Source organism: Myripristis murdjan, chromosome 17 (assembly GCF_902150065.1).
Source record: "Myripristis murdjan chromosome 17, fMyrMur1.1, whole genome shotgun sequence".
NCBI lineage: Eukaryota > Metazoa > Chordata > Actinopteri > Holocentriformes > Holocentridae > Myripristis > Myripristis murdjan.
This window is the reverse complement of record NC_043996.1, coordinates 12,942,689-13,010,929: the sequence shown is the minus strand read 5'-3', so window position 1 is coordinate 13,010,929 and position 68,241 is coordinate 12,942,689. Positions and strand designations below refer to the sequence as shown.

Here is a 68,241-nt window from a genome sequence, read left to right as displayed (position 1 = left end):
TTGAAACCTGAGCAAATTGTCTTGATTTCTTGAAAAAAAAACATGGGGAAAAGGGCAATGAGTACAACAGAAAAGAGTTTTATAAAAAAAAAAAAAAAAAAGAGAGAGAGAGAGAGAGATTGGAGAGCCCACTACAACCGACCGTGCAGAAACATCTTCATTGTAGCTGGAGCCCACTCATGGCTACTATGCTCTGATTCCTTTAGCATCATAATAGCTCTTAATCTATTCTCAATCCCCTGGAAATTTCAGTGGATCATCTCAAAAACTGAGGTCACCAAATGCAATCAGCCCCTGTGCCACCCACAGATGAGTGCAGAACACTCCTCAGGCCACTCCATCATTGTGTAGCTCATCTCAAAGAGTCAAGGCGACCTTCTCGCCGTGGTGGCTTCCTTCCTAATGACAACTGAGTCAGTGGTTCTCCAGACTTCATTCCATTATGTGGCTTTGTTGCTAAATGGATACTGGTTTTCACACTCATCTACATATTGCATGTCACTTACCTCCAAAAAGGTTGCCCAGAGTGTGTCCATCAAACTGGACCATCATTTTGGCCCAAAGGACTATAGTCCTGATCTCTTCCTGTGCTTGGTGAGATGTCAGCTCTTAATCTTTTAAATAATGAGGACAACCACAAATGGAAAACTGGAAGAAGAGGAAGAAGTGATCAAATGCATCTTGGAGCACATCAGTTCTCAGCTGGCCGGTCGGCCTACGGATCGGTCCTGGTTAGACTGGACCAACAAAGACGGTCAAGAGCAAGATAAGAAGAGGAGGAGACAAATTGCTAAACAACCACACAAACCTACCTTTGTCGTTTTCCCAGTAAATCCAGTCCAAGCCATCATTTTCATATGAAATAGCTGTGAAGGAGAAACATTTCACTGTATCACATCACTCTGGACCTGCTCCAGTGTTTTTTTTTTTTTATATATTCATCAAGAATGTTTTTGGAGAAGCTGCAGCTTGCCTTGGTGTTGTCAGGCTTTGGTTTTTTACATGTGGACAAAATTTTGTTCGTCACACCTCCCCTGTGAGTTGGCTTGCTTGCAAAGTAGCACAGTATCGATATAACTCTACTTTCGTTTTTTCTTCCTGTGGCCTAATTTGCTTCGGCTGAGAAACCTCTCTTACTAACAGCGTCCACTGCTGATTCAATGTGCTGATTGCTGAATCGACCGCTGGATTGACAGCTGCCGATGCTGGTCAACAAGGTCCAACGGTGCAGGACAAGTGATAGCTACATATAAGCTATGAATGTCTGATCACTGCATCATTTCTGTGTCAAGCTTCTAACTAGTTCTCTGCTGATATTCATTTATTGTAATTCAAATAATGGACTTCAGCTTGTTGGGTCATCGGAGTGATTCCCTCTGTTTTCTGTTGCCATTGTTGCCCCCGTTCTGCCCTACTTCCCTCTTTCTCCAGTTTGTTTTTCCTGCATTTGTCTATTTATTTTTGCGTTGATCCAGACATGTCCCTGTTGGCTTTCCCCTCTGCCCACCACCCCACCCCCACCAGCCTGCACCTTCTGCCAGATCCAGTCTGTGCTCCTAATCGCTGCTATCCACCCGCCCCGCCGCCCCTGCCCCGTCCCTCTGCTGGGTGGCCCTGCCAACTGGTGACATTTAGCAGCTGCACAAGCCGCATGGCTGTCTTGTCTCATGGACTGTCAGTATGTCCATTTAGGAGCTTCGCTGTAGCTACCAGAGCAGAGTGGGGGCCAGGTGAGGCCAGACAAGGGGAGGTCATGTGAGGCGGGCTGACGTTACAGAGGAGGATCTTCAGCGGGCTGCTGACCTCAGTCTGATATGAAGGGAAAGTGAGAGGAAAATCAAAAATAGAGGAGAAGGCTGGCTATTACCTGGGGTTATATGAAGTCACCTTGATCTCAGGTTTTCAGAAAATGTTTACAAGTGTGCCAGTTTTGAATAAAAAAAAAAAAAAAACATAATCCATTCATTTTTTTCTCTTCACAGTTAATTTTATGGCAGGACAATGATATGACACTAAATGAATTGTATACTTGGTTTATCCCCACTAATTTGTATCTTTGCTTTGAAGTCCAGCACCCAGGTGCCTAAGGTGGATAGCTTTGATGTATTTTGCAAACAGGTCTTCTTAACTATTGCAAGTGGAACATGTACACTTAAGTACAAATGAACATTTGAAAAATGTATCAAACATCAATGTCATCTCAAACATCAAACATTTATTTTATAAGCTAATTATTATTATGATCTAATTAGTATGCACTAATTAGTACACACTTCAAGCCCACAATATCACTTTTATTTCTCTTTATTTCATTGATTTATTTATGATGAATGTGTGTGTGTGTGTGTGCATCAGCCGTGGAGAACTGATGCTCAGCGAGTCTTGAGGCTGGACTCTGCAGAGGCAGTGCAATGAAAACAATGTGATCAGTGAGGCAGTGGTGGGCTGATGGGCGGCCCTCTTCTGCTCCTCTGCTCCTCTAAAACAAACTGCACCAAACCTCTGCTTTTAGCCAGAAAGTTGTGTTTCACACGGGTGAACTCACAGCAGGAATAACACGTCACATAACTTCTACATCAAAAGTTTTCTAAATACAATCTGTGTCCATAAAATGAAGAAACTGACCAATGACCAGGTAGTTCATCCCACAAAGTGCTTTCTTGTTGTGTTGGGTTTTGACAGCAGAGAAAACATTTCTGAATAAAATAATTATATGCAGTGCATGTTATGAGAGCGGATTTGACTTGCAGACATTGTTATATGGCTTCTATATAGAAAATAATATTAAGTTTGTGGTTAATTTCAGCATTTTTCAAATTAAGGGACATAAAATTGCTATTATGTTGCTCTTTATGAGCTGAAACTTTCCACTAAGTTTCACCTCTGGCCAAACCTCAAAGTGATATCAAGGAAGGTATTGTCCCTTTGGTATCACATATTTTATTGTCAGAAAATGGTTTCCTCCCTTGTGCAGTAATATGTGAGCCATTACCATAAATCAAGACTGGGTGCAAGGTGAAGACTCACTGAAAACACTCTCTCCCAGTTCAAAACATAGTTTACATTGCAGATGGATCCAAGTATGACATTTGAAAGTCATGGTTTCCAGAGTCACTGACCTCCATTTACAACTAGTCCTAATGACTCCTACTTCCAGTGAAAGTTCATAATAGTGTAGCTTTTCTCTGTTTTGCTTTGAAACAGACATCTTTAAAATTCTGCAAACAATATCAATGAAAAGGCTTTTTTAACCTTTTCAACATCCTCGCTCCCACGGGTGAGTTTGTCCGTGCTGCGTGGCCGCGCTTTTCTAAAACCCACACAGTGTTTTATTTCAAATTCTACTTGAGATCCCAAGGTTTCCAAAGACACCATATATGTTATGATGAACACCAGGGGAATGGGTATAAAATGGTGTGCAAGCCATTAAGATATTTTCTGTTTGATGTGACAGAGCAGCAATAAAATAATGGTATCTTGGACTTGAATATAGTCTGATGTAGCTTCAGTGAGGTGTTGCAAGCAGGAGACAGAATATATTGTTAAGTACTGTTGTTGTACGGTGAGGTCAAAGAATGTTTTCTGTCTAATTTTGCAGCTACTTAAGAGCAAGCAGAAGGAAAAATCTGAATACTAAAGACAGAAGCTTCTGGATGCTGAAATTCTATGCAAAAAGTGTCCTGTTCTTTATGATTTCTACCCACAGTAAATGTCCTAAACTTTTCCAACTTTTACTTCAGTACTATCTTTAATGGAAGATCATTATTTGAGCCTGTTCTGTTTTGTCACTTTATGAAAGAAGCTGTGAATGCAAATTAAACTTCAGTTTCTCCAGCTCAGAAACTGAGAGTATGTACAGCCAGGTCACCAGGAAATAAATGTTGGCATTTGACGCTTTTGCAAACCAAGGATATGCTGAAATAGCACATTTTTAAATTTCATGACGAAGCACAAACTGAGTGAATAACTCCATAGGAGACAGGCTGGGTGATGGACGGCACGAATAAACCAGACTCCTGCAGACCGGGTAAGTCCCATGTCAAGTGGAAGCTGTGTTTATTTTAAGATAACATTCGCCAGCTAAAATTAGCAAACATTAGCAATGTCTCATAACCTGAACCATGATCTTTTCCTAACCTTAACCACGACAACCAGCATTTTCCTAACCTTAACCACAACAACCAGCATTTTTCTAACCTTAAGCATGACAACCAGCATTTTCCTAACCATGACAACCAGCATTTTCCTAACCTCAACCAAGCAATTTTGGTGGCTAACAAAGCTAATGACGCAAACAAAAGTGGTGAAAGTAGCAAATGAGCTAACATTAGCTGGCCTTTGCACATGTGCTAACATTAACCGCCATGTAATGTTGCCACAGGCTTCACCACATCAGCTGTAAGTCTAAATGTTGACATGTGGCATATTTTTGCTTCATAAAATTGACTGAATGAATTCATTGATTTGCTGAAATGTGAAATGGCGACATTTTACTCTGGCGACTGGTTTGTGGCAGGGCTGGAGTGACGCTTAAAGTAAGATAATGTTAAAAGACCAAATAAGCTACCCTTTGCTTCTTAACTAAAGGTTAATGCCCCTAATTGAGGTGAAGACAAAAACCCAGAAAGAGCAAAGTTTGGTATTTCAGTTTCTTGTGAAATACCACTTAACAAGACAATGACACCGTAACTGCTTATATTACACTGCAGCATTCACAGTACTCTGACCTTTCAACGTGCTCTGCATAGCTGGGAGAAAAATGCTGGAAAAACCTTCAAACAACATGCTGCTGCCTCGTATGATGCAAATAATGAATGTGCTCTTCATATATGTGCTTTTTTCCATACCATCTCCTCTGATTATTTAGCAGAAGACAGACATTTGTGCACAATTCTTGTCATTTTTTGCTCCACAACGTTGTCTTGGTGACGGTGTTTCTCTGATATCCAAGGCTGCTCCTTTTCCCCTGGCTCTGCCTTATATCTCGCTGTCCCTTTGCTTTTAAACCACTCGAGCCAAATCAAAACGGTCTTTGAGTCAGCAAATGAGTGCATTAGGCTGCCCCCCCCCCCCCCGCGAACCCCACCGCCCCACTCACACACCCACACCCACCCACAACGTTAATGCCCAAAGCAATGAAAGACTATTTTTTTTGCATTTTTCTTGAAGCAGTGCCATCCCTCAAACTATATGGTTCTGAATCGGCCCGAATACCTGGAAATACAAATACATGAACACAGACATTTTACCCATGTGAAAGTCTAATCAGCCGCCCAGCTTGCTCAATTCTTAAAGACGCTCGGTGGATTGGGAGTCTTCAGTTATCTGTTAGATTATTCAACAGCTCACTTGACTTTCATTTACACTCCCAGAGGAATTTATTCACTTGTCAATGAACGTAGGCGCGGATGAAAAAGTACACTTTTTTTGCCCCATTTTTTTTTTTTTTTTTTTAGCTCTCTCTGAACACTGTGCCTTCAGGAGCTAAGATGCAAGAGAATATCACAGCTTGCCAGATTTTCTGAGTAGTAGGAACAAATTGCACTTTTGCAAGTTTTAGTCCTTGAAATATCAAGGCTTGTACCGTGTGCAGCTGCATTTCTGACTGGAAAGTGTGAGCAGAAGAATTATTAAAAAAAAGAACTCAACACAAAAAGCATAGACTATGTGCATTGCCTTTACAATATATTTTTCAGTCTGATTTTTTTTTTCCTTACAGAGAGGGGGGTACATTTTTGTGAATTTGGACTACAGTGAAATGTTTCTTTTACAAAGACAGAATGGCAGCTCCTGAAACATACTGTCATAGTAGTAGAATCTACACTTTTTACTTTTTGAGATAAATACATCTACAGCGAATATCATATACAAGTGGACATAGTTGAGAGTGTGATCCGGTTGTCTCCTGTTGTTTTTGACATTGCTCTGGCTTGTGGCTGTTTGTCTCAGTTGTTTTGGCGTACACCCTTACCACACTGTTCCCATATGCTTCTCCTTTGGTCATTTAAGGCAAAGAGGGAATACGATGAGGTGCAAAGACAACTTGACATGACTTCAACGTTCAACACGAGGACAAACACTTATCTCTTTGCTTGGATACTGGCGATAACCATACAGTAGGTATGAGGCAGAGTACCTACTCAGTGGACTCAGGACAACAAGGCAGAGATGAGAAGTGCAGGGAAGGGTTTTTAGAAATGTAGATGAGTGCTTCACATTCAGAAAAAAAAATCAATATCACGTGTGTTCTTTAGTTGAATGTGAATCAGATATCTGCGTGTGTGTGTTTGTTTATATACCGACTGCAGAAAGGTTTTATGTTGAAGATCTCTGAAATTTTTTTTGTTATGCTACCATCATATCTTGTTTTGTTGCACTGCATTACTGTGTGAATGGAATCCACTGGAGAAGTGCCTGTTTGTCCAAAGCCCCACATAGGAGGTTTCAGGCAACGTTTTGTCTGAGATAAAAGGATCATTCTTGTTATTTCCAACCTGCGGCTTACTTTCCAAGTTTTTGCCACCGACAAGATCGACTATGTTGTTGTGACCTACCTCATCGTAAAGCTTTCATACCTCCAGGTCACTGAGAGTGCTGCTCAGTTAACGCACTTGTCGTCTAATCTCTTGCAGCTGAACCCAAAAAGCAATTGAAACCTGCTCCTTCAACACAACAACACTCAGTGCAGCTCCTAACTAATCCTAACTTGTTTTTTACAGGAATACAATCAATGACACTGAGGAAAAGTGAGACATTTCCGCTGTAGCTTGTTCATACTTGATTCTAAATGCATAAATTCAAATGATGTTGGGTATTTGCTATCTGAAAAGTAAAACATTTAAAGACTGTTTAAAAGCAGAAGCAACACACTCCTGCTCTTAAGGTATGCCTGGAACACAAAAGCAAAGTCAGCAAAGAAATGTATAAGCAACACTATGGAGGATGTTTGCTATTCATACTGTGGGCATGATTCATTTCATACATATTTCAAATATATATATATATATATATATATATGTGTGTGTGTGTGTGTGTGTATGTATGTATGTATGTATGTATGTATGTATATATTTACATCCAGTTTCAGGGCTGAGTTCCACTGATTTTTCCTCCAGAGATAATGAAGAAGCAGCAGGTGAGTGAACTGCCTCAGCTCCTTCACATTCACATAACAACTGAAGGTCAAATTCTTTTCAAATGATGGCGAAGTCATTTGCATTGGTTAAAGTTAAGGTTAAACATCAGGGTTAGGCATAAACTGGTTATAGTAAACATTAAGAAAAGATGGTAGAGACTGAATACAAGTCAATAAGGTCATAACTGTGCTATCCTAGGGAAAAATATCACTAACTGCATCATTTCTCAGTGCACACTGATCCATTTAAGGTGGCATGAAAATGTGTAGCTCTTCACCAGATCAGGTGTGCAACAAGTTGAGCTTACTAAAAAAAAAAAAAACTAACATGTTATAATTGTTCAATTGCAGCTATTTATAAGTCTAACTAACTACAGTGTGAGTTTTACTTTGTTTGAAGGCATATGAAAAATAACTTTAGCTGTCGATTATGCATTGAACAGCAGCATCTCTGGCAATGTGGAGGTATGAAAGCTCTGCAGTGAAGTAAGTGATGAAATTTTCAACACAATCAATCATTATGATGGGAAAAACAAGGAAAATAAAACACCCTATTGTTTTAGAACAGGAAAACTGAATGACAAATAAATATATAAATAAATATACAAAAATGGAAGGAAAACCCAACCCAGGTTCTGATAAAAACATACAATAAGAAACCATAATGAATTAAAAAGAGAAATGAATGGGTGCTTGCTGTTTTGTTTTCTACAGTCCACTAAAGGACAGGCTTGTCGACATTATATTTGATATTAGCTGTTGTGTTTGTGTTCTCCGTGTGCGTTACTCCTCACACATCTGGGAGGATGTTCGGATCTCAGAGACAGAACCACAACTCGGACATCTTGTGCACACACACGGGTCCATCTGTCTGCCAAGCAGCTTTTCGTACACTGCCTCCTACATTTCTATCCTGCTCGACTTGTAGAACGCCACTGTCACTGCTGGCACCAAATAATACATCTCTGATAAATATGTACACGTACAAACACACACAATCAAAAGTGGGTCATTACTTAGGTTACGTAGAAAACTGTCTTTTCTTCCTGGGTCGTCTGTGTCCGTCCACCTTGGACTGCTTCTCAGAGGGAAAGTGTGTGTGCGCTTGATCACTTCAACCCTCCGATTTGTCTCCCTCTCCCACCTGCCCTGCAGCTCAGGGTGCGCCAGTAGGTGGTGTCAGGGCAAATGTTTTTTTAATTTTTTAAAATTTTTTTTTTTTTTTTTTATACATTAGTCTCCAGCCCATTCATATCAATGGAACAGTGGTCCTTGTCCCTGTGGTCTCTCTTGTGGTGGGAGCTGTGAGCATGCTTCTTCTTTTCTGTTGGCCGAACCCCCTCCTCTAGCTGGATCAGGCGAGCTACATCCGGGGAGAGGTGGTCCTGCTTGCCGCCTGGTGGAGGGGGCTGGTAGCAGCCATTTTTCTGGTTCTGGTAGGTCATCATCTGCTGGATGCTGATCATGGGCTTGGTCTCACAGATTAGAGGCACCTGGTGGACACAAAGATGACGAAGCAGATGAGTCACTTTATTGAGTGATGCTCTGCGGTGCCTTTTTGACCTGATGGATTGGCGACACATTCAGATGTAGAGAATGGGACATAACAGGATGCCGTGTTGCATTCTGGGCAGTGGTCACCATTTTATATGTCACGCTCTGTTTGTTTAAATTCATTGTAAGTACAGCAGCCACTGAGCAAACAGCGACAAGAAATACAGAGGAAAACAGAATAAAAACACGAACGGCCCCGGTGAGGACCAACTGCATGATTCCTCACTAAGAGCAGCCAAACACGAACAAAGGAGCGCCTCCTCGACAAAATATAGGAAATTAATGGATTCAACCCATATGAACACAAAGAGAGGTCACATGATCTCAATGAGCTACTGCAAGTACATTTCCAACATTTCCACCGTATTTGTGGTGTGGGCGTTTATATGTTTGAGCATTTCATAAATTAAAAATCTCTCAAGGTTCTCTTTTGGCTTACAAATGCATACCCATCCATTTGTGAAAGAAAGGACTGGCAGATTTTCAGTGGTAACAACCAGAAAACTGGTGTGTGCATTAAGGCAGGTAATCACCTGACTGCTTTGAATGGCTTTCTGTTTGCCAAATACATACAGCTGTGAATGTTTGCCTCAACAGAGATTCAATTTGACTATAGATTCACTAGTTGGCGATTTGATTATATGTCTCTTCTTTGGAATGATTCGATTCTATGTGTGCAATAATAAAAGAGTACCTTATTTTCCTCTGAAATGTGAAAAATCAACAGCTCATGAGAATTACTGTATTATTTATTCTGAAAAATACAATTCATAGGCTAATATTCTCTAGATCACCACAGATGTTAGAAAGAAAAAAAAGAATCATGAACACTTTAACTAAAGTTAATGAATAATTTAACTAAATTTATCAAATTTAAATTAATGACCAAGGTAATTTCAATTTAAACATTTCATATTGATTCAGGTCGATATAAGAGTTATTCAATCTGTTTCTTTCTTTTAGCAAATGATGCAATTTAATCAGCAGAATTTATAATTAGTGCATCAGTGAATGAATTGCTGCAGGTAGCTTTTCACTGTAACTGACTGTTAGAGTGATTATGGACAGCTGTAAATCTGACAGGCAAATGAATAGTGGAGGTAAACTGTAAGCTGCTGCTGTCGATGCATGTTAACTATCATCAGAATAAGTTTGAGCTTGGACTCATAATGGTGGTAAACAATGGTAAACAACTGAGCGAAAGCATTTTTTTAAAAAAAGTATTTGTTAATGAAAAATAAATTATTATGAACGCATTAGCCAGCACACAGCAGTTTTCTAGTGATGATTTCAGCCAATTGTCCTAAAGAAAAACCTGAAACACTGAGTATCTGATTTTTTTTTTTTTAACATAATAAAGCTTTTGTTTCTTTTAAGCTTTTAGCACATTATAGATAGATTTTGTACCAGCAGGTTGAAGGCTTTGCTTTTTACACTGATGAAAAGTTTTGACATCTTAAGTCTACTGAATTGAAAGTGTCTTCCATACACAAAAGATTATTATAAACAATGACTCAGTTCCCATCCACAGAATATTTTACGGTAACCATGATACTTGATTTAAAAAAAGCCTTACACAACTTGTGTGAGTAAACTTTGAGTCAACAATGACTGGAATTTTTCAAGCTCGAAATAATTTCATTTGACCTTGCAAGCTCTCACCTGCTCCCCCTCCTTGACGAAGTCCTTTCTACAGATATGAGCCATAATTCCTGTGGCCAAGGCGTCTCCCATCACATTCACCATAGTCCTGAATCGATCCCTGGCGGATGAAATGGAAAGTCAATTAGGATGCTCTATGAAGCCTGACAAATGAAGTTATGAAGTTATGGCATACAACATTTCACTATAGCCCACAGAAATGGAGGTCATGTGAGGATGGCTGAAATGTTTTACTTTCTGCAGTATAGCCGAGCAAATCCAAGGACAAAGCAAATCCGAGCACACACACATTTCCAAAAATTGAGGATAATTGTACTTGTGCATCTGTATTGCTGTATATTTTAGGGATTACTAAACACACGCGAAGCAGCTACAGATTGAACAATGCTGTATGAAGGAATACATTTCGTAACCATCTCCTGGATTTGTGTCTTTCATTTTTTTGCATTATTTATCAAATCACGCTCTGTTGACAACTTTAATCAGCAAGCGGTACTTACAAAGCCCAATCAACAGCGATGATGAGAGTGATGTCATCGGTGGGCAGGCCCACAGAGGTCAGCACGATCACCATGGTTACAAGTCCAGCCTGTGGGATTCCAGCTGCACCGATACTAGCTGCAGTGGCCGTAATACTGAAAATACAGAAACGGGGGGAATTTATTCATTCTGGCAGAACACCATGTGCAGTCCTCATCAAAGGTGTGTGTGTGTGTGTGTGTAGTCTCCGAACCCTGCGGAAGTGTCTGTTTGTGCATGAAGCGTATAATTGTGTGATGATTGGAGGGGGACATAACACATAGGGGATATAAAGTGGAAGAACAGTGAAAAAGTGTCTGCCCCTTGATGCATGTGATGTTGCAACAAACACTCACACACACACACACACACACACACACGTACATGCACGCACATACACACACCAGCGAGCAGACAGTTCAGGACAGGCAGGGCTGAGTAGATGATTTGTCAGGGACCTTGGACCTCGGTGCACAAACTGACAAACTGTCCCTCGGGAGGGGGCAGGAGGGAGGGGGCTGGGATACAGATGGAGCAGCTCTGTGGTCAGCAGCCAAACGGCACGGGAACAGGACGCCGGCAGAGGCAAAAATTATTATAATTCTGGCGTGGCAAGGGAGATGAGTAATACAGGTCATATGGGTTTTACCGCCAAGGGATTATGAGGGAATGGGCACAGACTGCAGCCATGAGGATAGGTCTGCTTAATGTTATTACAGTAGAACATGTCATCAAATCAGCGGTGGAAGAGGCCATTTTCCTAGACCTGGGGGGTTTACCTTGTGTGCAAAAGGTATGGATTAGCGAACAGGGGGTGGGGGGCTGCCTGTCTTTTTGCCTGTCTGTCTGTGTGTCTGTCTGTCTGTGTCCCCTGGGTGTCCAGACTGATTTACCAAAAATCAGATCAGACTAAGAAGGTCATATGATGCGTAATCTGTGTGACATTTACATATATGTGTATCTGCTAAATCCCATAATGTTGTTTTTATTAATTCAGAATTAAACTAAATGTGTGACATTAGATTAATTTCCACTCTTGCTCTGAAAACACCACCACACTAGCACCGTTTTGAAATGAAAACTACCCATTGCCACATTTTGGAAGGTCTTCCTTATTTGCAGCATTAACTGAAAGATATCAGAATAGATGTGCTGCAAGTTTTCCACAAGCAGTAGCTGTTGCAAATCAGTTAAAGATTTGTGTGGTCAGCTCATTAGGTAGCAAAAATCTTGTTTTTCTTAAAACCAGTGAAAAAAATTTGCCAGTGGCATAAGATAACCCCATTTGTTGTTTTGGGTATTTTTCAGGAAACAAGTATAAATACGCTGAAACACGGCAGAATAAAGATCAGTCCATTAGAAGCAACAAAATGACATTTCATTGAAGAAAATTGAAAACAGGCTGTCTTGCAGTGGATATAAGAGGGATTATGTCATCCCAAAGGATAATTTTTCACTTGTTTTAACAGAAATAAAATTTTAAGACTCAATGTGAGACTAAATGACTGATTAAGATGGATTTTTTTTTTGCAGTTTGTGTATCCTACTCTATTAAAATACTCATTAAAACTTATCTAAAATGGCCGATAAAATTGCTGTTAAGAAAGGAAACCTTTCCCTTGGCTCACAGTTTAGCACATGTCTCTCTCATAGAGATTTGGCACAGGGATAAAAAATATGATCATGAAAAAGTTGACTGCAGGGAGCTTGCGTCCACTTTTTACTCCCAGTTCTGTCACTATTATCCATGAGGTATCCTGTTTCAGCCAGGCCAGCTTGTGTCATTGATCTCCCTCACTTCACTGACATTTGTTTTTTTGTTGTTGTTGTTGTTGTTTTTGGTTTGCTAATGGAAGTTTAAATACAAAGTTTGCCATTTTTTCTTGGTGCTACCAAGTGTGCAATACCAGTGTGTAAGAGTGGGTAATGTTACATCAGAGTTTTTCCCAACAGCACAAGGTCCCACAAGGTTCAGTCTTTGGACCAGTTCTGTTCACTATTTATATAAATAATATAGTTTTATCTATTCAAACCCATAAGGTCCACCTTTATGCAGATGTTATTTTATACTTCTGGGCTGACTCTAAAAAATCAGCTACTGAAACCTTGCAACTTGCTTTCATTACTTTGCAAGATGGATTTATCATCCTTAAACTTGTATTAAATGCCAATAAAACAAAATGTATGCTGTTCTCAGAGCCAAAGATATACAGTACTTTCACAATCCGCAATTTGAATTGTACAGTCAATGAAATAGTCACATTTTTATAAATATTTAGGTATTTTGATTGATGATAAATTCACCCTCATATCACATACTGACACACTGCTAAAAAAAAAAAAAAAAAAAAAAAAAAGAGGATGAAGTTTGGCTTTTTATACAAAAACAAGTGATATTTCCCTCTGTCTTGCAGACAGAAAATTGTGGGAGCAATTTTTCTCTCAGTAATAGATTATAGTTATATGATGTACAAACATGCAGCCACATGCACTCTTATGCCTAAATGCTGTCTACCATTCAGCTCTTAGATTTATGACTGGAGACATCTATGGCACTCATCACTGTATGCTTCATCTCTTTCCACTAGAGACCAGCTTTTATTTTTATTTATTTATAAAGGACTTGTCCAAAAATTGCTCTTATATTTAGTGGCACATGCTGGCTGGATAGTTGGAACATATAATACCTGCTCACAGGACTAATTAGTGCTTTCTAGAATTAACATGAATCTGGGACAGACCACCTTTAGATTCTTTACACCAAACATCTGGACCTTGAAGCTTCAGACTCTGGTTCCAGTGGGTCAGTTCACAAATCTGCTCAAAAGTCATTATATTATTTTGTCCTTATTTTTACTTTTTTTTTTTTTTTTTATCCTTATCATGTTACTAATATGGCATTATATGTATGTAATTAATATTGAACATTTTCAATTGTTGTTTTACTGATGCAATATACTCAGATCTAATAATAATAATACTTATGAGATTAATACAAATGAGATGCTTAATGGTCTAGATTTAACTGTTTCAAGGACCCTCACCTTATGGTGATGATCTGGCCAAAATCAAGCTCGTAATTGTTCACTTGAGCGATGAAGATGGCTGCCACAGCCTCATAGAGCGCAGTGCCATCCATGTTGATGGTGGCACCCACGGGGAGCACGAAGCGGATGATGCGTCTGTCGATGTGGTTGTTCTCAAGCAGGCACTTGAAGGTGATAGGCAGAGTGGCGGAGCTGCAACAACAAAGAGAAAAATATGGCAGCAGATGATCTCTCCTTGAAGCAAGCTGCTGCAGTTCACAGGTATGTTGGCCATTTCAATCACACCCCAGCAGTTGGTGCAAAAATGGTTTCAGTCCATGATTCCAGGGAGTTGTTATCTTTTAAGGGGGCATTTTGATGGGCAAGCGCTGGAAGAAACATTAAAGGCCAAGATTACCCCATCAATGCCTTCTCATAATATTTATCTCATGTTACAGCGCTGATTTAATGGACAGAGGACATTTTCACTGTGAAATGTACTGTCAAAGCTTTTGCTACCAAAACAAACATGGTTAAATGTGCTTGTTATACATTTCGAGGCTGTTTCGAGGCTATTGTTGCCTGTATTGCTCGTAAACACTGCAGTAAAATGGAAATATTTTAAGCTGGGATGGGTTTAAAATGCTCTATAAAATCTTGTTACCGAAATTAACATTTGCAAGAAAATATGTTGATACTCAGCATTTGAATAGTCCAATAAATTTCAGATATTTTTAAGCCATTTTAAAACTCCCACACATCTTCATTTCATTCAAGGTTAAGATCCTTGTGTTCAAGACCACACACACTATCTCTGTCCTTGGCTTGAATTCCTTTTCCATTTTTCTTTTCTTTTCTTTTCATTTCTAACAATAGCATGGCCATGGGAATATAGCAACGGATTTCCTTTGCGCCACTTAATTCCTAGTCTCACTTCTTTGGATGCTCATCATCCATGTGATCCTTGGACTTCTGTAAGTCATTCAGTTGATTATAAGGCAAATAACTCCTAATATACACAAAATATATATATATATTTTCAGAAGCAATTCATTTATGGCCTTGAGTGAGTTCAATACTACCAGCTGTGGTGTATATTCTAAATTCACCTTACACAGCTTAACCTGAAAATGTAGTTAACTATATTCTGCAGAGCAAAATATGTCTAAATTGACTTAACATGTGTTAAACCTCCACTACAGCCTCGGTCTTCAACAAATAAAACAAAACAGAATTACAGAGGCTTCACAGGAAAATTAATTCCCAATGCAGTATTGAACTGTGGAAGTGGCAATCTGTACCACTGGACCATTGTGTTTTTACCTGGAGGAAGTGGCCAGGGAGATGAGCAGGGCCTGCAGAATGCCCCTGATGTAAACGATGGGGCTTTTCTTGGTGATGAAGAAGTACATGGCTGGAAGGATGAAGAGGCCATGCAGCACCAGCCCCATTACTACGGTGATGGCGTAAAAGCCCAGCTTCTTCCCCATAGCTGACGGATCGTCCATCTCCAAGATCTTACCGGCCACCAGGAACACGATCCCAAAGGGGAAGTACCTGAAGGAAGGAGGGAGGGAGGGAGGGAAAGAAGGTTGCATGTTCAGTAAATAACAGCTGGTTTTCTAATAGTGCTAGAAATTCTCTTCACATTGTTGGACTTTATTATGTATCTACGGTCCCTGTTTATCACAAAAGTAATAAACCATGTGAGTTGCAAGGAAGCAAGCAAAAAAAAAAAAAAAAAACATACAAAAGCAGATTTAGCAACCAACAATGATGAAAAGAAGTAAAAAATCAGAAATGTCTGATGATGTAATTTAGAAGACATATTGTGAATGCAAGAGGCTAAAATGATTGCGTTACCCTCTGAAAAACATCAAAAAGACTGTAATGACTTGTTCATGGCAGAGGAATATTAATGTCAACAGGTCTGGTGGTGAGGTTCACTCCTGAGATGCAGCTCTTACCAGATGACAATGGCAACAATCTTCAGAACAGCCTCATTCAAACTCTGGCAGAAGTTGACCAAAGCGCTGCCGTTGGGTCCCATTCTACCCAACATTATGCCTGGATTGAAAACACACACACACACACACACACACACACACACACACACACACACACACACACACAAAACATAAAGTGCTACTGTCTGTAAAAGTGCATTTTAACACCTGGTGTGGCACTTGAATATGAAATAGACCCTACATCTAGAATGAGGTTTTCAATAGAGGAAAAAAGAGTGAAAAATGTAACCATATTGACGATTTATGTATCTCTCTCCTCCTGTTGGGGGCACAATGCATTTATGTAGTCTTTTGCGTGTGTTTGAGTGTGGGGTGGTGGGGGTGGAGGGTGGGGGACGGGTGCCCAAGCCATTCACTTACCCATGGTAGCGGAGAAAATGACTATTCCCAGGACGTTCATGCCCTCACTGGTGCCAGGCGATGTTCGCATGATGACATCAGGCGGCGGCGTCAGATCCAGGGAAAAGTTCTGGATGTCGGTGCCATTGTCGTCCTGAATGCCATAGATGAAGACCCTTCGTGTGGTTGTCTCATCCAGGAGCTGGGCAACTGTTGGCTTGGGCCGGGGCACTGGGATGCTCTGGGTACGATACTTAAAAACAAAACAAAACAACATAACAAGGCACTTAGATCGGCGCAGCAAGACACTGATACAACAGTCGGCCACACACATGAGGTGTTGACATTTCAATTATCAGATTCACACAGGAGGTGCTAACAGTGACTGCAGTATCTGGTGTGAGTTACTTAATATCCTCTCTAAGGTAGTGTAAAACATATTTATTTTTCATGCTTTTATGACTGACCCAACCCAGTCCTCAAGGACCACCTGTCCTGCAGGTTTTTGTTTCAGCTCAGCTCTTTCACACCTGATCCATTTAAGAGCTTCATGCTGATTGGTTGAAGCAGATCTACCTGAACAGGGCATGCAGGAAGATGCGTGGGCCTTAATTGGGTCAGGGGTGCAAGAGCAGAGCTGAAACCAAAACCTGCAGGACAGGTTTTGGCTTGGGGTTGAGGAACGTCGACTGACTCAATTAATCAATTTAGTACTTCAATCAACAGTTCATTTTGAATAAAAGAACATTTTCCTATTTTTTTTTATTATTGTTTTTCTGCTTTCCATGCTCAAACACCACCTTACAACTGTGAAATGGACAAATGGACATTTCAGCCGTGAAAAAACCTTAACATCTGCTCACCTGTTGAAAAGTAGCTTGAACCAGGTTGGCCGGGAACATGTTGCTGGGGAGGAAAAAGTTTGAGAAATGAATGAATTTAAAGTGTTTCAATAAATGGCAGATGGGAAGGAGGAACCAGAGAGAACATATTGTTATCACCAAGGGTAGGTGAAAAAAAATCAAGCTGTTTGGCTAAACAAAACCTGCTATTTCTTCGTCCTTGCATAGAAGTACATGTAGTGCAAGGTCAAAATATCACACAAAACAACAGCGGATGTGACTAGTGAGGACATTACTATTCATCATCTAGTGTGCAGGAGAGTTCGAGGCTTCAGACCTGCATGAATATGACAATTTAAAGAGTTGAGAAACAAAACTGTATACTCTGGTGTGTTGTGGATAAACCTTATTGCTTATTAAGTAAAAAGGAGGCATTTCACTTGGCTCTGTTTAAATCTGTCCAAATACATTGGGATTGGCTTTGATAAAAAAAAAAAAAAAAAAAAAAAAAAAAAATTCTGAATATCATTTGGAACACCCAAGACAGTGACCACATGGCCACAAAAGCACTGATAAAGCACTGGTTAATTTTTAACATTTATATATACTGAATTTACAAAATCCTCAGGTGAAATTTCAGAAACTGAGTTGCAGCACCTTTTGCATAATCCACATTTCACTGTCTTGTCAAAGCCTAACAATAGTTGCATCTCCTTGTCTATGCCTTCTTCTTTATTATAGATTTATATAAAAAAAAAAAAAAATAGGGGTCCGTAATGGTATGTGTCATTTCTGTTTTACTCCTGGCTGGTGAGAATTTGCATAAAATGTCCATTACTACAAGAGTGCAGAGTTGTCAGTTACTACGATGGAGAGGATACACTTCAAAAAGCCCTCTTGAAAGCCCCTACCAAGAAGAGGTAAGGTACTAACGTCCCAGAATCAACTGCAAAAATACCATTTTCCACCTTTTTTCTTTTTTGTGTGTTTTTTTCCGCATTATTTTGGGAAACAGTGTGCACTGTCACATTTCCTAATGAGCCCAGTTATATCTCATTAGCCTACTGCACACATTACTTTTGGCTATTAGGCCTGCAGAGTATGGGAATCAGCTGCTGTACAAGAAATGAACAGGGGGATAAAACCTGAAGACAGAGGAGTGTAATAATGCTGAGTGTTAAGGAAAGCAAACTGACATGGACAGCCTCATTCAGGGACATTGAGTGAAATGAAAGTGTGTAGAGTGTGAACTAACTCACACCAAGAGAATGAGTCTATCTTTAGCATGAAGGCCTCAGGGCGTACAGACTCAGAGCCTCCCACCGTCTTTACTGTGTGTGGATGGCAGGTCTGACCTTGGTATGTACTGTATAAGTTAAACATGCTTTAAATAGCCAAAAAGGCAGAATTATCTGCATTATGACTGTTTCAATGCCAGGAACTGTCAAAGAGTTAAAATTGCTTCATATCATTTTCATATATGCTTTTTGCTTAAGGCTGGCTGATATATTGATATTATATAAATAGTGTGAATGAGAATATCAGCTGAGATTTTGGATCTTGTGATATCATGGTATGGCATAGATTTTTCTCTCATCTTCCTCAGGCACGTGTTCACAGGGAGTGATCAAATCAGAGCCTAGATGTCACAATAACATTACTCAACACATTTCATTGTAAAGTACCTAAGACATTCAGGACATTTATGTGAATTGTCTGACTGAAATGAAGTGAACTTGCAAGTTAGTGCAGGCCACCTCAAGTGGCTTTGCCCACACATAACTTGCTCCAGACATCCATGTGTACAGTATAAAAGTGACTTTTTTTTTTTTTTTTTGCTTAGTGGAGAGATGCAGTTTGTAGTGCAGTGCCAGGTTCAAGTGTAAAGTAAAGTGCACACTAAAATTGCTCTCTGCCTTTGACCACTTTAGTTTTATACATAACAGATTGTTAATTTATGTCTTTCCATCGGGGCAGCTTGATCACAGGTTGATGAAAATTGTGAGAAAGGAGTGAAGAGAGAGACGAGTGTTATGGGTGCAAAGCCATACGGGTTGCTGCGTCCTGTTAACCCCTGAAAAACCACAAGAGAAAGCACTCAAAAACATTATGTGCACTTTACCATTTATGCCCCAAACCTCAGGTCATAGCAGAAAGATTTCACAAATGGAATCAGAGCAAACATGAAAGTATCTCTGAATATTTTTGCACAAATTATCAGGGCACTGTCAATTTGGGTCATTTCTATCAGACACTTTGAGGGACAGGTTAGTGTGTGGGATGTATACTAAAAGCACACAAATGAATCTCCTGTCTGAAAATGACCCTACACTGGAAAAGGCTCTGACTCAGGTTACATAGTGTGAAAGAGACTGATGATCGCAGAAAAATATGGATGACTCAAGATGTTTAAGGACTAAGACAGAAAATGGATTTGGGCACAGGCTCAGCCTTATCTGTGACCTCTTCATGTGATTACAAACAACGGTTTTCACACTTGCCACAACGGCAAACAAAGATGAGATTGAAGACTTACACAAGCTAAAGAGTGTGTCCCAAAGATAAAGGTGATGGTGAAATATAAGGACAATGCATATCAGATGAAGCTCTAAAAAATGGAGGGCTTCCACTGTTAGGATGCAAATGGCAGTCCACCTGGATTGGCATGCCATTAAAGCACTGAAGTTCCATAAGACCAGGCCTGTCCATTATGCAATCTGCCCATCAGTTGAAGCAGAGCTGAGCTGGAGAAGTTGGAGGTCTGCTACAACATGAAGAAAATTTCCATCACAAAACCACTCAGTTTCCATTACAATGGGAACTGATGAGATGTCAAGAAATATATGACAATAAACACACACAGAGGGCCTTACCAGTATAACAGGCTGGTATTTCTGATTGTGCCAGCCCCTGCAATCCTACAGGGGATCCCAGGGACCTAATGCTATCTTGACATTATACTCAGTGGTAAAGATGATAATAATCACCTCTCCAGTCTTGAACAAATGCTCACAGGGCTACAGGAATAGGGACTCTGAGTCAACCAAGAAAAATGTGAGTTCCTTAAACAGGAACATCTCATACTGGGGACATATGATAAACAAAGATGATTTACACAAGTCTCAAGACAAAATTGAAGTACTACACCCACTGAATATATTGCTACAGACAGGGTCAAAATGGAACTGGACTGGAAACTGTGAGCAAGCTTTTAGAGAGACTAAGTGACTAATGACATCAGAAGAGTTGCTAGCTCATTTTGACCTGTCCTTACCCAGCCGACTTGCATGTGATGCTTCACCCAATGGCGATAGGGCTTTCCTCTCACATAAGTTCCCAGACGGGTCAGAAAGGCAGATTTCCTTTGTGTCAGAATCACTAAATTGCTGAATGCAGTTAAGCACAAATGGACAGAGAGGCACTCAGCCTTGTGTGGGTCAAGAAATTCAAACACTGTTTACATGGGCAGTTTATGTTGTTGACAGATCACCAGCCCCTTGTTTGAATTTTCAACCCATGGAAAGACGTTCCAGTAATGATGGCACAACGCCTGCAGCGTCTCTTTCTCAGCACTCATCAGTATGACATTGAATTCAAGGGAACCAAGCAGCATGGCACTGCTGACAGTTTATCATGGTTGCTGTTACTGATGTCAGACAAAACCACAACAGTCGAGGTAGCCGTATGAAATGACCATGAAAGGATGGCCAGCATGTGGTGATACAAGATTCCCAGCATTCTCAGCTGTCATCTTGCCAGGGAAAACTCATTTGGCTCTCAAGTAGTAATTCCTCCCAAGCTTCGTACTCAAGTTCCATAAGGTCAGGCCTGCGCAGTATGCAATCTGCCCATCAGCAGAAGCAGAGCTGAGCTGGAGAAGTTGGAGTAGATGGAGGTCTCCTCCTACATGAAGAAAGCCTCCATCACAAAACTGCACATGTGGCACTTGGGTACAATGAAAATATCTTGGCTGTGGCTGGAATTGGCAAGCAGATTAAGGGTCAGACAAACAGCTGCTCGGGATGTCAAGAAATCCAGAACGTACCACCACAACCACCTCTCCATCCAAAGCAATGGCCCTCATCACCATGGCAACAGGCGCAGATCGATTTTGCTGGGCCACTCATGGACTCCACGGTCCTGTCGTCGTGCACTCCCAATGGCCCAAGACCATCAGAATGAAATAAACCACATCTGAAAAGAGTGTGTTTGCCATGTTCACTAGAAATGGCCTATCAAGAGCAAATCAGCACAGACAATGGAAAACAGTTTAGTTCTGAGGCATCCCACATTTTCATGAAGAAAAACAGAATTAAACACTTCACTTGTGCTCCATTCCACCCAGCCGCTTATGGCTGGGCAGAAAGATTTGTACAGACATTAAAGAAGGCCATCAATGCAATGGAAAGTGAGAATCTATTCCCGCAACACAAGATATACACCCTCCTCTTTGCCTGTTGGAATGCAGTCCATGCAACCACCAATCACACACCGGCGATAGTGTATCACTGCACACCTGACACCAGGTGTGCAGCGTGATGCAGAGAACAGACTGTTCAAAAGCTTGAATGCTAAACAAATGAAACTCTTCAGTGTGGGACAGTCAGTTCTCACTTGTGATTATTGATCTGACAGTTGGCAGCCAGGGACAATAGCCAGAAGAGATGGACTGCTGATGTGCACTGTGGGTGTGGGACAGGACATTTGGAGATGTCATACGGATAAAATCTCAGGTGCTCAGGCAGAGCATATCCCCACACATTGACTCACCTGATTTGGATGCAGACACTTCAGATTCCCCAGTTTCAGCTTCATCTACACATGTCGATGAAGCCCCCAAAAAATCAAATCGAAAATTTTGAATTGCTGTGCTGCTCTGCCACAGTAAAAAGGGAAATACTTCATATTTCGCTTGGCAGAGAGATACCTTTTGCTGGGGGTTATATGCAAGTTCAAGTGTACAGTAACTCTCACATGCTCTCTGCTTCTGACTGCTTTATTGTTTCATGCAGTTGTGTTATGCTTTATAGACAACACAAAACAAATGCTCCATTCCAATAAGGTGGTTTATTTCAACCTGCAAAATGAATTGAGTTGGTCGCCCCTTGCTCATTATCTTACATCTTTGACCAAAAATTAACATTCGTTTATTATTTTTTGTATTCTACATTTTATTATATACATTGTTGATTTTCTATATACATTATATTTTTACTTATTACCATTACTTATATGAAGAGCTCATTTGCAAAAACAGATATCTCCATTTGAATTTATTAAACCTTTTTAAACTTTTTAAATTTTATTAAAATTTACTTTATATTTTGTTAAAATTTACTTTATATTTATTTCTATTTTTTATATGTTTATTTAGTCTGACATAATTTGTATTATCCTAAATCATGCTTTGTGTGTGTGTGTGTGTGTGTGTGTGTGTGTGTGTGTGTGTGTATGTGTGTATGTGTGTGTGTACTCCAAGCAGTATCAGTGAAAAAGGGGTATTCGTTTTAAGAATGGCTTTTATCTGTTTTTGCAAATGAACTCTTCATATACTTATATAGTCATGTTCCAAGAAGAAGAAAAAAGAGCATATTGTGATGTAGTTGTATGTATATGTGTATACATATATATACCCATGTAAATGTGTATGTATAAACATGCTTAAATAAACACAGTTTGACACTCACAATGGACTTAGTCACCCTGTGCTCCTCTGTGTGCAGTAGTCTTCACTCCCACCTCCTGCCCACCTTCCACCTGTGGGCTCTGATTACAGGTGCCTCAGTGGGAGTTAAGATACCTACTGCCACTCCTTGTTTCTCTCAACTTGCTCAGCTGGACGCTCACAGGCTATGATCAAATCAGAGACCAGGTGCCACAGTAATATTACTCTGTATTCGCATTTCATTATAATGTATTGATAACATGTGCATGCAAGTTGTCTGACTGACCTATTGAGTGTTTTAGCAAAAAATATCTTGTATCTAAATATCTTATGAAAGCACCAGGTATCCCTACAAGATTGCCTCAATATCAGTATTGAGGTATTCGCTCAAAGATATTGTAATATTTGATTATTTAAAGCCCTATTTTAGCTCAGGTCTGATAGTTAAAGGAGGTCATTGTAGCAAAGCTAGAGTAATACACAGTTGTACTCTAATACACAGTTGCTATCAGGATGATGCAGGCTTACAGTACTCTGACTATATTGTAAACTGGATGGTCAACAATCATAAGGCTCTTGACTTAATATTAAGACCCAAGAACCATCAGGGTGCTTAATGGTACTTGAGTCTGAATAGAACATTGTGAAACACCTAAAAAACATTGATGTGCATGAATTTATATTCCCAGAGAAATATTTGAACATACATGTGTTCAGCAAATGCAAAACAGGTATTGTGTGCACTTGCAGGTACTGAGTGTCTGTTATGCAGATTTCTGTTTGTTGCAGCAGAGCATGGTCGCTGTGTCATGTAACCTCCATGTTTCAGAGAATATAAAGAGCATTCTTTCTCATATGGTTGAATATTTCAAAGAGACATAATCTCAGGAAAATCTGCATCACATCAACACTGGCTGTTAATCCTAAATGTCATCTGTGAATTTAAATAACAATCAAATTTCAAAGGGGACATTTTTGAAATGCAGAGATTACAGGCAATAGCTAAGGAGCGACTATGAATATACAGAAAAGGCATGATGAATGATGAAATTGCACTTCACAACTGTGTAGAAAGCCAATGGAGAGGAGTCAGCGAGTATTCCACATGGATTTGACCACTTATCCATTCAGCCAATCCTGTATCTAAGACAGAGAGCAAAGCAGGCTAATAAACCACTCTCTGTGGATCAGAAGTGGACACTGACCTCAGTGCCCCTATTGAATCAAAGTATGTACTGTAGTTCATACATACATACTGTACTCATTATGCTTACACACACACACACACACACACACACACACACACACACGCTCAGGCATGATCATATAGGAAGTCGGACACATTTGCGAAAGCACACATACATGCCGGCATGATACATGGAGGGCTCTAAAGAAGCTTTGTGAGATAAATCCAAAGCACAGCTGTGCTCTGTAAAATGCACATACACGCACACACACACACACACACACACACAGACTATGAAGGACAGAGCTTCACCATTGCCACATGATCAGTATGTAGGTGGATTTCACAAGCCTGGCCAGAATCTTTTTTTTTTTTTTTTTTCCACCTTTTACTGTTCTGTTTGAAAATGAATCATGCCAATGCAGTTTCTTTCTTTGATTTTGATATTGAAACCCTGAGGTGTACAATACTGAAAAGATACCAATATCAGTAGAGGATGAAAGCCTGTGAATTATTGAAACATGTATAGTTCTTCAATATTTCACAGTTCATTCCCAGCTTTACATTTGGGATTCAGGAGCATCAAAGTAAACTGCAACAATCTGGTTAAGGAGTCAACCACCAAGTACCTCTGAATAAGGTGCTGGCACACTGTCAATGTTAGCCCACTGACCGACTGTCACACTGACACACTGGCTTACCATCATGTTCCTTTATCTTGTGCTGCAGGGCTGACCCTGGCTCACCTCTGCACACCAATGCCAGCCTTCAGCAGCACTAATTAGCTTAGCTCAAAACTCCACTGGCACGTGACCCCAAGGCTTTGCTCTCTGACCTCCTAACAACTCCCTTCCAGCCCTCATGACACAGCACGCATACAGCAGCTACTGTACCGAGCCGAGAGCACGGCACACACGTTAACCTCATATCAAAGGTCACTCTCGATTTCGGTGCTGCGGTCATAACATCTGCTTTCGAGATCAAACGGAGAGAAACTGTGGTACATTTTCGATTTCACTTGTGGCCTGGGTGACAAGCCACGAGAGACGAATCAAACACTCCAATCAAACAAATCCCAACAGGTTTTCAGTCATTACTCCCACCACCCCTGGAGCAATCCTCGTTATTCTGCAATCATCTGCCTCTTTCACACTGAGTAACCTGAGACAAACCAGACCCTTCTCCTCTGAATCTGTGTCAGTTTCTCTGAGCTGATTTCAAATGATTGTAGGCTGTTTGTCCATCCTTTAGTCATTTACTCTAATATTCAGTGTTAAAAATCTTGTTTTTCCTAAGTCGAGTGAAAAAAAAAATCTACTAGAACGAAGGAATAGGACCCTTTGTTTCCATAATTTTCTACATGAATCAAGTGTTATTTTCTTGTTATAACTGGGCTGATCTGTTTTATTCAGCTTTATTTCAACATATTTATGAATCTGCCCTGAAAACAGGTGGGAATATCTTAACACTCAATGTGAAACTAAACTCCTCGGTGAAGTGGATATTTTGTTGAATAACAGAGAGCAACTGCTTGAAAGAAAAACTCTGAAGTGTGACATTGAATATTTGAATATGTATATCCAAAAAAATTGACTTTTTTGCAGTCTTATAACTGGGGCTCAAGGGCTTTTCATAGCAAGTGCAAGTGCAATGAATTTCTATGAATGTATGTGTATATGAGGCGTGTGTGAGTGTGTGAGTCTGTGTCGATGTGTGTGTGTGAGTGAGGGAGAGAAAAAGAGAGCAAGAGAATGAGGAAAAGAGCAAGGCAATATCCTTGCTCACCAAATTCACATCCATGCTACCAACCCAATCTCCCGAAAAGAAGACGTTTTTCATGTGACCTAAGCCAGAGCTTACAAGGAAACAGGAAATGAGGGAAAAAGTGTCCCTTACCGGATGAGATCCAGCAGGGCGTCAGCGGAGCTCATGATTGGCTTCCCGCTGTCCTCAGAGTCCTCCTTCTGGGCAGCGCCACCCGGGTGGATTATGGATACCATGACGATACCAACTACCACGGCAACAAAGGTGGTCCAGAGGTAGTAGGAGATGGTCATGATGCCCAGTCGGCTGGAGCACTTGGCGTCCAGGGCAGCCAGGCCTGACATCAAGCTAATTAATGGAGAGTTTGGTTGGGGGTGGAGGGGGGGGCACCCAGTGGAATAAGAGTAGGGAGAAACAAGGACAGAGAAAGAGAGGGACACTTGTGTTATGAATCATTACAAAGAGACCTGAGCAGTGAACTGGGAATCTGTCTGCTGCCTTTCAGTTCAGCTTTACTCACTCAGTGTCCTGTTAATCTGCACTCTAAACATCAGGAAAGGGAGAAAAGATGCATGCCACTGAAAACTGCGCCAACATACACCCGTAAATTCACGTGCTAATGCAGCAAGGTAAAAACTGAATATGGGATAATGGGATCCAAAGGGTCAAAGCATTTGTTTATGTATTTTCAACAAGTTGGACACAAGAAGATGTGACAAGTTGAAGATGGAGAAGAAGATGATGAAGAAGAAGAAGCAGCAGAAGAAGAAGAATGAGGAGGAGGAGGAGGTGGAGAAGGAGGAGGAGGAGGAAGAGAAGAAGTAGAAGAAGAAGAGGACAATGCGATGAATAGGGGATTAGCAGTTTGCAAAAAGTAGCAACAACAAAAACACAAACAATAACATTAAGTAGATAGATCTTGAAAGGCAGGTAAATATTCTTGCAACTTTTATTTGTAATTCAAAATTTAGGACAATATTTCACCAACATTTATACAACCATACAAATGTAACCACAGTGGAGGAAAACTCACTTTATCAATTTGAACCTGAAAAAAAATCATCGCAAACGAATTAGGAAAAACCCAGCAGGTGTAGCTGTGTGACATTTGGAGTCAGACATGCTCCTGATAGAGACTGGGCCTTAAAGCAGCAACATTACCACAGTTAGCATCATCATTTACTTTGCAGCTCATAACAGCAGTAAAATCTCATTGACTGCCATCTCCGTTTTGTCAACCCCATGCTGGCAGAATCCATTATTTATTTGCATATTTATTTTTTATTTGCACAGTTTGATGCCTTAAGGGCAATATTAAAGTCAGAAAGACCAAAAAACCCCAAGGGGCTCACTGAAATAATCAGTATATACACAAAGGAAAAACTAAATAACTATATAACTTAATAAATAAATAAATAAGTTTTATAAGTCTGAAATAAGTTTTCGCTGGTGTGATAAAAAGCTTAATTTCTTGTACTTTTACTGACTGTGTTTGGATTTCTGTGATTCCTGGACGTACCTTCAATTAGGTGAGCATTTAACACTTTGTCATAGACTAAGCTGGCATGCATTAACTATTTACATACATCTATATTGTGCAGAGACAATGGAGTGGAAGTGCTACTTGGGTCTTTCAGATGATCACAAACTGGTGCTCTTTAACTTTGGGTGTTATTTCAACTCATGAAAGATTCTTCGCAAAGGTGAAGAAAATCTCTGTGAAATAAAGGCATTTTAACTTTACACCAATCTGACAGTGTGCTGTGGAATTTTTTTTTTTTTTTTTTAACCAATTTTTACCAATTTTTACCAAGATTTTCTTCGCCTTTGCAAAGAATCTTTCATGACTTCTATTATTATATACCTCTATTATGTGTTTTTATTTGTTGTCAGTGTAAGCATGTTGGTATGTGGATGTAGGGTGTCTACGTGTTTCTTTTTTTTAATGCTTTTCTTCTATGCACTGACAAATGTAAATTATAAAAAAAAAAAAAAAAAAGGCTTGGCGTCTCTGTAATGGCAAAGCATGTATTATTTCAGAGGGATACTCTCTACATTTAGAACGGGAATCTTTTATTTGTCTTCATCGGGCACAATATGTAAGAGCAGCATCCCCAGTTTTTTGTGACTATATCAGTCATAAAACAGGATTGTTAGATTTTCCCTTTGAATCCCGTGGGTTTCTTTGCTGTCAAAGAACCGAGATAATCAGTCTATTGTGATGGTGAATAAAAATACACTACGGTTCAAAAGATCAAAGTACTCATTTAAGCATTTCCCTGACAATGTGAAAAGGGAACCTTCTGGCGGGACTGAACACATGACTCACAATGCATCGGGATGATATGCTTCGCGTGTAAATGCCATTCGAGTGAGCTTCACATCAGAGGAGGCTTCAGATCATAAGGCATCACCGCGGAAGATGGTGGCTTCTTAAGTCAGCTCAGTAAACCTGTTACCAAACTGCTGAAGCCTTTTATATAAGATACTGCCACAGCTGTCTCAGAAAAGGCAATCTCCAGCACAGAAAATGTCTCACATTAGAGGGCAGTCAGTATCAAACAGTGAAGGAAATTTTTTTCAGCCGGAAGAAAATGGTCCATCTGCAGGATCTCTGAGCCTCTCTGTTTCTTTCCGTCTCTCACGTTGTGGGAGTAATTTTGACAAGGGATGGGGGAACATGTCTACTCCACTTTTGAGAATTGTTTTTTTTTTTTTTTGTTGTTGTTGTTTTTTTCTCAGCATCTCTGCATTATTTGATAGTGACAGTGGAGAGAGACAGGAAAGACAACAGAGAGAGGGGATGACATGCAGCAAAGGGCTCAGGCCGGGTTCAAACCCAGCCCGCTGCAGTAAGGACACAGCCTTGATTCATGTGGTGCACGCTCTATCACGTGAGCTGCTGGGCTGCTCCCACAAATTGCTATTTGGACACCAAACCACCATTTTTCTCCACCATACTCCACAAACATACACATTCAACAACTGCAGGACCTCAAAAGTAAGCAACACAGTAACTGCGATTCAAACGTACAGCTTTGAATATGTAAACAGATGATTTGTGTTTTTTCAGCTGGTACGGAGAAGCCTAAGAACGCAGACGATGTTGAAATATTGGCACAACAAGAGGGGTGACGCCAGTGACGATACAGCATGAAGAGACATCACGCTCTATCTCTTGAGCTGCTGTGACAAGATTTGCTCCCAGTCCAAAGTGTAATCTGGCTCGGCTTGGCAAGTGTCTGGACGCGGCTGCTGAATCTCTCCGTTTGCTCTCATCCCTCCATCGCTCCGCTCATCCCACATCACCAGACCGGGGCGCTTCCATCTCCTGTCAGTCTTCCACAGTCACACAGGGGATGAGAAAGCTTTAAGAGCAAATTGGGGCCAAATCACGTCTCTGAGCTGTGAAAATATGGCTTCTATATACTGAATAGCACTAATCCTCCACTTCATTTCCACATTTGCGCTTCTGTACAAACCTGAGCCAGTCCTGTCATACAGGCCTTTCACCTTTCACAATCAATGTCGGGATCACAGATACACAATGCTATTCACTCTCACAATGATATCGTCACACCTTTTCATTTTTGCTTCATATTTAATGACTTTTCCTAATTTATGGGAGACAACTGGGTTAACAAGATGATATGTTGTCAATGTCCTGTACACTTCTGTGTTAGCTGTATAAAACATTTAAAGGGCTATTTAGGTAGTCAACGAGAAACATAAGAAACTGACACATAAACTTGTAATAATTTTTATTATGATCATAATATTCTGGAGGTTTTGATTACTGAGGTCAAATCAACCCTGATTGATTAAAAAAAAAAAAAAAAAAGTAAATCAGGTTAAGTGAATTTGAAGGTAACAGGAGGAACTTGCTGCAAGCAGTGACCCATGAAAGTAAAACAACATGATGAAAATGACCGGTTTTGCCCTGTTGCTGGAGTTATGTGTGTGGAAGAAAAAGGACAGTATTACATGTGATCTCAACCTAAGAATGGCAGGCGTAAGTGCACAAGTGCCCCATTGGACTTGGAGCCATTATAATGAAATGATGCAGAGATGAAGGCATGACCCTCCACATGAAGAACATTCAGAACTGGGCGCACTCTGCTAAAAGAAAATCTCCCTGGAATTTATCCAATTTCGTGCATCATAGATATGTTTTTTCTGGCCTATTTGTCTGCACCTTAGCCGATATGCTGTGGTTAAAATTCAGCAGTGCGATACAGTAGGTTTATTACGGGCTCAGTCTGTAATATTTCTCGCTCTTCTTTGACAGTAAGCACACGTTGGCCTCTGAGGGAAGCTGGCAGCATCAGTTTTTTGTCAATGACGGCATTTATAATTCAAAGCATAGGTGGTGTTTGATGAAGCTGGATGCCACATAAAAGTCAGATCTAAATCTGGCTGCACCTTCGGTGCTTTAATGTGTGATCCAGCTCCCGCTGAGTCGAGCTCTACTTGGGTGTTTGCTACTGTTACAGATGTACATGGAATCACAAAACTGAACATAATCTACCTCAGTTCAGTTTTTTATCATTTATTGCCAACCTTAAGATCTGTAAAATGTGGGATTTACTTGGGAAATCCAGTTGCACCCAAGCATCCTTTCCTCAGCGTGTCCTTTTATCCATTACTTTTATCTGCTCAATATTTTTCATACTTTCCCCTCATTTTTGCTCCTCATTTATCCATGCTGAATTGTTCCTTTTATAGAGAAAACAATTTTATGTCCTTGTGTGTATGCTTGAAACACCAGGCACTAAGTGTTTTGTAGCTTCTGTGCCACTTGTACCCAAAACCTCCATTGACCATCTTTAATCAGATGCTCTGAATAGATCCAAAACTCAGTTAAAACATAAAACATACCCTGTTCAACAATTACTACAATTATAACAGCTAAGCTAAAAAAGAAAGCATCAATAGGCAGACACTACGAGCATGTCTTTTTAGTTTGACCTTGGTCAATAATGAGATTCCTAAAAATTTTTTAAAGCGTGTTTACCCCACTGTATTGAATAACTGCACTTATCTCCAAACTGTCTTTTTGAAGAAAATTGTTCATGAGCAACTGAAATTTTTTAGGCTCAAATCATATTTTCTTACAGTACTGGTCAGTTTCTGCAACCATGAAAGCTGTGGATGATATTGATGCGGGCTGAAAGATTTGTGAGAGGTTTGTGATCTTTGGAAAGGTCACCTAAAGGTCACCGAGGAACTTTATCTTAAGCTCTGCAGTATCTGTAATCTCTTCTTTATTATGTCAGCATTGCATAAGCACAAGTTTCCCGAATTGGTTTTGAATTGAAAATAAAGTGTTTTACTTACACCAAGAAAATTTCCCAAACTTTGTAGTCAGTCTAGTGGTAAACATATTGAGATTTTGTCCTTGCATAGGTATTTCAATCAATGATTGTCTCTCTTTCAGGAGGCATATCGATAATCTTGCGGGGAAAACAAAACAAAAATAAAGAAAACTAACTAAGCAAACCAAAAAAGCAGATTATCTTTTAATTTCAGAAATAAGTCACATTTTCCTTTTGAAGCCGCTCAGAGACTGCTAGCAGCTACATTTCTACCTCTGCTTGACTGTGATTGATATACACAAAGTTTAACTCCGAACTTTCTGAGAGATGTATTGGATGTTTATTTTCATCTATAAGTCATTCTTAGTATGGCTGCCTCTAACGTTAGAACTGAAATAGTGTGAAGTCCTTGAAATACTCTGCTCCCACTGCCCAGGTTGAGACTGATATCAACAGGACGGAGCCACGTGATGAACTTCAGCCTAAAATTGCTTTGTATTACTCGGCATTTAACTTGCCGTCTTGGGTTTGAGTATCTCTAAACCAGAAAAAAATGGTCATTACAACAGAGCAACCAGACTTTTTCTCTGTGTAGCACAATTTACAAAGACGATAGCTCTATCTGACAGTTGCATGTTGCATGTTGTTTTTGTTGTTTTTGCTATAGCTTTTCAAAAGAGGATGCATCCAACTAAACTGATGTGACCTAAACCTAAACCTAAAAAAAAAACAACAACCTTAGGACCCCAGCAGAGCCCTGCCTGCAGCCAAACAGCCAGAATCTGTGAGGAAGCAAAGGCCTCAGTTTCTCTCTACCTGACATTTTTTGGGCCGTTTGATGAGCAGGGCATGTGAGCACATCACTTATAGAAATGAAATAAAATGATCCGTTCAACACTGAATCAGTTTTGGTGGTTTGTAGGGGTGCTGCAGCCTGAGGCCAGCAACCGCAAGCGTGTGTGAGTCTTCATTGACACTGATTACAGACGAACATGATTTATGAGAGCGTCGGTAAATTTAGCAGCACCCTTTAATAGATATTAACTGCTTTTTTTAATTTGTATGTCACGCACTAGTAATGGGGCCACTAGTGGGATCTCCCCTGTGTTCACTGTCTGATTTAAAAGCTGACATTATGATGTAGCTAATGAACAGGTGACAGCCAATTTTACAGCATTTTAATGTGTGCCTAACACTAGTAGATGCTTTTTTTAAATATTATTTTTTAATTTTAGGGCATTGAGTGCACAGATAGATAGATAGAGATAGATTTATTTATGGATTAAGACAAATAAAACAGCAATCCATCGGATGACATGCAAAAGTACAAAACTTATTTCCAGCATGGTCCTTGGTGTTACATACAAGAAACAAAATAGACAAGAAACAGACAAAGTCAAGACAGAGGTCATACAAAAATAGGTGGGAACAGAAGACATCCCAATAAAACAAATACACAAATAAAACAATTAAAAAGCAGAAAAACTATCTAGAATCAAGGCACATTCACCTTCTTCCATAAAAGCTGCTTGACCTGCCTTTTAAAAATTTCTCTAGATGTTAGGAGTCTTATGGCAGTAGGCAGACAATTCCATGCCATGATCCCAGTGTAGAAAAAAGAATTTTTAACTGCATTATTACACACTCTGGGGACAACACAGGAGCGGATACTGGCCCTCGTGTTATGACCATGGTGTGTGTGGACCATGGTAACACCAGAGCATAAATATTTGGGAGCCTGCCCATTTACAATGCTAAACATATGGTTTAGCTTTTGTTGTTCCACTCTTAGGTGAACAGGAAGTAGACCAGCTCTTGCAAACTCCTCCCTGCCAATATGAGTACGGGGGGGTGCATTTAACAGGTACCGAATAACATTGTTTTGCAACACTTGGAATTTGTTTTTAAGTTTCACAGTCAGCCCAGAAAACCATGAAGAACACGCAAAATCCACATGACACTGAATCAGCGTTACTGCCAATAATTTCTTCACAGAAAACTCAAACAACTTGGTCTTGCGATACAAAAACTTCAACTTACAGGCACATTTAGCTAACACTTTGGCTGCAATGAATTCACCAGTAAGTGATTGATCCAATGTCAAACCCAAATATGAAACACTTGATTTAGACACAATTTCAGCCCCATTACACATCACCTTTAAAGTATTTGATTTTACCAACTTCCTTTTTGTACCAAACAAGATTGATTCCGTCTTGCCAAGATGCATAGAGAGCTTGTTGTCAATTAGCCACTGGTTGACGGACTCAAGCTCTATGCCAAGAGTGTTTTCAATGGCTTTTACATTACACCCTGGGACAAGTAAAGCAGAATCATCAGCATATAATAACAACTTGCACCGCACAGCAGCTGACAGATCATTAATGTATACTAAAAATAACAGGGGCCCTAGGATAGAGCCTTGGGGCACCCCACATGTTATACTCAAAGAATCCGAGAGGGTCCCTTCAACATCACAGACTTGTTTCCTATGTGTCAAGTAAGAAGTGAACCACTTGACCAACCAACATACGTTCATTTCTTGAAGGACTTTATTACAGATGCTGAAAATCCATCTCTCTGCTACATACTTGCTCTCCCCCACAGGGATCATTATTTGATTTTTGTGTTTCTGTAAGTGCTGACCTTTACTGGAGAGCTCTTGATGTTATCTCTCTTCAACCCTAAAGGAAATTATGTTAATGTCAAAGGACAGCTCAATCTGCAATACAACTTTGTGTGAAAGGCTACGTCTCTTGATAAAGATTTATTGAAGAGGTGGTCACATCGTTCACATTTGGATTTCTGAACCAAAATGGGGCCTAGGGGGACTCTCTGTTTGATATGTGCAGCCAGCATGAAAAATGCCCTTTGGTATGGAGACACTTTTGATGTTCATTTTTTAAATAATAAGCCTAAGACCCTAAAAAGATAAAAAAAAAAAAAAAAAAAAAAATCTAACCTGTCTTTAAAGGTGTCAAAGGACTCCTCTATTTCATGAAGGGAGCAAGATTTATTCCCACCTTGCTTGAGCATTTACCACTTTAATTTAGCCATTGTACTTCACACCAACCCTGATAAACAGCCACCAGAAGTCATAAGCATATGGAGTGTCTGGTTGTTTGATGTTGTTCACTAGGATGCACAGAAAAGACTGTATTCCTGGAGCGAAGGCATGTAAAATGAGTATGCAACCAATGTGTGCTTGATCAGCCCTTGTGGGAAATCATCCACCATGCTCTGACTCCTCACTCTAAGATAATTCAAGGCTGTGAGTGATGATAATTAAATACATGGAGGTTGCACACTTGTCTCCATATAAATTAAGGTATTTGTTTATGCTTACACCACTGACATGTTTTAGCAGTTTGCCCTCTTTAGGGTGTCATGTTGCCCTGATGAAGATAATTTGGATTGATGGTTTGCACCTTATTTGCATGTGCACTCCAATATGTTACTGAATTACATGGTTGTGAGTGAAATGGAGGATGATGCACAGAGATGAACGTTCAGTCTGTCTTGGAGTTGTCTTGAAATTCATTGAGTTTGAGCTTTTTCTGTTTATTTCTGCTTTGGAAGTATGGACACTATGTTGTGACAGGAATTAGAATAAGATGTAACACAGGTTTGTCTGAGTGTTGCTCCCCTGGGTGTAGACAGCTACTGCAGCTGCAACAGTAATAGCTATGGGTCTTGCCCTGCTCTGGTCACAGAGGATTAGATGACCTCCATCTAAAAAAAACAAACAAACAAAAAAAAAAAAAACACTGAATTCTCTGTGGAAATACACAGGTAGAAAGTGAAGAATCTGAATAGATAGAACTGTCATTCCCACTCAAACCAACACTCATCTGGCTGGAATACAAATGTTGTAATTGAAAACAGTGCTAATTTGGTGCATGAATAATGACAAAGCTGATGTGTTACCATGGCAACCATTTACAACAACATTCCCGTGGCAGATGTGATGCAAATTTAAACTCGTGTTAAGCCCACACATGAAACAGCATTTACTTGTGCAACAAATTTATCGAAATTCTTTGGAAGTCGGGTTGGGTGTGCCACGGGAAATAGCCATGAATCCACCAGACGTCCCTTCTATCCACTCAGGCTCTGCGGTAGAACGACAAGTGGCAGATTTCAACTGGCAGACAAAGAAACGGACAAACTGACAAAGAAACGTCAGCCAAAACAGCAGGCAAATTCTGTGTACTGCATGCATACTGGAGCATCACAGTCCAGATGTTTGGTGCAGTTTTTCTGTCTCCATGTTGCGAGAAAAACTCTGCAACCCGGAAATGTTGCGAATGAATACAAACAAATATAAAAAAGAGCCAAAAACGCAACTGCATTTGCTATGCTGTGGATTTATCTGATCCTCCCCCTCTGCACTCTCTGCACAGTTTGCAACATGATCTTTACAATTTAAAGTGACCCCAAACATATTTTTTCTAATATAATCTATCCACCATAAAGTCCTGCCTTACTTTTCATAGCTTGATATACTACTATATTTGTAATGTCTTTCCTCTTTCACACTATATTCACCTGTGTGAGTTCAATAATATTAGCTAAAACTTCACAATAATGGTACATGATTTAAGCGTATGGTTATACTTGAACTAATATATGAAACTGATGATTAAATGATCAAGAGTGGATGACTTTCCCATCTGAGCTAACTCTTGTTAATCTTCGTTATAATGGACTAATTCCTCTTGAACTTGAAATTAATACCATGATTTGATGTATTGAATATCATTTAAGAGCTGTGTGCTTGAATTGCTCACCCTCTGAAACTGGGCACTATACAACTACCTGATGGTGTTTACAAATCATTAGCTAATAAATATGCATTAGCTAATAATTAAGTGGTAATTAATGCATCAATTCATTTTGTTAACACTATTAATACATGGCACCGCAAATTATTTATCTCAGGTAGGAACGGCATTCATTGTTGATCATGTAATCATTCGTTTATGCCTCAGTGCATCATGATCCATACACTGAAATATTAACATATGCTTAATGCATGCATCAGTATTGCAAAGTATTATCTATTCTATATCTGAACTGAAATCAAAGGGAGATAAATGTCTCTACCCCATTGTTTTGTTTGGAATCAAATCCACGGATTACTATGTTAAAAAAAATGTTTATATAGATGGCCTGGCCATCTGACCACCAGGTAGAAGCAAATCAATTCTCCTGACACTGAGATGACAGTATGATCAACAGTGTCGCTCCTGTTCTGTCAACGTCCTGATTGGTACTGACTAGAGGCTGTGCGTCGATTGCAGTCAGGTTACAACACCAGTAAAACAGATCACTCATTTATAATACTGTGTTTCATCAGCTGGCATGTGCAGAATTGCCACGAGGAAACAGAAAAAAACCCCAAAACAAACAAAAACAACAACAACAACAACAACAACAACAACAAAGCTATATGCTTTACATGCCATAGAAGGCGAGACGTCCACTGAAGTCAGACTGTAATTTGGTCTGCATGGAAAGCTCATGATGGAGCTGACTGGTGCATAACAAGAGCCGTCAGTTGTTTTTCAGGCCTGCCTGAGGTGAAAAAAGTATGTCTGTCTATCAAGCTACAATCCATTTCTTATGAAAACAGCAAGACGGTGAAAACAGCAAGACAGTGAAAACAGCGAGATCAAATTAGATTGACCCTTGAAACCAGTCTGGCCACTCTTCAGCTGAAACATTTAGTGTCTTATCAAAAAGTGGTTGCACCAATCAGCACCCATGAGATTTTATTTTTTTCAAATGTTAGTTCAATCCATAGCGCCTAAAATAATTAGCCTGCGCTACAATAAGTACAGTATGTAAAAAAAAGTTTGATAAACCACATTTTATATTCAGTATTCCACTATTCCAAGCCAGCGATATGCTTACCATTGATAAGAGCTGTTGCTGTTGTTGTGCCCTATGACACTTGTTTCAGTGTTAGCTAATGATTGGCAGATGGTTGATCCAATCACCTGATGTATTGTTTTGCACATGCTTGTTGTTGCCCACCTCTTTTTACAAAAGGCTTGAATCTGACAGAGCCCAGATTGTGTTTTGTGTATTAAACAAAACAAAAATCATAGCATGACTGCCCCAGGCTAATACAGCTCCACTGATTATTTTGCATTAACCCTATAAAGCCCTTTGTATCATATATGATACACTTCATCAAATAACACATTCCGTTTTAAGTTTAATCAATACTTGACCAAAATACTGTTGTATACCTTTGGACACTTCCCCTGTTCACCCTGGACCATTGGGGCTTCAAGTACTGTCATATATAATACAACAGAAAAATCGTATGTAATAACATATTTTTTGAAAAATCTTTTTTTTTTTTTTTTACATTTTGTTACAGGACTAAATAAAGGGTTCAGTTTCAAAAAAATGGAATTTTCTGCCAATTCTTTCATAGTTCAGGCTTTACAGGGTTAAGCAAAAATTTCTCTGTATAGGCAACATGTTGTCATCTAGACATCTGGTCCTGGTTTTTTGTCACAATGTGAGCAGCAGTTACAATCGTGTTTTGATTTATTCTGGTTACTGTTAAGTCGACTAAATCTGCCATTTTACTAGTCTGCTCAGTGTCATTTTAATTCACTCGTAATTCATATTTCAGTCATTTTATTTATAGGCCAAATAAAAAATTTGTGAGTAGGCAAGCTTATATTTGGTGATGGAATTTTGACAAATGGCATGGTGGAAATTTATGCTGTGTAAATTTTGTTTGTTGTGCATGAATACAATAAGATTGAGATAAGAAAAAAAAAAACAGAGAAAACAAACTTGATTGAATGACTCAAGTTTTTGTTTCATAACATTGTAATTGGCCTTCACAACAAGGAATTCAGTTTTAGTGAGGATTACTGGTGATTCAGTCGGTCTTTGTCACTGTTTGTCTGAAAAAAGGATGTTGAAAAAGGACAAATAGCTGTCTCAATTAGCTGGCTGCGTCGTCACAATTTAGTTGACTAAATGAAACATGGTGTGCATGAGAGAGAGAAAGAGAGAGAGAGAGAGAGAGAGAGAGAGAGAGAGAGAGAGAGAGAGAGAGAGAGATGCTCTCAGAGAAAAGCTTCATCTGGAGTCCAGGCAGGATTACAGAGCCTCACCTGCCATGTGAAGCTACCTAGATTGTGTGGGAAGCAGACACGTACAGCAGATCTGCTAAAAGATTTTTGGACCATATGGGGCTTACAGTCCTTCCCTGCTGCACCTTTGTTGAGCAAGAGCATTACAGTAATCCCTCCTTCAGATGAAAAAGAGGAGGCTGTAGCTCCTTAGATCGGGGTTATCCATATCCATGGCATACTAATGACACACACTGTGCCCTCTGAGCAGGCCAGATCATCTCATGTGGGCACATCCACTAACTTGCTGGTCTACTTTGTGGCAATTTTGCTGTTTGAAGTCCCAGGATTACTTAAAGCCTCTACATATGCAGTAACTTTCACACCAGATTTGCTCTTTAAAATACAGAGGCAGTGAAGAGGAGTTAGGGGAATTCAAAAGAAGAAACTCTAATTTAACTCCAGAATTGCATTTTTTGACATTAATCACTTGGCTGGTGTAGAAACTGGCACCACAAAAATATCAATTCAGTGCGATTTGCCATAAGCATGTAACAAAAAATTATCTATCTCATCTATGAAGCACCGTGTCTCTCCTTTTTTCTTTGGAGAGCTGTGCCTTCAAAGCTTTTTTAAAGTGCAGATATGTTTACCGAAAAAGGCAGCAGTAACCATTCTGGAGAAATATCTGATTCATGAACTCCATGTCAGTAATCAATCAGTGAGCTGTTGTTGTCAGCCAGCTGTCATTAACGGGGTAAAATTTATGCTCACACTTCAAATGAAGGACAAGGCTGCCTATGGACAGTCTAACATTTGTCCATCAACAGCCACCGATAACCTCTGTTCAGGTCTTGTGGGACAAACAAGGTGAGAGAAATTACATGTCAAAGATGAAGTCGACTGAACCTCTTATGTTTGTTCAGCACAAACCCTTGGATTTAGTGATTTAATGAAATATTAAATAATTATAAGATTCTGAGGCCAATATATGTTTTATGGCCTGTCAGGAAGCCCTGCTGTGTGTTCATGTGTCTGTCTGTCTGCCGACTGGCATTAAGGAAATCAATTCTCTGTAAACCTCAAGCACATCTAACTCTGCTGTATGTCAGTTGGATTGAACCAGTAATAACCAGCAAATTCTCAGAGGCGAAGCCTTGCTCTACCAAGTACAGCACAAACAGCAAGAACAGCATTTAGTAAGAGTACTAGGCCAAGCGGGGTGGGGGTGGGGGGGCAAACCAACAATTAGACAGTTTATATGGGAAAACTGAAATCTTCAAGCATTTCACAAAATGGGCTATAGGCTGCGTTGTCTTCTGGACCGGCAGTATGGCTGCAGCACCTTGCTCACTCCCACCAGATGGTAGGAACATCATCCCACGTATGCTTTTGTTGTTTAAGTGCCACTCAACATACAATGTGATGTTGTGCCTGAATGTGAAATGTGAAATTGTGAAAACTTGTTTCACAATTCCATGGAACTACATCAGCCTAAAATTATCACAGGCATTGACAGGATGCCAAAAAAAAAAGTGTTTTTTTTTTTTTACCTACTGTCAAAACTGACAATATACACACATGAAGTACTGCAGGACTTGCAGAATTCATACTTTATTCTCTCATTTCTTCTCTGTGCAATGGCTTTGGAGAGCTCTCTGTGTACTAAATCAGTAACAAACAACATGGGAAAGCTGCAAGCCTAATCACGCCATCACAATATGACTTGATGAGTACATGATGTATGCCTGCTGAGTCGACATGACATCCAGGAAGGTCATCAAGATGAAATTAGAATTAGAAAGTCTTTTTCTGCTGCCTTCACTACATATTGCTGCTGCTGCACAAAGAATAGTACATAAAACTGTAATTTTGTTCCATTGCCAGCAAAATGCACAGGAAAATATCTCGCTACCAGCAGAATGATTTAATTTCCTGTTATCCTGCACCTGTGTGAGGACTTTTATTAGGCAAGGACATGACAAATTTCAATGCAAAACACAGGGCTTGATAATTAAAGTTTGGTGATTAAAAAGTGCCTCTTGGGTGCCTTTGCCTTGGTCTTATAATCCTAAAACTGTGGGCTGGAGTCTGGAGATGAGAATCAGAAGAGGTTGTTTGATGAAAATACAGTCATAAGGACCGCATGCTGCTTGTAAACACTGATCTGAAAAGATTTAAGAAGTCATATCAATGTTTGTATCTTTCATGGGCATCACAATTCCAACTGGGCTTGAAGGCTACTGTCATGCTGAGAATCATTTCAGTCCATTATGAAGTGACTTGAAAATCAACTGAAAATACATAAAGACTGACATCCAGCTTCATTTTCTGAGGAAGAAACTACATTGTGTGATGCTTAAAAAATAAACATCCTTTCATGCCCAGTGACGTTACTGTTCACAAACGTGATGTTTGATTCAAAATATGGCCTTACTGAACATACCAAGTGAAGGCTGTTGGTGACATTCACCTTCCTTGTTCATTATTTCTGCCCTCACTACCCGTGAAAAGTTCAGATCGATGCATGTTTGAAGGCTGCCAGATCTCAAAATAGCTCAACAGTCACATCACATCGTAAACAGTCAATACGCTCAAGATCCATCTACATGTCACTACAAGACAGATCCAACTATCATCACATCAGGCTTGACACTGTTTTTGTTGTGTCCATATGCTGCAGATGCTTGACCTTTGACCTCCAGATCTCCAACGCAATGTCTCCGCAAAAAGCACCGAGATGTACTGAGCGAACACAGTCTCATTTCAGGGTCTGATCATTATTATTCATTAAATACTTAAATCTAATTACAACCTCCCACCTCAAAAAACAACAAAAAAGGAGGATAAAGAGGCAGTAAGTGGAATGGCCATTGATTCTGCATGACGCGTTCATGGGATAATCTGGTTTCCGCTTTGGTTGGTGGGCAGATGGCGCTGGGAGGGGGAAAAATGGGGACGGGCTGGCACGGATATTCACCCCTAGATAAGCCCTACTATACCATGCGCCATGTCAACCAGCCTGTCTGTGCATCCCGATCTTGACATACTCTGTTTTCATCAGTGGGTGAGTGAGAGAGAGAGAGATAGATAGATGCAGCGAGAAGTAGGATACCGTCCAACAGAGGGATGCAAAGATATGTAAATAACACTTTGTCCAAACACAGCAACAAGCTATCCCTTCCACTGTCATTATCCATTATTGCAGGCAGAATATTGAGTCAACAACAGCTCCACCAGCCTGAGCCCACCATTTGTCAGGCTGCTGACAGTTTGCCCTGATTGCTTCTTCAGTCCCGGAGGTACAGTAAAGGCTGAAGTGGTGTATTGAGCTCGGCTAGTTGTGTCCCCCTTCCTTCATCCATTGCTTCAGATTAGTTGTAATTAACGTCCCTCAGCCATCACGTGCCTTGCGTTTGGCAGGGGACCTTGCACAGACTTAGGTGATCTTCTCTGTATGTGTAAAACTGGGGTGGACCGTGCGATCACACACACTGACATCCACACTGTCCTTTACTTGGCATAGAGGGGAAGTGGACAGACTGGATGAGAGAGAGAGAGAGAGAGAGAGAGAGAGAGAGAGAGAGGGAGGGAGGAAGGGAGGATTAACTTCTCATCCAGTCTTTGCTGTTGCATAGATTGTAAGTAGCTTATTGCACAAAGCGCCCTGCATGTAACCGGTGCGTTTGCATGATTTGTTTTGGGGGGGCGGGGGTTGTGTGTTGTACATCACTGACCACATGTAGGCAACTAAAGGCTTTTGGGCTGAAAATAGTCAGACGGGAGAATCCAACTGGCTCTGTCGTTCTGAGAGCGCCTCCATGCCAAAAAAGGGCAACAGGTTTGCCTCAAAAAAAAAAAAAAAAAAAAATCAGGACGCTATTTGGAAAATAATTTCTAATTTAAAATGAGTTTCTGTCCCTTAGGATCATTCGTTCATATTTCTCCTTTACAAAAAATACACCCCCAGATATTGTAGTCTTACGCTGTCATTAGTCTGTGATGTTCATTCCACTTGTTGTTTTGTGATGCAGAGCTGCTATTTACATCAGTGTGTTGTGCCTTCAGTTAGAGATTTTTTTTTTACCTCTCCCTGAAACTTTTTTTTTCAGACCCCAGTCAACCCCATTGGTTGTGGCTGTAAATGTAACATATCCTACTAACATGTTATCACTGTGTCTGTGTCCAAATACAGGCCACCTCTTTCAAAGGTCACAGTTTTACATCAGAGTTCCTTGACAAGGCTATATCCAGTCCTTCAAATGCAACCTAGATATGCAACCTTTTTTTAGGTGAATCTGGAGGATATAACCAGTGTATCCTTCCTCTGTATCCTCTGTATCCTCTGTATCCCAAATCACATTTCACACAGGTGTCACTTTGGAGAGCTACAGTGTCGAAAAGGAAAGCCTTTTCATACAAATCTAAGTACAAGTTGTCGCTTATAGTGTTTTACTTTTGAGCAAATGTGAAACTGAAAGAGGAAATTGCAAATTCATCATCATTGTAACCATTTGTAATCACAGTCATACTCGCATACCTGCCCAAGAATCTCAAATTATCTTATGTTCGCTAATGGCTGCACTGCATATTTAGCCAGTTATCTGTAAAAATCAGCAAAATAAACCACTGAGCTACAAATTAGACCCAGAATTGCAAAATATATCTCCATTTTAATAGTGTTTACATCGATAAGGGTGTTAGTTTCACTAGAGTTTGAGTTTCACTACAATTTCTCATTTATAGTCAGTGCAGATGCTCAGAGAAAAGCTCCAGTGATCACCAAAGGTCAATCTACAACTTCTATTTGCCAACAAACACTCTGTGGCTGATAGTAAAAATAAAATCTCAAAGGCAATCACTGTAATTATAATTTATTTCCTAATTCAGTAGAAACAAATTAATTGCCCAAAGGCTCTTCTTCCTGCTATACACCGTAATTCAGCACCCTTATATGACCTTGTAGAGGAAAAGGTTTGGCAAGGTAAGGCCCATATTGGCGAGAACAGATGCGTATGTTAAGTTATTCTCCTTGAGGCCACTGCATTAGGTATTCACAAAGAAAATCCAACCTTCTCGGTCTGATGCAAATCTCCCTGCTCCCAGCTGCACATCAAAACAGCACGCAGTTCAGAAATATGTGTCATTGACTCAAAAGAGGAGGAAAGGTATGAAACTACATTGAAAAAGCAGAGCTTGTTTTCACTATTAACCCTGATGGTGCAGTTGGTAGGTTCGTCAGTGCTGAGGATGTGAGTTTTTCAAACCAACAGAACTTTACATTAAATTGTAGTGGAGATCCCAAAGTTTCCAAAGATACCAAATATGTCCTGCTGAATTACAGAGAGATAAAGGACAGCACAGGACAGCTAGATTATTTTCTATTTGATCTAAAGGTGCAGCTATAAATGAAATGCTTCAATGAAACACTGCAGCCAGAATATGTATGTGACACTGAATATGAAAGAAAGTGTTTTTAAGGGAAAATCAGAGTTTAAAGAGTTAAAAAGTGTTAACCAGTAGGTGTTTTGTTATTTAGGGAACAGTCCAACACACGCACGCACGCACGCACGCACACACGCACGCACGCACGCACGCACGCACGCACGCACGCACGCACGCACGCACGCACACACACACACACACACACACACACACACACACACACACACACCCATGTACACCTATCAAAGGAAAAGGACAACTTAACCAGAACCGTGACATTACCCATTCTACAGTTCCATGTTATCTAGTGATCTTCATCTCTCCCTTCTCCAATTTTCTTTTTTTTCTTTTTTTTTATAACTGTGTATTTATGTAATGAGTAATTACACCTGAAAATTTCATGCAGTGGATTGAATTTATTCAGGCTTTTCTCATGTTTCTCACAATAGACTGCAGGTAGGCCATTTTACTCTACATGAGCCACATGAACCCCTGGAATTGAAGGACACAATGGACACTGTGCAAAATAGAAAAGAGACCATTACAGCCAAATATGGCCAGCTAATGCTGCTTCATGTCAGAAAAAAAAAAAAAAAAACTGATCTCAGAAAAAACTTGAACATTACTGAAAATACAGATGAAATACTTGCACATCTAGAATAATCAACAAAGGGAGTGGAATCAGTGAATAAAGAACAACTTTGCATAGAACTGCTATTTGGCTAAAAACATATTTTGTGCAGGTGTAATCCTTTACTGAATGTGGACACTAAGTATTTTAATAATGCTTATTTTTCAAAACACAAATATTAACTTTAACTCTAATTATGTAACTGTAGCAGCTGAGCATGGTGCTGTCAGTGCAGGTTCATTTCTTTATGTTCCCTGCTCCATACTCTCCAGTCACACCAAACATCCGCATTAAAATCTGTGGTCATGTCTTCCCTAAAATATTTTGTTATAGATGTGACTTGGTTTGGGGTGTATTTTCAGGAGCACAGACACTACTGAATGATCATAGAAATATTAATATTATCTTAATGGTCCTTTTGCTCCTCTGTGAGACTACTCTATAGAGTATATAGGCTAAAATATGGTGTGGAATTGAGTACTAATACTATATAGTTTAGAGAGTGTCATAGATCCAAGATGAAACTGACAGAAGGGAGGGACTGGAAGAAAAATTACAAAATAATTAAAATTACAAATCGGACTGCCATTTCAGCACCACAGCCAGCACCATGGATTCAGCACCATGGCCAGCGCCATGGATTCAGCACCATGGACAGCACTATGGATTTATCAGCACACAGCACAGTTAGGCTGCTGATATTCCAGAGCCGTGGTCGAGGCCATGGACTCTAAATTTCACAAACCACAGTCAGATAAAGGATCAGTGAGTCAGGCATACAAAACTAACAAACCCTCCGGCCCTGCACTATCTCTGCTACTAAGGGATGGAGACGAGGGGTGGCAGGTTAACAAGAGGAATGGCATCCTCTCTAAATTGCCCACTGGCATTAACCACTGCCAATAACAACTGTGTGTGGCAGCAAAAACACAGTGAAATATGTCTTTCTCTTGGTGTCAACCAACAGTATAAACTATCGCAGCAGAGAAGAAACCAAAAACAAAATGAAACTGTGCAACAAAAGCAGCAGATAACCATTCTCTTACCTGGATACAACCAGAGGCAAAATCAGCATCTTCAACATCCTCATTAGCAGCTCTCCAGGAAATTGGAAGTACTTCACTTCCTTCAGAGAGATGGAGAGAGAAACACAATAAGTGATGGAGACAAAGTTAAACACTATACACAGACATGTACAGTATATTAAGTGGTAAATCACAAGATTATTGTATTTTATTTTGGCCACATCGTTGGCGATAAGTGATAATTCCTGTGGTGTTTTGTGGACTTTATTTGTCAATCCAGCTGTTTGTGCACAAACATCTGGAGGTGCTATCTTGATTTTCTAGTGATGAAGTTTTCATTTTTGTAGGACACACTTTTACCTCCATCTGCTCAGCCATGGTGGCTTTAAAACCTCCCAGTTCTTTGTCTATATTCTCCAAAGACACAGATGTAAAACTCACAATTTTTCTCATCAAGTTCCAGGAAAGGCTTACCAGACCCTGGATTCCTTTTATGTTAAATCAACCGGTGACCAGGAGTCCCAAAGAAGACATTTACTTATATGAAACTGTCATAGGATATTACTAATATATGAATTTATTGCAGTTGGGAATTTGTGTGAAACCACACTGATGATCAGTTTGAGAGACAGCGGTCTTTGACAGGAAGGAGGCAGAAGGCAATCAAATATCTGGTGAAAGCAGTGCACCTATGAGAGAGAGAGTCACAGTGTGCCTGACTACAGAGAGCATGCTGGTCAGATGATAGCAATTCTATAATTACAGAGCTGGCCATACAACCATTCACACTCTTATGCACAATTATATCCAATTAAAGTAACTGCGAATGCTATTATCCATAACCAAATGAACACTAACTGTATCTTATCTGTGCTTCTCATCTCTTCATCTGTATTCATACTGGAGGTACTGGCACCATAGCAACTGCTGAATAGTGTTTAGAAAATAGTAAATGATACTACTTTAGGCTCCTTGGGTTGCATCATTATGAACAAGTGATATGTGCTAAAGATGACTTACTCATTAAAACTGAACTGCATTCTCAGTGACATTTCGAGGGGAACATATTTGTTTGTTTGTAACGTACCACAAGAGTGTTTCTAATCACTTAGTCCGAAGTTTACAGTAGGAGGGATGGGTCAAACAAGCAACTTTAACCCAGGCAACCTGAGCTGGAGTCCAGCCTGAAGCAACAATGGTGTTGATTTGTTTGTTTATGTTATCATAACCATGGTTTTTATGCCTAAACCTTACCTTTCCCAACCCTGACCCAGTGGCTAACAGCAATACAACTGGCTAAAGTGCCAACTGACTTTATACAAGACATGTTGATTAGAAATGTATTGGTGATGTATCAGAAACAAATGTAATCCACAACAAAATACATTTCCCCTAAATGTAAATAAGAATACAGTTACAATACAATACAATAGTCGTACAGGAATGTAATTTTTAGGAGATTGTGTTGCAAATAAAGAAATAATAAACCAAATAATAATACAAATAAAAATAATACTCAAGACCAACAACAACAAACAAAAAAAGCTTGCATGGTTGCCTGCTGAGGTTCACTGATGGCAAACTCCATGCTCTGGCTCTTCTGACAATTTACTTATTAATGATGCATGTTTGGTTTGGTGTGCTGGTGAAGATATTTTTCTTGTATTTGCAAGTAATCTTTCTTATGGATCATCATGAGCTTCCTTTTGTGTTTTATTTTGCCATCATCATCAATGGGCATAGCAAGGAAGCCCATTTTACCCATGTTTATCAGTTAAATAGAGAAGGGCAATTACTCATTCATTCATTCATTCATTCATTTACTGTATATCTGTATCTATCTATCTATCTATTGAGATTATAAACTTCTTTCACAAGGCAGCTCCTAGCAGAGTTTTCACATTGTCTTTTAATTGCCATTATTTTGTCTTTATTTTTTGGACCCAGTGCAGCACTCTGAATCTCTCACTCCTCAGTATATGTACTTTTTTTTTTAACTCTTCTATCCATGCCTGTGCTTTCGTTATGTCTGCAAGGTTGTGAGGTAGATACAAACCAAAACACAGTTTGTTGGTGGTTAATCATTTGGAAGTAATCATAGTCCTTTGTTCCGAGTGCACAGTGATGCAGATGACTCTGAAAACTTCAGTAATTTATATGGATGTTCATGTGAGGGTCTGCAAAAATCAAAAACACCAAAGCAAAGGGCAAAACAAAAAGCAAAGCAAAACAAAACAAATGAAAAAGTGGGAGGGGGAGGTAAATTTGTGCGGCACATCGGAGTCAGTACAACACATCTGTACGGTGAGATCATGCTGCAGTAAAAACCTTTTTGCTTCTGCCTCTGTTTTGGAGCGAGAGATAGCTTAGTTTTTACACCAGGATCAGAGAGGGCAGGAACACAGAGGACAGTGTGTGTATGTGTGTGTGTGTGTGTGTGTGTGTGTGTGTGTATAGACACAATGCATATGTGCAAAAGTGGATGGACTATATGAATATACAGATATACAGATACAGATGAATATACAGACAATGATTCCTTTACATGACAGTTGTCACTGGCCTTGGCATCTATCGTTTCTGCTTGCACACAGCCCCATTTGGCACACACACACACACACACACACACACACACACATGCACTGCACAGTTAACAGGCATTGAGTGACAGGCAAAGAACACACTATGCAAAATTAACGGAAAATACATGCACTAACACACGCAGTTGCATCCAGCCCATTTTCTCTTGCCAATATGCATTTGATAAACAGCAAATGTAAACAGTGTAGGCACACATACATGAATGGCAACTCTCATTCACAAACCAAACACACACACACACACACACACACACACACACATACACACCACAACTCTAGCTGACCTAGTAATATCTTCTTATATCTGCCCAAATGTTAATGGATTAATTTCCCACACTGCGTCTGTTTTGGTGTCAGAGTCAAGCCATTTTTTTTTCACTTTAAAGACAAACTACACACTGGATTGCGGCTATTCAATAGAAACTATTGATAAAAATACATAAAAATTCACCCTCAGACACTTATTCACACCAAGTCTGAATTTTCAGCATGAAAAACGTGCAAATTCAAAATATCACACTGCAATGATCCTTTTTATGAGGGACGAAAAATGACAAAACAATAAATAAATGAATAAATAAATAAATACGCATATAAATATATAAATGCATAAATAATTAAATTAATAAATATTTCTACATTTATTTATTTATTTCTGTTTTTATTCATGCATTTATTTATTTATTTGTGTATTTATACATTTATGCATGTATTTATTTATTTATTTTTACATTTATTTATTTATTTATTTATTCATTTCTACATTTATTTATTCATTTATTTATTTATATATTTATTTTTACATTTATTTATTTATACTTTTATTTATTTCTACATTTATTCATTTATTTATTCCTTCTTTTATTTCTACATTTATTTATTTATTTCTACATTTATTTATTTATTTCTACATTTATTTATTTATTCCTACATTTATTTCTGTATTTCTACATTTCCACATTTATTTATTTCTGTATTTCTGTGTCGTATGTTAATAAGGTGGGCGGTTCTTACATTAGTCTTAAGCACGATTGGTTTGTGGGTGTGATCCTATCCACTGCTGCTGCCTGGACTGGCAGTAGCAGTCATGGTAGCAGTGGATAGCAGTGGACTAGCTAGCTACTAGGGCATTAACAACGCCAGACTTTTCCCCGTCGTCGACGTTACGTCGACCCGTCAACACCGGGAGATTTTTGGGGGGCTAGCGGGGCTCTAACCGGAGGGAGGGAGGGGTTGTAGTGGAGCGCCGACCGGGCGACCGGGGGGTGAGGAGGCTGCAGTGGAGCGCCGACCGTGTGTGTGGGGGTGTTTCTTCGACTTTCGACGGGTCGATGTTTACATTAATGCCCTACTAGCTACTGTGTAAAACGCAATGGAAAGCGTTTTGAGAGCCATCGTCAGTGATTTAAGGTCACTGGCGAATGATGTGGTAAATCATGCACCCACCGACTACTTCCAGTAGTCCGACTACACACACGGTCGGCGCTCCACTGCAGCCTCCTCACCCACCCGGTCGCCCGGTCGGTGCTCCACTACAACCCCTCCCTCCCTCCGGTTAGAGCCCCACTAGCCCCCCAAAAATCTCCCGGTGTTGACGGGTCGACGTAACGTCGACGACGGGGAAAAGTCTGGCGTTGTTAATGCCCTAGTAGCTAGCTAGTCCACTGCTATCCACTGCTACTGCCAGTCCAGGCAGTAGCAGTGGATAGGATCACACCCACAAACCAATCGTGCTTAAGACTAATGTAAGAACCGCCCACCTTATTAACATACGACACAGAAATACAGAAATAAATAAATGTGGAAATGTAGAAATACAGAAATAAATGTAGGAATAAATAAATAAATGTAGAAATAAATAAATAAATGTAGAAATAAATAAATAAATGTAGAAATAAAAGAAGGAATAAATAAATGAATAAATGTAGAAATAAATAAAAGTATAAATAAATAAATGTAAAAATAAATATATAAATAAATAAATGAATAAATAAATGTAGAAATGAATAAATAAATAAATAAATAAATGTAAAAATAAATAAATAAATACATGCATAAATGTATAAATACACAAATAAATAAATAAATGCATGAATAAAAACAGAAATAAATAAATAAATAAATGTAGAAATATTTATTAATTTAATTATTTATGCATTTATATATTTATATGCGTATTTATTTATTTATTCATTTATTTATTGTTTTGTCATTTTTCGTCCCTCATACCTTTTTTGTTTGTTTGTGTTTTGTTTATTTGTTTTGGAGGTCGAAAGACAGCTCACTGACCAATCAGATTAGCTTTTAGGTCATGTATCTCGCATTTAAGATGGATGTGGAGCTGTTGATATCCTTGGTCTGAGAATTAGAGAAGTGTATGACATAAGGCATAAAAACTACAAACAAGCAGAAAAAAAACTGATATGGCAATCAAAAAGGAAATCGATCAAAGTGAGTTTGGTCAACTCATATGTAGTAGTGGAGTCATTTCTGTAGGATTAGTGAGAGCAATATCCAATCTGGAGTGGACAGACTGCTTATTTGCTTATTTGCTTACTTTTATATATATATATATTATATATATTTTTCTGAGAATAATGAAAATTCTGTGCTGGACTTAGTGTTTTTAGGCAAAAAAAAAACAAAAAAACTTTTGCAAATCTTTGAAACTTCTGCGCTGCTTATTCATGTCAGACTCTGAGTGAATAGGCCTTTATGCTTTTATTCTAATGCGCAGTGTCATAATTTATATTAACGTTGTGCCCTCTGTCCTTCCCACATTTCCTACGGTGTATTTCCCAGAATGCCTTCTGAAAACCCCCACAATAATTACAACCACAACAAATATTGCAACCATGGCAGTAGGTTTTCTAAGTGAGAAAAATGATGATTATTATCGTTATTACATATGGCTGCACTGCATGCTGGTCCATTGAGGAATCATTAGTGATGGCTTCCTTCCATTGGTTTGATTATTTTTTTCCCCCAACAGAGCACCAGCAGGTTGCTTCAAGGCCTGGTGTCACCAGCTCTAATCAAGAGTCCAATCAAATCTCCAAAGATATGTCAGGCTACTTTCATTTTTTTCTATGACATGGTAAAAACTGTGCTTCTTTAAATTTAATCAATACTCAAAAGCAATCTTTTTTTTTGTACATATAAGGGGTAGAAACAGTCTCGTGGCCTTGATAGCATCGCACAGTGTAAATATGCAGGTACAAATGTAAGTGTGCATGACTCATACACCCACACACGTGCGTTTCTATGCTCTCTGTGACATCCAGTTCTTTCACCTTGTGCACATGAATGCACTGCGTGTTTGACTGTCCTCACCTCTATCTTGACCTTCACCCTGCCAGCTGCCACACAACATCGACTCTAATCCAGTGCCATCCTCTCCATCCTCCGCTCGAAAAATTTTAAACGCTTTTAGTTTATAGTAGCAGGGAGAAGGAATGACTGAATAAAAAAATAAATGAGAGATCATTCATCAAACATCTGTGCCGTTCCGTGTTTTTCACTGTTAATTTTATGCATTTTTGTCAAAGTGTAGCCATAGCAGTGAGCGGCGCTTTGCACCACAACAGGCATTCACAGGAAGCAGCTGACAAGCAACATAAGGAGCTGTCATCGATTGACAGAGGGTGACGCAACAATAATCATTTCAAATTTATGGATGGAAAACCTCAGGCAATCAGTATTCTATCTTGTTTTTTTCTTGTTGGATGCAAAATGCATCTTGAGGGGGCTGAGCCTGGGCAGATTGTCTGGCAGGGCCGACCACAGTCCTGGCTTCCTCTGTTTGTCAACAGAAAAGCACAACAGAGCCAGTAATTTGTGTGTTTGGTTTTTGGAGTACTCTTGATTCCATAAATCTGTGTTGTTCCTCTTGTGTTGGTGGTCAGTCAGTCCAACCTTCATGTGTTGGCAATTACAAACAAGAGATGCTTGTGCTGCCTAATGTCCTCCTATAATCATCATGATGTATTAGGAAGAGGCAGCTCTGCTTATGAGGTCAATAACCTAATTAATACATTAACTGGCAGATAGCTTGATGTCAGCAAACTTGTAGATGCATAACACATCGGTTCTGTAAACAATACAAAAGTGGCAGGGGAGGACTGAAGTGAGAACAACTCAGACTCAGCTGGCAAAAAAAGAGGAAAAAAAAGTGAAATAAGTACAGAATTCGAGAGCTGAGTCTACTGTCTTCATCAGCGGCCGTCCTCATTTCCACGGACTCTCTGAACTTTGCGTAATGCACCTTTAAGGAGTTGTAGTCGCTTCAAACTGAAATATCAAATTTCAAACTCAATTTAGATTTTATTTTGAGCCCTAAACCACTGTTTACAGCCTCAAAGGGCCCACAAGAAAACAACAAACAAAACAGGACAACACTCCCTGGCTTAAAACTCATAGCGCACAAGAAAAAAAAAGTCCCCCAAAAAAGCCCACAGATAAAAGAGAAAAAGGAAGGAAATCTTGAGAGTCTCTGGGTGTTCTTCATTAATATGCACATTTGTGCTCAATAACAGAGGAGGAAAGCTGTGGCCTACGAGTGAATTCCCTGTTATTTATTGTTCTTGAGTTATTGTGTTCACAGACAGACAGACAGACAGACAGACAGACAGACAGATGCCTCCATGACGATATTATGTCCTACATCCCATGTGACAAATGAGCTTAATACAAAATTATTAACAGACATGAGGCACCAATAATGCAATGGCCCAAAAGCAACTCTACTGCACTGTTTCTCATCGTATACACTGCAAAGTCACAGCAGGAAGCTACCAGAGAAACCACAGTGTTTAGTCAAGAGCCTTGCAAAGGGGCCTTGATGGTGACTCACTGACCAAAGACATACCCCTTTCTAGTTTCAGCACAGACATTGTTTTGAAAAGCTTTCCACTCATTAGACTTCATGACAAATTTCAATTATCAATGCAATATTCAGTGCATCAGTCAGTGAGCCAGTACCCCCGGAGCATTTCCTGTCATGGATAATTGAAGTCAAATAAGGTAGCATATATTTATATCTGTTTATCTGAAACAAGGAGCAATGTCTGCACATCTTGCTCTCAGTACATTAACAAGACAGTGTGGGCCAGTGTGGTCTGCTTAGTCTTTTGTTCATAGTGATAACACTGTGCTGTGAACTCCATTAGCAAGAACACAAATACACACACAATATATATATATATATATATATATATATATATATCTTTAAGCTTATCACCATCATTCAAACTTTCTCCCGTTGAAAGACACACCCACTGTTCTTGACTTTCCCATTTGTTTTGTTTTGTTTTTTGCTCTCCTGTTTTCTGTCTCTATGATGTCTGATTATTTTGTGATTCTGTTACCCCCTCGATCCTACCTCCCAACTTCATGTTTCTATTGTCTTATACTTGTCTTGATGTCCATTTCTCTCTCTCTCTTTCTCTCTCTCTCTCTCTCTCTCTAGATAGACAGATAGATTTTTTTCATTTGTCATTAATATCTCAGTGTCAGAGAGACACAAATTCTCAACTTTTGGGCAAAAAAGACTCTCAAGTGAGATTGCTCTTTACTGTTCATGAGCAGCTATGATAGCTTTGGATTCTTGGTGATCAGATTTGAAAACTCTTTTTGCAGTTCTTACACAGATCAAACAAAGAAAAGCATGTTTTCCTCTGAGGCCTTCATCAGATAAAACAAAAGCAACCAGGAGAGCAACTATTTGACTTCCTTGTCTCTTGATCATGACATACCTGACAGAGGATGCATGGTCAAACATCAGAAGGAGATACCTGACTTTTCTGCCCCCAGTTTTGCATGAAGCACCTGTAACATGGCAGGAGTAAGCTGTTGTATTATCACAGATAAGGGCAGTTGTCAGTGTAGCTGACACACTGACTGGTGATGGGATTTAAAAGCCACTTAAGGTCTATGCACTATATGCACCAACCTCTGATCTGCAAATAATTCTTGGGTTCTTTTTACTTTACCATTACTTACATACAATCTGTTGGAGTTGATGACATTTTAATTTGTTTGCTACATTAATTTCAATCACAATAATTTCAAGCACAATGTGCCCGTATGCCAGCCATTTGCCTGCAATGTTATCATTCTTCAGTGCATCAGCACAGCTCACTGTGTGTAATTGTAGCCCCTGAGCTTGCTCTAAAGCTTCAGTTCATTTAGGTGACAAGAATAAAATCCCCCTATTTAATTTTATTTCCCTCTCTGTCTTGTGTGAATTATATAAGTCAACATGAGTGGTGTGCTGTTGACTCGAAGCTTCTGTGAGTGATTGACAACTAATCTCTCCACTGGCAATCCCTTTCCATGGATGCCTGAAAGGCTGCAATCAATCTGAGCGACTCAGGGGACAACACTAAACATTAAAAAATAATATATATATATATATATATATATATATATATATATATATATATATATATATTTCCAAAGCACCAGCAATGGAATAAAATTGGCTGTCTGAAGAGTCTAAACATTATCATACATACCATTCTAGCAGTAAGAAAAATGTGTATTTGAAATTTAATGTATTCTTTTCCATGTCCTATCTCTCCAAAAATAACCTAATGTAGAGAGTGCATTACATGTATCCCCGCACTCTTTTGTAGCCCCACTTTTATCAGTGCAGGTGAATTTTCCTCATTCTCTCCATCTGTCCACAACACACTGGGACTCAAGGCGATGAAACACATATTTTGGCAGAATTACATGAATGTCAGTGATCAGAGGCAGGGTGAAAAGTTCGAGGCCAGTTTGTGAAAGAGTGGATATGAAGAAGCTGATTCATAACAGCAGACGAGCAAGTTTTTATTTGAAAGGAATTGCCTTTTCCTGAGAGGATACGAACATGGATGTGCGTGTGTGTGTGCGCATGTGTATGTATATGTGTATACGGGTTTTCTTGGTGTGAGGCACTGGGAGATGAGGTAAAGAAGCAGATATAGGGAACAAGGAACGGAGTAATCTGTTGCATTATGGGTCCGGGTTGCTGAATCCATGTCAGGGGTTAAGAGGAAGGCAGGGGGAGTCACTGCGGGACATTTAGAGGGAGACAGGGAGCAAGAAGCACCATCACTGGGGCGTTGCAACCAACTGACCTGCTCGGAGAGCTGCTTGCCTCTGAGGAAGAAGCCCAGCAGGCAACCAATGACCACAGCTAACACGGACAGGATGAGCAGTCCATTCTGCTTGCAGACATTCTTCACCCGCCCCCACACTTCATCCAGAGCTACCGCCATCCTCCTCCTCCGCCTCCTTCTGCTGCTCCTGCTTGTCCTGGTCCTGACTGCAACCTTGCACCCCCTCAGAGAAAACCACTGGAGCAGCCCCCCTCCCCACTTATTCAGCCATAACCAGCAGCCAGCAGGCAGGTAGAAATAGCAGGGAGTGGAAGCAGCGGGCAGGGAAAGATGGATGGGAGGGTGCAGAGGATAGATGGATGAAGGAGAAGGTGGGACAGATAGATAGATGAGAGAGAGGAGAAAAAAAACTAAGATAGGAAAAGAAAAATGAACAAAAAAGGGAAAAAAAGAAAAGGGGATGGGATCTGATGTTGGTTAACAATGAGGGTTCAAAAATAAAATCAAAGAGGTAGTTGTCCAAAGATAAAGCACTTCAAGAGTCTCTCTGTTCCTCCTCCGAGCTGCTTCCTTGGTTATTCCACATGGGACTAAGAGCACCACACGTTCAGAGCTCTCTCTCCCTCCCTCTCTCTCTACATCTCACAAACACTCTCTCTCTCCCTCTGTCAGTCATCTCCCTCTCCCTCAGTCTGCCCCCCTCCCTCACATTCCTCTGGGCGGCCAGTAGAGGGCTCTGCGACAGCTGGCGGTATTGTCATCAGGGTTAATACTACCGATCCTATTAGGCCGTGCTGCATGACTGAGATCTAAGGCTGGATTAGAGCGCTCTCTGAACAATTGGACAGCGGGTAGTTCAAGACCATCCGCAAAAAAAAGAAAAAGAAAACAGAAATTGCACAACAAGTGACAGGGGGTAAATAACACTATGCACAATACAAAGAGGAAATGCAATTATGTTTCTGGTGGGTTATTGGCTTTTTGTTCAGGTTTTTGCACAGCATACCCATGCACAGTAGGTGTGCACTGACTGCAGTCATCAAGCAAAGATTAAACCTAATGAAGACACACAGGCACAGAAACATAAGCACACAAGCACACACAGACAACAGACTAAACAAATCCGAACAAGATTACACACTCATGAGGATGCACATAGACACAGACACACACAGGCACACACACACACACACACACACACACACACACACACACACACACACACACACACACACACACACACACATACTATGGCATGGCTTTAACTTAATTAAAGCCATGCCATAATGGAAAAACAGTTAATTTAAAGTGTACATCTTGCATTCATAATGTTAATTAAATAAAAGTAAATAAGTATCAGCAGTAAAATGTTCTTAATTACTAAGAATAAAAGTAGTCAGGGCAGAGTGTTAAATTATTGATGCATTAAAGATTAGGTAATTTGTTTAATCAAAAATTTTAACTCATTCAGAACCTTGTCCAAGTCACTCCCACCCTCATGCACGCTGGTGCTCATGCTCAGGCTGATGCAACGGGGAAGTATGAACTGGCGAGCCATAGCTACAGTAAGCTAAGCAAAATTATTATAGCTACCGAGTGAGATCACAATATTTCCTTGAGATGAGAGGTTGTTTGATTCCTCCTGAACAGATTTTAACAACTGAGATTACAGCCTCAGGAGAAGCCAGGAAAACAGGATTTTTTCCCTCAATGTATTTTGGATTGTAGTTGTGTTTGGACCCTCTGTGTTTAATGGTGATTTGTCAAAATTATGAAGAAAAACAACCTGTAAGAAGTGTTTTAATATTGTAGCACTAACTGGCTAAAATTATACCTCACAAACAGACAACAGTTTATCAGCATCAACAACTCCGACTTCTCCACCGCTCCTCTATCCCAAGGTGTCCCTCAGGGCTCAGTGCTTGGTCCTCTCCTGTTGTAATTTTTGACAACAACGCCTCCTTTGAAAACCATGTCAATCAAATTCCCAGAGCTGCCTTTTTCTGCGTAAAAAAACATAGCTCGTCTCCATCACTCCCATCACTCTCGTTCTCTGCTGCCTAAAGTTTGATTACGTTTGACCATATTGACAATATTGTTTTTCAAGCTCAAAATCTCGGCAGCCATCATGGTAACAGTGGTTGTTGTTGATACTGATCAACAACACTCATGTACCCCCGGTGATGTGTAATGGTCATTTGCACCTTTGAACAAGCAAAATATTACGTATTTTATATCTTTAAGATGTGACATATCTCATTGCATTTAAAATCCAGTTTTCACGCAATGGCAGGTGAAAAAAAAAACTATTCACCTATGAATGGAAATTTCACATCTGAAATAAAACCTAGCCTGTGATGTCAGAGTGCAACATCGAAATATGTGCTCACATTAAGAAAGTCATAATGTGTTAAAAAAGCAAAAGGTATCTGCTTTGGATTCACATGGGACTTTTTTGTTAGGGGCACAGGTTTGGTTTTTAAAGGTGTCCACACACCGATGGGAATAACAGTTTATCACCAGAGCCAGAAGGGAGGCAGTCAGCCACAAACTCTCTCTGTTGTAGTGCATGCAAGTGATGTAGCGGGTTAAAAAAGGTAGATAAGCTATGAAGCTGCAACCACAGACAAACATTTTATTAACAGTTGAAAAAGCAGGCATGCTTTATTTGATAAATTAAATTATTTGTATACCTCCAGGTGACCTTGCAGCATTAAAGAAAAATATCCAGAGGCAGACACATTCAAGTATTTAAAAGGTGCCAGAAAAACGCCAGACAGCACTTCACGTAGCACATCTACCGCTCATCACCTGTACATTTAGAATAAAAAAGGTGAGTTTGATGCCATCTGTTGCACAGATGGAATCTAATTTCCCCCTCTGAGGTAATAACATTACTCCAGAGGACAGCAGATGAACATGAGCAAGTGCAATTAAGTGTTTATTTCTCATTCTAATCAGCTCGACTCTAAGAACAATTCTATTCCCCCGCTCCACCCACATTTCATGGCCCCTGGCCTCAGTGCTCAAACACAAATAGGATACAAAATCAATTATATACGGCACATTATTAAATGTTATTCATTTTGCGTCCAGGAGGCATTGATACTTTAATAATTTTATACATGCCCACAAGAAACTGCATGCACAAACAGTATGGGACTCATAATTGGCCAGTCTATTTCTTAAATAGACTGTTTTTTTTTTTTTTTTCATAAATAGAATATTTTTGCTGTATCAAATTACGATCAGCAATCAGAATGCTAAATGGAACAGGTCACCCTATACAAAACATTTGTGTCCTGTCACCACAGCTAGCACAGTACAGGCTGTATGGGTTTTTCTTCGTTCAAACTGTCAAAATTTTACATGAGGAAAACTCAACATCAATAGCTCACTTCTCAGGGGTCAAGAGTTTCACTGGGAACTATTTCCTGGTGGGGAATCTTGAACAATTTCATATTTGCTGGAGGCAGATAAAGCAGGTAGCTACAGATAGATAACTTACCAAATCACACAGAAACTGCCTGGATGGATTTCACTACACTGTTAACCTTTAAATACTGACTCTCTCTCTAGCGTTCCATCTTTCCTTCTGCTCTATCTGTCCATTCAAGCTTATACACACATATATAAATTTACATGCACACACACGCAGACTAACTCTGTCTCCTAAAAATGATGTTCTCCTACAACTAAACTGTATTCTCAATTACGTTTTGTGGGGAAAATATTTTGTCTTGGATTTTGTTGGCTTGTGATATATCACAAAACATTTCCAATCACTTCCTTTAGAGGCACATGGGATGGCAGATAGGTGAAACAGCGGAGTCCTGTGTCAAGTGTTAGCGCTTTTAGCCTACACTACCTTAACCAAACCACACATTTTCCTCTAACTGTCATAGAGAATGCAATTTAGTTGTATGGGAACATTCAGGGAGAGGAAAGACTTTCGGTCTTGGATGTCCAGCATTTTGTAGGCTGGTTGAGTTTAACATTTCTGACACACTGAAATACTTTATGATCCAAATACTCACAGGGGTGGGGAGGGGTGGACATGATGTGTAATGGTCTGCTGGTTGAAGCTTGGGGAGTTGTTGGCTTGCTGGTGTCTGGGGCTGGGCCAATCAGTTTGATTTTGTGGTTACTGGATATAAAAGTTCATTTAATTTTAGAATGAAGCTTTTTACCTTGTCACTTTCATTGGTTTAATTTTGCAAAAGCCAGATCGCAATATCTGTCTGGAGACATTGTGGCCTCTCGGTGGAGCTGTGACAGACGAGCAGATGGACAGAGGCCAGTCCATGCTCACATCTTCAGTCTTCAATTGTGAGGCGCAAGGAGCACTATCTCTCTGAAAAACCTGCAGCAGAGACATCATCATGGAACTGCTCCTGTGAAGAATAAGACAAAATACATGACCGTTTGACATGACATGCACAGCAGAGGGAAGAGTCATTATGTGTCCACAAGCAGTGGCAAGCAGTCAGAGATCCATTTATAATTCAATCTATACTGCACTACACATGTCTCATGGGTTTCACACAGCAAAAGAAGCTGCATTGTTTGGAATACATTATTCAGAGCATGCACTGCAGGCGATTATTGGCAGTTAGGACAGAGTCCAGTCATCATCCCACGTTCTCTCTCTTAATTAGCTGTCATTTACATCTAAGACACTATCTCCCGCCAGCAAAGATGTATTTTTGTGCCCTGTTTGTGAAAATGGAAATACTATACTTTGCTATAACCAAATTTGCTGTTATGCCTTATTATAGACAGGAAGATGAAAATGATGTGCTGAAACTGAACAGTAAGCTCCATCATTTTTCAGTTCATTTCCAACAGTGAGTACCAGTAAAATTATGTGAGTCAGACTTATAAGGTCTTCTGTGAAATAAAAAAAAAATATTACTAATAACATTGTACAGTAGGCCAGGGTCATTTGGAATCTGAGTGCCTATGAAACCTATTCAGAGAGAAAAAAATGTCTCTCTTTCGGTGTTTCTATCTCTCTGCTGTGTTTTTTTTTTTTTTTTTTTCATTTTAGTCTAACAGTGTGAACAAAAGAACCAATCATTTAGTTTCAAAGTGATGAAGACTGGTATGCCAGTTACTAGTTTGTCAGTCTTTTTTGTTTCTCTCTTTGTATTTAGAAAAGCCAGTTTTGCATGATAACTAGCAAAGTTGCCACAAAAAAAAAAAAAAAAAAAATCTGCATAATAGTGACTGTCTCTTAACAAGCTGGATGCATGTATGGACACAGTCCAAGGAAGGAAGACGCACATTAAGTGACTGCATGTGGGTGTATACAGTATTTCAAATACAGCATTTAGCAGAAGCTAAGCTGCAGCAGACTGGGTTTGAATTTGCCATTTGCCGCATGTAATCCCCTCTCTCTGCAATATCTTCCCTGTCTGTCTGTCCACTGTGACTGTCTAATAAAGCAGAAACATAATAATAAACCATGTAACTCATAACTTGTTGTGTAAAGCAAACGTTTCCCGGGGGACTATTTTCCGGCTGAGAGACCATTTCATTCTGCCCAGTTTCAAGTCATCAACACACAACCGTGCTGCTGCTTTTAGGAAAACTAATGTGCACAGTGGTGATGAAAAACTGGTGTGAAGAAAGTCTGAAGTCTCTGAAAGTTCATTTTCACTTTGTTGTGGAATGAATGGAAACCAATGACTGGATATTTTGTAGATATTACACTAAACATGCAAAATCACTGGTATGGTCCTTTTGATATACAAGAAGCCTGGACCCTGTAAAAACAATTACCATAGCAATGTAGACAGTATTGCATGCTGGGAGAATCTTTAAAGATCCCAACCACCTCAATAACAACCATTTTTTTCCTGCTGTGGTCGGGAAGAAGGTATCGGATACACCAGGCCAACGCTGAGAGGCTCAGGAATAGCCTCTGTCTACGATCCTGAATGAGACCATGCAAAGAGGCAGAGGAAGCAGGTTACTGATACTGTAAAACATCCCAATGGGCTTTTCTCTGGTGTGCAAGTCAAAAACATTTGCAAAATTGGCTGCACAGTCCTGTTTACTGTCCTCTCATTCAATTCACATTAAAGTCATTTTAGAGACTCTAAAATGTGACGCTTGCTTCAATCCAAGCTTGCTTGTCTTCAAGCTGTGGGAGGAAACCAGAGCACACATCGATATGAACACCGGAAGAAAATTCAAATTCCTTCATGTTCTGAGGCTGCTGAGCATCACAGCAAGAACAATGAGTCTGATCTGGTATCCTGATGAGAGGACACTGCAGGGTGGCAGCATCATATCCCAAAATAATCATCAGGGGTGCTGTAATGCACTAGAAAAGGGATCCAAGTTGTTGGGTGGCCTGTATTAATGCATACCAGCAACCAGGCAGTAATGAGCCTCTCCGAAACAGCACACACTGCCCTCACCATAACAGCATTTCCACACAATATATGCTTACTTTCCATTCAGTTGAATCCTTATTAAAAGAACAACACTTCCAGTCATATTTTTGTGGCCTTTTCATTTGAATTTAATTTTTGGAAAAATGTGTTGGCTCATGCAACCCCAGCATACACATTTTCGTCTGTAGGCCAAATGCTCAGCTTTTCAGGAACTGAGAAATGTCTCCATTGCCGCCCCTGAATTTGGGGCAATTTACAGCACATTTTCACCAGCTTTACCTGAGGGTCTGAGACATAACAGGCTGTTGAAATAGCTGAGGTGATGTTAGCTGTCATTTACAGCAGATGAGTAAAAAAAAAAAATGCCTAAATTAATCACTTTGTATTGCAGCACAACAAAATCAATGTCATGCAAAGCTTTGAGTTTGGAAAATCTGTTTTTGTTGTTTTCTTTCTTTTTTTTTCAAAAACAACATAAACACATGAAAAAGATTATAAAACACTTTCTAAATCAGGTTATTTTGGAAATGCATGAGGACTTCACTCTTGAAAAATGTTTACCTTTAACTTTGGGTGGACTTTTAACACCTGCTCTAGGTCTAACCTGGCTCTTATTACTTTTAAACACGACCCTCTCCTCACAGTGTCTGTCTCTCTTGTTTAAAGAATAAACAAATAAAAATACTGAGGGAGAATGAACAGCCTGACACTCTCAGAAACACCAGCCAGTGCCTGAAAAGCTAAGGTTCCTGTTGGCCTCTGCCTGCATACAGAGAGAGTGTTGAGGACTATAAATCTAATCAGCTCAATAGTGACAGTATTAGAGTGGTAGGTGTGTGACTTGAGATTACTGCTTGCTGTGCAATCATTTAACTCGGAATAAAAGACTGCAGCAATATAATACTTAAGGAAAGGTTGTGCAGATAATTACAGATGACAAAAGACTCTAATTTTGTGCAAAGAACAGAATCTATATGCATAGTGTTCTCAAGTGCTCACAAGGAACAAACAGTTTTGCTGCTTTCAAATGGGCTTATGTTATCTGCGTTTATGAGACATTTTGTGCACCTTTTCTATTATTATCAATTCTATTATTATTCTAGTATTCACATTTTGGGAGGGGAAATTTTTCCCATGTTGTAACGGGGAGCTCACAAGCTCCATTTGAAGGGAGGTTTCATTGTAGAAAATTACTTATGTAGAGTGCCTCCATACAGCCTTCCCTGCATCTCAGAACATTTACCAACGTGTTTGACATGCAGAGTAGTGGTTGCATGAATAAAACAACATAGGAATTTCCTATCTTGGCTTCCATGATTTTGTTAATCCACAACCATGAGGGCCTAACAAACCATGGCTTTTTACATCATGCAGTGTTATTATAACTAACATCATGCATATTTTTTCATGTTTTATTCAAGTTCAGTCGCTTTAGAGTAGTCTGTGAACCAGGCAGATGTCGGAAATCACAAGACAAGCATCATCAGCAACATTTAGCCATCGTGCTGTATTTCCGGAATCAGATTATATTACTTTAACTGCATGGTTTTGCCTGAAACATGGAGTTGGCAGCTGTGTGCCCCTTAATTTCAACTTTTTGTTGTACAACTCCCACACCAAAAGAGCAGGACCAAAAGGAGCTGACCTGCCCTGCATAAGGAGGGTGGGTTGAGTCATCCAATAATCCTGACATACTGTGTATGGAGTAAAAAACAAGTGATTATCAATATGAAGCAAGAAAGCAATCGTAAAGGATAGGGAAGCATATGGGGCCTCTCCACACTGAGCTCAGACTCATTGGGGAGAGGGTTTGCCTTTTCTAGGAAAGCTAAGTCAAATAGATACTTGAGATCATTTTTACCATCAGCTGTCAAATACTGGAATCAGCTGTAGGCATGACATTGTGTTGGTTTTTCATGATGACATCCACTGTGTTAATTGTATTTCTATTGTAACTGCAGTCTTTTATTTTATTTTCTCTTCATTCTTTTTTTTTACTCTGTCATTTTTGCCATGTGTTAATTGTACCAGTAGCTGTTGCCCCTCAGGGGCGTTAAAGACTTCAATCAATCAATCAAGAAGAGCTTTGAGAGAAGCTCAGAAACAATTCAAGAAGAATGAAGAAAAGTAACTAGGATAAACCCAACCCCCACCAAAAAACAAAACAAACAAACAAATTAAGAAAAGATAACAGTGCTTTGATGTTGATAATGTCATAATGATGATCCAAACTGTCCATACTTATCAATTTTGGTCTGTGTGGGATCTGTGTGAATGAATATTATGTGTTTTAAGTACATCAGTAATGTTTTATTTATGTAGCAGCTCTCTAAGTTCTTTAAAATCAAATGCAATGTAATTGAAAACTAGATTTAAAAAAACAGATAATGAGAATAATTCTAAGTGTAACAAGTAAACAAGGGATGCTACAAGAAATTTCTATGTAGTATTTTTCTTACCTTCATCGTACTCTAAGATTTGAGAGTTTTTATATGTAAATAACAATATTGTGGTAAGACCAAGTGACTGTCCAGCAAGGAGAAAATATCCCTCTTGTTGGAAGTGAAACAGCTAAGTGTCTTACTGCTGCTATAACAATGCTTTCAGCAAATGATTTTCATAGCCAACATTGCTGTAGAGCTCATTTTCTGAAAATAAACTTTGGAGGCTTGCAGTGGTACAGCTGATGTGAGAAAGTCCATGATTGATGACATCGCTAGCCAAAGAGGACGCTGCTCCATCCATCAGGCTGAGGCGCTCTGCTGTCCCTCACTACTGTTTGCTGAGGATAGTGGAGCATAACAGGTGCAGCTGAAGATGGGGACAGGAGGAATAAAACATGAGGTTGTGTACTTATCAGATCGCTCCACTCTTAGGCAGAAAAGCAGAGTTTAATCCCACTCATTTGAATCAGGAGAAATCCACCGAAGGGTCTCTCTGTGCATAGAAAGGATTCACGCTATCTGGATATTTTCTACACCCAATGATGGCAGTAAAAAGAATTTACTGAAATATTGCATATTTGAGTTTCCTTCACCAAATCTATTAAAGACAGAATAAAACGGTAAAACCCATAAACTATGAGTCAGAGAATAAAAAGAGTAAGAATGTATTTAAGGAAATGTCACGAGTAAGGAATCAGGAAAGACAAGGGAATCAAAATGGGTCTTTTCATGTTTTTTACAAGTGCTCATTGAGTCAGACACTTTTATCTTCAGAGGTGGACTTCTGCGAAGTCAACAAGCAAGCACAAATCAAGGGGGGAAGCTGGACAAATCCAGCTTCCCCCCAGAAGAGACTTTAACAGTGGAGAGTGTAATCATGTGCCATGCAGAAATAACATTCATGATGGCTGGAAGAGCAATAAGGGAGAAGATCAACAAGCAGAGACTTTGCTCACAGATTACAGCATTCAACCGCACAGCACACCACCATCTCTGCCACTTTAGAGACCCCCTCCACTCAAAAAGGTTTTTCTTATGCTAATGTCCCCCTAAAATGATCATACCGTCTTGTATCTGTGCAGAGTTTGTCACTAGAGTGGTGTTTTCACAACACATGCCCCTAAAATCTGAGATTCAGACAAACTCCAGGCCAGCTGGACCTTATACACCACAAATCTGACAGCCAGTCTTGTCATCTGATGAGATGTTGCTTTGCATGTCATTAGCACCTGCCCCTGGTTGCAGTACTGCTGCTGCTGCTGAACTGCTGGTCATGTGTTGTTTAAAAAAAAAAAAAAGTCAGGGGACTATTTGCATATTCATATATCTGTGCATTTTTAATGAGGGCAAGGTTTAGAGGAACATTTAAGCCATTAAGCCAAGGCACTAAGGGATGTTTTTTTTTTTTTTTTTTTTTTTTTAATAAATATATATATATTTTTTGGAGAGAAACAGGAAGGTCAGGAGAGACAGAGGGATGTCATGCAGCATAAGGCCTGGGCTGGATTTGAACCCAGGACGCTGTGGTGAGAACTTAGCCTTGATATGTGGTACCTGCTCTAGGTGTTGAGCTAACAGGGTGTCCTATGGGTTGTTTTTCATGTAAAAAACATATAAATGTAGAATAACGATGATCAGAGGTGTAGGGGCTTAATGAATGACTGGAGGGGCACTTTAAACATACATGCTGACACTAGCCGATGCAGTCTGTCCATTTCGGGTGCATTTCCATTTCGGGTGCAAACCTCCTCAAACAGGAGGTTTGCTGCCTGAGGATGTGTACTTGCATAAGGCAATATCTGCATGTATGCTTAGTGAGCCAAATTTGTTGATTCTTCTCCTCTATGTGCTAATGGAGCTGAAATAAGTATATCTTGTTTTGACGGATATTTCCACCTTTCTCTCAATTCATTTAGACAAAGTGAGGATCCAACATATAGATAAAAAAAGTGCTTTAGTACCTCAGTTTTTGCAAGATGCTCTCGCTCTTCTTTTCACACTGTTTTTGAGATGGATATCAATCTATACTTTGGCGAGAGAGAGAGAGAGAGAGAGAGAGAGAGAGAGAGAGAGAGAGAGAGAGAGAGAATATAACTGAAGCAGTGTTAGAGGAGTAAACTGGCTGGTTTTACCACCAAAAGTCCCCAGATCTGATCCACGGGCATAACACACCTTTGTACAGCCCAGCCTCCATCATCCTGATTACGATGAAGACCTGAACAATACAGGCAGCTTATTTCATTTCCATTAACAACAACACCCACCCCACGTGCCTCACATGGGGAAAACCAGAGGCTTTCCTATTATGTTAACATAACAAGCTTTTACATGATGGATGATATTACTCTAATTGTAATCCCAGATGCCACAGCTGCTGTGAGGCTGCGGCGTAATCCCTGATTGGGCTCTGGGAAGGCTGTCGTCTGTGGCAGAAGATGTGGACTCAGATATACGAGCATTTGCACATGAGGAAACATGTAGAAAAAGAAAACTAACGGGTAGCCCTGCTCTCTTCATCAAACAGCGTTCCAAGATCCCTGCCATCAGCTCTGCACCCTGTAGAAAAAGAAGTTGTCACAATTATTGTGACACTGCTTGTGATAATGCAAAGGAGGCAGGCAAACCACAAAATCAAAATGTAGAAAACACTTTTTATGTGGTTCCTTTGGATTATGCTAAACTGCCTCTTCAGAAAAGGATTCAGACCAAGTGAAACTTGGTAGTTTCATAGCGTGATGCTCAATTTTGACGTATGGCAACAAAGGAAATCGCTTTGCTCTCTTTCAGAAATAGAGTGGGAGCCAGGGGGAGTGTATTGTGACTTAATTAGCCTATGACTAATATTTTGGGGATGTGTATTGATTTTGTTTTGTCTGTTCTCTCTGTACAACCATTATTCTATCTGTGTTAAGATACAGAAAATCACTGAAGAGCTATTTGCTGCGTTGCTGGAGTGAGGGTTAAACCAATGGCCAATTGTTATGATGAAATGTGTTTTGGCCTGGAAATGTTGTGTGCCGGCCTATTCACCCTTATTTATAGCAGCAATAGAAGCACTGGCAAACTGCACACAATTATAATAACACTACATTCTCTGTTCTAATGACTACAAGGCGTAACTTTGAAATCAAACACAAGAAATGTAGATCAGAATCTGTTCAGTGGTGTCAAACAGAAGCCCATTAGTCCCTCTTTTGATGCCTTTTCAGAGCGTATTCCTTGACATTTCTGCCTCATGCTTTTTTCAAATATGGCATGTGCTTTCAGATACTTCTCTGCTTTCATATTTGACAGTTTTTGCCTGATAGCTCATTTATTAGAGTGGACTGGACTGTTTACCATTTCTCAGCTACATTTCCAGGGAAGGGACTTTGATTCATGAAGCACTCTGTCCTTGAAATCTTATCCAAAGCCACAAGTGTCTGATGAATAATCCCCCCCACCCCCAAACTTAATTATCAAAATGTGAAGTGTTCAGAAAAAGAAAAACTGCTTTTTTGTTTTCTTTTTAGCTTTCCAGTTATGAATTATTGTTATGACATTAGCATTCTTTCACTGTTTTAATCTTTGGCTGCTATTTATATAGTGCTTTTACTTATTTGTGTTGATAGTTTCGTTCCACTCGATTTTTTTTGCGGTTTAATTGCTTGTCTTACTCATGTGGAACTATCTTTTTTTATATAGCACATTTTTAGTTGGTTGTTTCTTCATTTTATTATTATTGTTCTGTGAAGCACTTTAGCTTTTACTTGAAAAGTGTCATCCAAAAAAAAAAAAAAAAAAATTACAATGAGTGTCTGAGATTATTCAATTGGTTTTGAAATGGTTTAAGAACCCAAGCATTTTTTTTTTCAACCATGGGGGAGCATGCAACCCTTCACCTGAAAAGTGAATTAAAACATGACAAGGGGGAGAAAATGCTGGACGGGCCGGTGGGGGGATGTTGTCTGGGTCTTGTGAATTTTAGCATGTAACCAAATAACAGAGTAATAGACTAAAAGATGTCAGGACATCAGTGATGGGTGGGGGGCAAAGGCTGGTTCCAAATATGTTCAGGTGATCAATCATTATGTTGCTATTCAAATATAAATTCTGCATTTGGATACGTCAGGGGGTGGGGGTAGGTTCTGCCCGGCAACACGTTCCTCTTAGTGGGAGTTCGCCAAAAATTACACCCACGGCCACGCACCCTTCAGTCAGTCAGTGTGAAAACTTAATCAGTTCTTGCTTGCCCTGTGGCCAACCTTTCCACCAGGCGTAGGCTTTTCTTTCCACCGCTTTCCACAAGGTTCATGCAAATCTGTTCATAACTTTTAGACATATTCTGTGAATAAACAAACAGGCAAGGGGATGGGGCGAAAACATAACTCCTGTCCAATTCTGTTGACAGAGGTAATAAGAAAGAAGTATAAGAATATAAGAATATAATAAGAAACAGGAAAACAGAAT

The 68,241-nt window shown here is 39.7% G+C and overlaps 1 protein-coding gene across 1 annotated transcript; it reads right to left on the bottom strand.

Moving 5' to 3' along the window:
* Positions 1-7,540: 7,540 nt before the first annotated feature.
* Positions 7,541-55,103, bottom strand: slc1a7a (solute carrier family 1 member 7a). The gene is made up of 11 exons (XM_030074444.1): positions 54,963-55,103; positions 45,260-45,339; positions 25,852-26,067; positions 17,126-17,168; positions 16,284-16,515; positions 15,864-15,963; positions 15,220-15,453; positions 13,915-14,109; positions 10,852-10,986; positions 10,352-10,451; positions 7,541-8,628 (listed from the first exon to the last, which is right to left on the bottom strand). Exons 1-11 carry the CDS (start codon positions 55,101-55,103, stop codon positions 8,362-8,364), a joined length of 1,743 nt encoding a protein of 580 aa, XP_029930304.1. The 3' UTR covers positions 7,541-8,361.
* Positions 55,104-68,241: the final 13,138 nt, after the last annotated feature.

Excerpts from the sequence above, each read along its gene's own strand:
- slc1a7a (XM_030074444.1), bottom strand. The coding sequence starts at position 55,103 with ATGGCGGTAGCTCTGGATGAAGTGTGGGGGCGGGTGAAGAATGTCTGC. Across the intron at positions 15,964-16,283 it reads CATTTTCTCCGCTACCATGG|GCATAATGTTGGGTAGAATG; the intron begins GTAAGTGAATGG and ends TTTTCAATCCAG. Across the intron at positions 15,454-15,863 it reads ATTGTTGCCATTGTCATCTG|GTACTTCCCCTTTGGGATCG; the intron begins GTAAGAGCTGCA and ends TCCTTCCTTCAG.